General features: G+C 42.4%; 1 protein-coding gene across 1 annotated transcript; it reads right to left on the reverse strand.

Moving 5' to 3' along the window:
• Nucleotides 1–54157: 54157 nt before the first annotated feature.
• LOC130416979 (zinc finger BED domain-containing protein 5-like) lies at nt 54158–56460 on the reverse strand. Its single transcript, XM_056742333.1, has one exon. It carries the CDS (start codon nt 55964–55966, stop codon nt 54158–54160), a length of 1809 nt encoding a protein of 602 aa, XP_056598311.1. The 5' UTR covers nt 55967–56460.
• Between the last annotated feature and the right edge of the window lie 9605 nt (nt 56461–66065).

The raw sequence follows: 66065 nt of genomic DNA on the forward strand, positions 1-66065 counted from the left end.
CTAGTGTATTGTAATGCCATTGAGTTCTCCTCTTTTGTGTAGTTTTACATAATACACCAACACTTTTATCTGTTCCCAGGAAAGTGGTGTCTGAAATATGTGCAGTGAGTGGACATTTCTAACTTTACATCAAAAGGAAAGAAAGTGCAACACTTTATAATACCCATTTTTCTTTTGCAGAGGACAGTGAAGAAACCCTCTCAGATGTTTGTCCTTTGGAGGAAGTACTTTTAAGTCCACAAATAACTTTATGTAATTTATAGGTGTGGACACATTATTTCTGACAGCAATATGAGTTGCAGGAGAAACCCCTACAGCACAAAGATATACTGAGGTGGGCAGTCTACTTTTCCTTTTCCTGATGCATGAGGCTTGAGTTTTTTTTCTTTAATGGCACAGGGGGATATCCGTACCCTATATAAACAGAATATTCAACATAAAATTGAGGATTTTGCTCTTTAAAAAACAAAAATTAAGGGGAGAGATTGAACTTGACACCTAAAACACTATTTTTCACAAAGAGCACTATTGCTGCCCTTGGATAACTATATATATATCTTATTGCAGGCAAAAGATGACCATCACTGGCTTTTCTTGAGAAACAATAATTGAGATAAAACTCCATGAACTAAGCATGTTGTCTTCTATTATTCATTTAATGAAAGTTTATGTGTAAAAAAAAGAATTCATAAAATGGTGTTCCACAATTCTGTCCCGTGCAGCTCTGCCACTAGGTTGGTCCAAGTGCACTGGCTGGAGGTCATCATCAGGCTGCACCTCCACCACAGAGGTCCTCTCCTTTCTGATGGTGGCAATATTGTGGAAGATGGCACATGCAACAATAAAGTCACAGGCCCTGTCAGGTGCAACCCTCAGACCCTTAAGACACTAAAATCTTCCTTTAGTTGGCCAAAGGTCATTTCAATGCGTGCCCTTATCCTGGCTAGAGCTGCATTGTAACGGGTTTGAGGTCCAGGGTTTGGGTCAGGGAATGGCGTCATGAAGTACTGCCTGCAGGAATAGCCCCTGTCGCCAAACAGGATCCCATCGTAAGCACCTGGAAAAATGCAGTTTTGTTAGGCTCAGAATAAAATTATGTAATACAGTGAGTTTTAAATAATTTTTCCTTACCACGTTCTAATAATGTGCATAAATGTGACTCTCTGAAAATCCTGGAGTCATGCACAGAACCAGGCCATGTGGCTTTTACATTCCACACCATCTAAAATATTTGTAATCAGTCAACTGCATACTTTTTGATTACATTACTTTTATTTATTTATTTATTGCTTATCTGGAATATGAATAATTGTTATAGTAATTTACTTGCACATTTACACTGTGAAATCCTTTTCGGTTCAAAAAATCCCCTTCATTTGGACCAGGTGGGGCCTTGATGGGGACCTGTGTGCAGTCTATGGCACCAATAACATTAGGGAAGCCTGAGGAACAAATTCTGTAAGTCCTAGGCTACTTTTTGGCATGATCATGATTCCATGATCTTCATTAACAATTATAATGTACCTGCAATGGCAAAAAAAATCTGCTTCACAGCCTGTGGTCTTAAGCGGCTTGGAGATACCACAAAGCCCCCTAAAAACTGTTTGAGTGACAGATAAACTTTGCGAATGGCACGACATACAGCACTTTTACCCAAGTTTTCTGCATCTCCAATAGTGTAAAGGAAAGTGCCACTCGCAAAGAGTCACAAAGCTATACAAACTGTTTGTGCAGTTGTTGAAGCCAGACTCCGAAGAGTCGAACATTTAACGTGTGGCTCCAACAAGTTGATAATGTAGATTATACCCTCCCGAGAAAAACGATATCTCTCCATCAGTAGATTATCGCGCAGCGCTAAAGGATCCTGTCGATCTGGCAAAACGCGATTAATTCGAAAAGCTCTTCGAATTATTCTGGCACCTTCAGCAACTGATTCCTGACGTAAAAACAAGACATGTCTGCGAAAGATTTACCATATCACCTACGCTTATAAAGCCGCAATCTAATCCTGTTTACATGAAGTAAACCTGCTCACGAGCAGGTTCAAGCTAACGGACCTCTTGCTATTGTAGCGCCTCTCTAGCTTGTTTCAATATAATGAGAGGTAGCTATACTGAGTTCTATTAATTTCTTACCCAAATAGGTGAGTTTCACTTATAAATGGATGCGTATTCAACCTGTGTGTGGGTGAATAACTCCTTGTATGAAATACTTTTCCCCTCTAAGTCACTATTTATGCAGTATTACTTACACCTTCAACGGAAATGAAGTCTTTCAAGTACTTAATAAAATAAACACTTTCAACGTTAACCCAAAAATTACTCTTTTTTTTTTTTTTTTCCCTTAATCAATTATAAAAATATCAAAAGAGACAGTAACCACAACGGCTTAATAAAACATATAACATATTTAGTTAGAAAAAAGGATTCACTGTAAACAGGTATTGATAAAGTCACTTTTCACATCAGAATGGCATTTAAATTCACATACAAACAATATAGGGCCCTTATATACTGAATGCAGATGCAACCTCACACGGACAGGATCAAAGACATCAGCCACAGGAAACCGGACGAAAAGAGTTGAAGGGAAGATTGTTGACGAGGAAAGTCACATGGTCGACGAGACAAAGTCCACACAAAGTAACACTAGACGGCTCCGTCAGGGTCTTTTCTCATCCTCACTCTCACAGTTCCACACAGGCTTAACCACTCGAGATCGCTGGCCGCTAGCTCGTTAGCAAAGTCCATGCAAAACGCTAAGCACTAATTTCAGTCTTCATGTGCGTTGTATGCCACTCGCACCGACAGAAATGTCACCCTTAAAACAAATATCAGAGTCCGGGTTGAACACTTTCGCTAAAAACGGGTCTCAAAAATCTCATTTTTTAACCACGTGTTTTCTCCGTCTCCGTCTCCCGATCCTCTTCCTCCCTCCCTTTGACCTCAACCGTGATTGGCCCATTACAAACTTTCAGAAATAAAATAAATACACAAAACCTTTTTTGTACCTCGTTCTTCATATTGTTAAAGGCATTATTGAAGCATCTCCACAAATATTATTGACCAAAAAATATTTAATCTTTTAAATGTAAAAGAAGAACATAGTACAATATGCATCAAATCAAACTGGTATAACAAACTAAGGATTAAAGTTCAACCGAGTTACACTATGACAGCAAGTCCAGGATGAGCTTCGAAGAACCAAACAATCCAAGATCGTGCAAAATCGTCAACAATCAAATCCAGCTAACCGAGTTAGCGACGTACTAAGAACGGGCCCCCGGTCACATATGTAATCTACGACTACAGACATCAGCTCTATGCTTTGCATTAGCAGCATGTTTACAAACAGCACAACTACTTTATCTGCAGCATATCTTATTTGACTTGAAGTTTAAATTGTGACACAAATCTGTTGCATGTATTTGAAGACACTACAAAGACTCATCTATAAATCATCTATAAATTCCTGAGGATGATTTTTAGCCATTTGTTATCATTGTTTATGAAAGTCTACATCCAAATAATCTACATCAGGGGCCTGTACCATGAATGTTGCAGAACAAACTCAGGGTTACAGGATTAGTTTTGGGTTGCCAAAACCAAACCAACATGATCAAGCTTTGTTGGTACCATGAAGCAGCTCCAGGAGTTTCTTTGTCATCTCAAGCTTTGATCCTGAAGCTAAGATTAGTTTGTGCGTGCGTGCAAATGAATGAGTGATGTCGGAATCGCTAAACAAACCGCTTTCAACATGGATAGAGGAAGTTCCGTAGGTTTCTAAGGAAATAATTATGCGCAAATATTAGTAACACAAAAATGTATTTCAGCCACGAAGTAATACTGATTCTGCTGTCTACACAAGAGAGAACGGTTTCAGAAACACTGCTGATTGAGTTAATGCACAAGTTGAACGACTATATAGTACACACATTTACTGTAGTATACTGAAGTAAGATAAATATTACAGTAATGTAATATGATGAGTTTGTTTGCCCCCACAGTGGATGAACATATCCTGCTAACATTAGTTATCATTTAGTTTACCTTTATTAATGAGGATGAAGCACATGATGAAGTGAAACGATCTGTGTGCTGACAAAGTTAAAGAGATAAATGTACTGTACTATTCATTATGGCACAAGTGTGAATGTGAGGATTTATATTTTATGTTACTGGTGTCTCTGTTATTGTAGGACATTTCACAACCTTCCCCAAGACACTGAAGTGTTTACCTTCAGGTTAAAGAAGAAATGTAAACAAAATACACTAGAGAAGCTTAATCTTAATAAAGAAGGTTAAATAAAAAAATACCAGTATGTGAACTTAGTAGTCAGTTGAAGTGTTCATTTAAAAATCCGATTGTCATCTCAATCCTGACTCCGGTTTGATTGAGGGCCATGTTGAAGTGGTTCTGCGGTCAGGATAGCAGAAACCTCTGGCATACATAGGGACCCCCGTCTCCCACCAACATGCTATTAAACAGCCCTGTTATACCATTCCTTCCTTAAAGCACTGACAAAAACACAGATGCATAGGGAATGTTATAGATATTATAAGTATAAAAAACGTCTTAAACATTTAAAAATGTAGGCCTACTTTATGATACATTATTTAGGTTCATTGTAAGTGTAACTTGATAAAAAAAAGATTAAAATAGCAGTGTTAAGAAATATGTGATGTCACCTGTCAATTTATGGTTTTGTCTATATCTTACTCTAGCTGTTTAATAGAAAGTTTCTTCAGTGGACAAAGACACAGTGAACACAGTGAAACTGGAAGTGTTCCTAGATGTTCTGCACCACAGACAAGATTGTAAAAAATGCAATGCAAAGAAATACATATTGTATGTAGTACAATAAAAGAATGGAATATCAATACATTTATTTTCATGTGTAAGGGAAAGCCAGCAAATGTCATCTCTAAAATCAGATTTTACCAGCATAGTTACCATTACTCGATTTTATATTTGTAATATATATTTACATCTTTTTATGTTAGTATTTTTATTTTATTAAACATTATTAAAAATAACTAGCAATTGTAACAAGCACTGTGAGTTAGTTGCCTCACTTATATGTAAATTTGAAAAAACCTGCTCCGGAGCAGGTTAGCCGTGCACCGTAAATTACCGTGGCGATGAACACCGATTAAAGCCGAGTTAAAGCCGAGAAAGTAATCCTAAACTTACCTGGCTAGCCACCTAAACTGGCTTCATGGTACAGGCCCCAGGTCTCTAAGGTGCATCTAAAACATTTGATGGAAACACACAGTAGATCTTTACTATATACAGATTTATTGGTGTGCATGTTTTTCTATTTAATATCATTCAGGGTTTACAGAAACACACTAACATGACTAATAATGAAAATGAAAACTATTTCCAACATTACTTTGTTTTCTAACATACCACAATGCTAAAAAAAAAGACAAATTACAGAGAAAAAACATGCTTCCCTATTTTTGTTCCACACCCCATATTGAACCCTTAACTCTCTATAAATTTAGTTATTTATTTCCCAGTCAACAGTGACTCCAGACTACTCTGGTGTTGTAAAGGTTTTAATATTTGTAAGATATCTGGGGTTGTGTGTATTAAGCTAATGGAGAAAATGTGATGTGAAAAAGAATTATGTGATTTTATTCTTATACTTAAGAATGCTCATCATATATCACATGTTAGCAGAGTGATGTGTAAATTGTCATAATGTCGAACAGTGTTTATCAACTACAGTCCTTGGGGCCTCCTCCCAGAAGGTTTTAGATGTCTCTCTCTTAATAAAACACTTGACTTGGCTCATTAGTTGGTTAGTGTGTTATTGGTAAGACTAGTTAACTTGCTAACTAACATTGGAGAGGGGCTGATGAGTTTAATCAGGTGTTTTATATAGGGATACATGTTATGTATCCAGTGTTTTTTTCTTGTTCTCTCTCTCTAAGTCTGTCTCCCTCCAGGTGGCGGTGTGACCTAAATTGACTGTAGTTCCTGATTGGACTGTTTCCATTCCGGAATTAGTATTTAAGGGCTGCTTTAATGCTCCTAATGGTCCATTTTGGGCCATTTGGGTTCTTGTTGGGTTTACCCCGAGTTTGTTTATGTTGGACCTTTGAATTCGGATTCTGTTATGTCCTTAGTTATTATTTAAGATGTTAGTTTGAGAATCTGTAAGAGTTCGTTATTTTCTGTTTTCATTAGTTTTGATGATTTGTCATTGTTCTTACTTTAAGGGAAGTAGGGAGTGTGTCGCCATCTTTATTTGCCTGTGTTCATTTTTCCCTCTGTTTGAGTTTAGGAAGTTAGGTTAATTGACTGTCTTTTGTTTCTTTTATTTGTTAAGACGTTTAGGTTATTTAGTTGGGTATTTACAAAAGTAATGGTTTTGTTTATTGTTTTGGCATTGACCACTCCTGGGGCCCGTTCTTCGTACGTCGCTAACTCGGTTAGCTGGATTTGATTGTTGACGATTTGGCATGATCTTGGATTGTTTGGTTCTTCGAAGCTCATCCTGGACTTGCTGTCATAGCAACAGGTCCGTAAGCTTGAACCTGCTCGCGAGCAGGCTTACTTCATGTAAACAGGATTAGATTGCTGCTTTATAAGCGGAGGTGATATGGGAAGTCTTTCGCAGACATGTCTTGTCCGTTTTTACGTCAGGAATCCGTTGCTGAAGGTGCCAGAATAATTCGAAGAGCTTTTCGAATTAATCGCGTTTTGCAATATCGACAGGATCCTTTTGCGCAGCGCGATAATCTACTGATTGAGAGATATCGTTTTTCTCGGGAGGGTGTATCTACATTATCAACTTGTTGGAGCCACACGTTAAATGTTGGACTCGTCGCAGTCGGGCTTTAACAACTGCACAAACAGTTTGTATAGCTTTGCGATTCTTTGCGAGTGGCACTTTCCTTTACACTATTGGAGATGCAGAAAACGTGGGTAAAAGTGCTGTATGTCGTGCCACTCGCAAAGTTTATCTGTCACTCAAACAGTAGGGGCTTTAGGGGGCTTTGTGGTATTTCCATGCCACTTAAGACCACAGGCTGTAAAGCAGATTTTTTTTGCAACTGCAGGTACATTATAATTGTTAATGAAGATCATGGAATCATGATCATGCCAAAAAGTAGCCTAGGACTTACAGTATTTGTTCCTCAGGCTCCCCTAACGTTATTGGTGCCATAGACTGCACACAGGTCCCCATCAAGGCCCCACCTGGCCCAAATGAAGGGGATTTTTTGAACCGAAAGGGATTTCACAGTGTAAATGTGCAAGTAAATTACTACAACAATTATTCATATTCCAGATAAGTAATAAATAAATAAAAGTTATGTAATCAAAAAGTATGCAGTTGAGTGATTACAAATATTTTAGATGGTGTGCGACTCCATGTTCCACATCACAAATGTGGAAGCCACATGGCCTGGTTCTGTGCATGACTCCAGGATTTTCAGAGAGTCACATTTATGCACATTATTAGAACGTGGTAAGGAAAAATTATTTAAAACTCACTGTATTACATAATTTTATTCTGAGCCTAACAAAACTGCATTTTTCCAGGTGCTTACGATGGGATCCTGTTTGGCGACAGGGGCTATGCCTTCAGGCAGGCAGTACTTCATGACGCCATTCCCCGACCCAAACCCTGGACCACAAACCTGTTACAATGCAGCTCTAGCCAGGACAAGGCCACGCATTGAAATGACCTTTGGCCAACTAAAGGAAGATTTCAGTGTCTTTTTAAGGGTCTGAGGTATGCACCTGACAGGGCCTGTGACATTATTGTTGCATGTGCCATCTTCCACAATATTGCCACCATCAGAAAGGAGAGGACCTCTGTGGTGGAGGTGCAGCCTGATGATGACCTCCAGCCAGTGCACTTGGACCAACCTAGTGGCAGAGCTGCACGGGACAGAATTGTGGAACACCATTTTATGAATTCTTTCTTTTACACATAAACTTTCATTAAATGAATAATAGAAGACAACATGCTTAGTTCATGGAGTTTTATTTCAATTATTGTTTCTCAAGAAAAGCCAGTGATGGTCATCTTTTGCCTGCAATAAGATATATATATATATACATAGTTATCCAAGGGCAGCAATAGTACTCTTTGTGAAAAATAGTGTTTAAGCACTTACTGAGAAGATTATTTTGAGGCAACTCAATCTCTAGTGCCAGTTTTTTCTTCTTTAAGGTGTCAAGTTCAATTTCTTCCCTTAATTTTGTTTTTTTTAAGAGCAAAATACTCAATTTTATATTGAAGATTCCGTTTATATAGGGTACGGATATCCCCCTGTGCCATTAAAAAAAAAAAAAACTCAACAAGCCTCATGCAACAGAAAAAGGAAAAGTAGACTGCCCACCTCTGTGCTGTAGGCGTTTCCTCCTGCAACTCATATTGCAGTCAGAAATAATGTGTCCACACCTATAAATTACATAAAGTTATTTGTGCACTTACAAGTAATTCCTCCAAAGGACAGTCATCTGAGAGGGTTTCTTCACTGGCCTGTGCAAAAGAAAAATGGGTATTACAAAGTGTTGCACTTTCTTTCCTTTTGATGTAAAGTTAGAAATGTCCACTCACTGTACATATTTCAGACACCACTTTCCTGGGAACAGATAAAAGTGTTGGTGTATTATGTAAAACTACACAAAAGAGGAGAACTCAATGGCATTACAATACACTAGGAGAAAATATGATCAATATCAAATTGCAAAAAAAATGACATTAGTTATACAGCTTTCAGCTTCACAAGTCAAAGCAATTGACTCAATATTTATTTGTTGAAATGACTGTACAAGCCATTTGGATTATAGACATAATTTAACGCAGCAACAAATTATTTACGAAAATTGAAATATATATGAAATATGAAATTATTAAAATAAGACTATATACTGTAATAATAAGTGATATAACCATAACATGGAACACTTACGCATTTAATTTGTCTGCTACTTTTTGCCAGACCTCTCTTCTGGCGTTTTAATTATTTTTTCAAATTATTACTGGAAGCATAGCAAACCCTTCCAGTAATAATTCTTGCTCTGCTGCGTTGAAAAACTGAGCGCGCTCTTTTGCCATGATGAGCAGCCAATAGCAGCGTTGCTGATCATTGTTTCTACTATCGATACATATCCCCTTTTAAACAAGCGCAAGAACGCGCATTTATCTCAGATAACTCAATCCAGCGATACTAATCATAAGCGGCAGGTGTGTTTCGAAGAACCCAATTAGCCGGATCATGATTAGCACGATGATATTATCTTGGATGTGTCATTTGATCTCGGATGTAATAAGCGACGTACGAAGAACGGGCCCCAGAATAGAAACCCTTATTTATTTTGTGTTTCCTTTATGTAATAAACAAATTTCTTTACAAAGGTTACATTATGTGTGGATTTTCGTTTATGTTGCGATCGACCCTAGACAGGTCGTAACACACATCCAAAAAGTTCTGGGAGAGGGCAAGGACCAGGGGCGTTTCTAGGATTTTCATTTTAGGGGGGCTCAGCCCCCAATAAGGGTATGATTAAAAAAATATTATTTGACTATTAGGGTAGGGATGTATACTACTAACCTTATTGCCATCCACTATTTCATTGTATTCCCTGTATTTCATATATGGGAGTAGGAGTACTGACTGAGCCATATACAACACTGTAAAATTGAAACATAGAAAATTTGAGTTGGGAAAGTAGATTTTTTTTACAATGAAGACTTCCTGATTCATTATTCACTGTACAAACACAAGTACACACGTTTCTTTTAAAGTAACAATCAATCAATTTGCCACATCTATAAATCAATTACTTAAAATAAAACACAAATCCCTTTACTCTACTCTTACTCTAATGTATCATGATACATTAATGATTCATTATTACTTAATACAAAAATGTATTTAATAAAACAAACCAAAATAACTCCACATGATGTTTCTCTCTCTGTGCAATTTGTTGCTTTCAGACAATGATGTGTGTATTTAACTATTTTTTTTGGCATGGCTTTTTGTAATAACGAGATACACAATAATATATTTTAAATTTTAAAAAGTAAATTAAAATAAATCATGATCGTTTTCTAAAGTATGTTTTCATGGGTGTAAATCGCTTCATTTTTGTCGGAAGAAAAAACAACCATCACACTGTGATTAGGGCTGAAGGTGAACGCAGCGCAGACGTACAGGTATTGGATGAGAAACCGAACCTTGTATTGGTCCAGTAACATTATGTAAACTGCAATTACAAGAACTGCACCGATGCAGATGTAATATCATAGCAATCTATCAATAAATGCACACACACACACACACCTTGTACTCTCTGATGTTCGCTCCGCTCGGCGCTCCTGCGGATTGAATAACGCGCTGAATCCATGCAGACTTAGATCAGGGGAGGTCACGCATCACGCCGACGTTTCAAATTCGTTTTTAAAGGGGACTGAAGCGATCACAAATTAATTAATGTAATAATTTTTTAGGGGGGGCTGGGCTGAAGTTTAGGGCGGCTGAAGCCCCCCTAAAAAGGGCCTAGTGACGCCCCTGGCGAGGACTGAAGCTGAGAAACACTGATGTAGAATATATGTACTTAAGTCAGTTATGCTCATGATATATCACATGTCATTAGAGTGATGTGTAAAGTGCCATTTGGTGAATAATGGTCCTTTGGTCTGGTCCTGGAATACTGGCTCAGTATACTGACTCACAGCCCTCTTGGCTGAAGGATTGATAGGTAGAAGGCATTGAAAGACACAGGCCGACACATATATGTGAAGGATAGATCAGCTCCTTCCCCTTACTGCAGTCAATAAGAGCAGACGAGGGCTTATGTTCAGTCATTGGGATATATGTTCCTGATGTACCTTACGAGCCATATTATATTTCGGCATATTAAATCTTAATATTATTTTATTTTATCATGTGATCTTCAGGTGTTTCGGCGTCTGAATTCTGTCACCTGAAGTTAAAGTTATTCAGGTTTATCAAATTTAGTATGACATTTAGAAATATAATGTCTAATGGCCCATAATCCAAGTTGAACTGTACAGCATTGTTTTGAACCTTCAACTCCCTGTTTACTGCCCAATGTCTAAGGGTGTGTTCACATCTAGCATGTTTGGTTACATCAATACAAAGTCTGGTGTGATTGGTCTGTTAGTGTGGTTTATTTTTGTATGTCTAAACGCTGCCACCCAAACCCCATAAAAAAATGTTTACCAGTCTGCAAACGTGTTTTTTTTGCTCCTGTAAATTGGCTATTTTAATATGGAGCTCAATGACATTCTGCCGTCTTTTGGAGCCAGCCTTTAGCGGCAAGTCAATAAATTACAATTAAAGTCACTTCCATATTGGTTTCACGAGAGAGACCGGAAGATTGCCCCTCTGAATGCTAAGCAAAACAGGGGCCAACATCACCAAAAAAAGCAACATGACAACAGAAAGCGCTTTGAGCGCGAGGGACACTCTCTGCTCTCCATACAGTGGATTTACTAATGTGCTTTAATGTGTAAATAAGTCAATGTACCAATAAACAAACAAATGAATCTGTAAATAAAGGGATAAATTAATGAAACAACATAACTTAATAATTATGAAAAAATCGTATATTCTCACTCGTCATGAGTACTGTAGTGATGAGTGGGAGACGTCATGGTGTATAAGACACTTGTTAGTCGATTCAAACTCCGCTCGGAGCAGATTTGGACAGGAAAAGCCACGCGTCTAAACTGAACCTTTATTACCTCCATGTCTACATTTGTCTGTATTTATTAATCTCTTTATTCATGCACGTTATTTACACATTTTATTAAGTAATTTCTAATCCTCCATAGTAAACTACCATTAGTGAGAACATGTAAGGAAAAGAATCTGCTCTGATGTAATACACTGCCACTATGGTTGATGTTACTGATGTAAGGAAGGATGAGATATGTTAAGATATACAATTGAAAGAAAAAGTATGTGAACCCTTTGGGCTTACTTGGATTTCTTCATAAATTGGTCATAAAATGTGTTATGATCTACATCTAAGTCACAACAATAGAGAAACACAGTCTGCTTAAACTAATACCGCACAAACATTATACGTTTACATGTTTTTATTGAACACAACATGTAAACATTTATAGTGCAGGGTGGAAAAAGATGTGAAACCCTAGGCTAATGACTTCTCCAGGAGCTAATTGGAGCCAGGAGTCAGCCAACCTGGGGTCCAATCAATGTGATGAGATTGGAAGTGTTAATTAAAGCTGGCCTGTCCAATAAAAAAACACACAAGTTTTGAGTTTGACTGTTCTGAAGAAGCATTGTCTGATGTGAACCATGCCTCGCACAAAAGAGCTCTCAGAAGACCTACGATCAAGAATTGTTGACTGACATAAAGCTGGAAAGGGCTACAAAAGTTTATCTAAAAGCCTTGATGTTCATGTGTCCACGGTAAGACAGATTGTCTACAAATGGAGAAAGTTCAGCACTGTTGCTACACTCCCTAGGCGTGGTCGTCCTGTAAATATGACTGCAAGAGCATAGCGCAGAAAACTAGAAGGGGAAGAAGAATCCTAGAGTGTCAGCTAAACACTTACAGAAATCTCTGGCACAGGCTAACATTTTTGTTGACAAATCTACAATAAGGAAAACCTTAAACAAGAATGGACTTCATGGGAGGACACCACGGATGAAGCCACTGCTGTCCAAAAAAAACATTGCAACACGTTTGAAGTTTGCAAAAGAGCACCTGGATGTTCCACAGCACTACTGGCAAAACATTCTGTGGACAGATATAACCAAAATTGAGTTGTTTGGAAAGAACTCACAACGCTATGTGTGGAGAACAAAAGGCACAGCACACCAACATCAAAACCTCATCCCAACTGTGAAATATGGTGGAGGGGGCATCATGGTTTGGGGCTGCTTTGCTGCCTCAGGCCCTGGACGGATTACTGTCATCGATGGAAAAATTAATTCCAAAGTTAATCAAGACATTTTGCAGGAAAACTTAAGAACATCTGTCCGCCCACTAAAGCTTAACAGAGGATGGACGATGCAACAGGACAACGACCCAAAGCATAGAAGTAAATCAACAACAGAATGGTTTCAACAGAAGAAAATATGCCTTCTGGAGTGGCCCAGTCAGAGTCCTGACCTCAACCCGATTGAGATGCTGTGGCATGACCTCAAGAGAGCGATTCACACCAGACATCCCAAGAATATTGCTGAACTGAAACACTTTTGTAAAGAGGAATGGTCCAAAATTTCTTCTGACCGTTGTGCAGGTCTGATCTGCAACTATAGGAAACGTTTGGTTGAGGTTATTGCTGCCAAAGGAGGGTCAACCAGTTATTAAACCCAAAGGTTCACATACTTTTTCCACCCTACAATATGAATGTTTACATGTTGTGTTCAATAAAAACATGAAAACGTATAATGTTTGTGCGGTATTAGTTTAAGCAGACTGTGTTTCTCTATTGTTGTGACTTAGATGAAGATCAGAACACATTTTATGACCAATTTATGAATAAATCCAAGTAAGCCCAAAGGGTTCACATACTTTTTCTTTCAACTGTATTTGTCAGGTATGGTGACCCATACCCGAAATGTGACCTCTGCTTTTAACCCATCCAGTGAGTAGTGAGCAAGTGGTGAACACTTACTCAGGGAGTAAGGGTAATCAAGTAAGGGTAAGGTGCCTTGCTCATGGGCAACTCAATCGCTCCCTTTTTATTCATGAGTCCGACTCTCTAACCATTAGGCCACGATTGCCCCTTCTATATTAAGTTACATTAACGTCAATTCAGACTGTTGATGAATAAATCGGCTGTTTTGTCTCATTCAGTCGGTCTCGATCCCTCTTGAGGAACAACTTTGAAGCTAATTCTGCTTGTACTGTCCCAGCTTCATAAAGCACTCAATCATGTTTGTACTTCTGGTTTCTGATGGATTTCCACTAAAATATAAAATAAATCCACTCCACTCTCTTCCTAGGTTTGGACTCTGTTTGGAGTCTGCTGTGCAGCGACTACATTGCATATTGTCCACGAAATTGAGCCATGGCATCACATGGAACTGTGTAGATGAAGGGGCGGTAACGTTATGATAAAATCCGCTTCGGAGATCAAAATCAGAAACTGAACGGCTCGATTTCCCACATGCTTGCAGGGAAAGGCATACCAAAAGAAATTTACTAGGTTCTTGTTTTTCATGTTTTCTGGAATGACCCGATTATAGCACTTATAACACAAAAAAAGTGGGCTTTTCATCTGATGTCTCCTTTAAGGTACAAGGTTAGTATTGGTACAAATAGTTTAGATAAACAGATTAATATTGAACATAAACTTTAACCAAAAATATTGTCCAAACATTGTCTTAATAACAGATTTCTTTTCAAGTTACACATTTTTTTTTTCTTGAAACAAGTCCTTAATTACACATATTTTTTCACAATTAAATCATTTTATTTCTTGACGCAAGTCCTTAATTTCACATTTATTTTCATAATTAAACGGTTTTTTTTTTCTTAAAGCATGTCGAGCTTTCAATGACCGCCTTTCCAGCTTAATTTTTTTAGGGGATCTGGGAGCTCTATATTTGGGCCCCTTGTCTTCGTCCATTGAGTTGACATTCTAATGACAAAAACACACAAATAAAAAAAACTGGTTAACTTTGGTTAAATTCAATGTGGGAAGCATAAATCATTATCACGATTAAAATAAGATTAGTCTTGCAGACCTATGCAAAATCCGTGAACAAGCACAAGCCCATACTAAACTGAAACAAATCTAAATGCTCTATATTTACATTAAGTCATTTTACATTTAGTTATTCAGCAGACGCTTTTATCCAAAGCGACTTACAAAGAGTTTAGGGAGCAATAGGTGATATGTCAATACAGTAGGTGCCAATACAAAGTTACTGGTTTCAACAAAAGCTAGACCACTACATGTTGAGAGAAAGGATTAGTGTTTTTCTTTTATTATTATTATTTTTTGTCTGTCAAGTATTCACAGAAGAAATAGGTTTTAAGAAGTTTTTTGTTGTGAAGATGTGGTTGACCGGACTGCATAGAAATGAAGACTGAAATATTGCAATCCACAATTGTCCAGTTTAATTTCTTTAATGAATTCTATCACTTTATGAGCATGAGTCAAACAAGACAAAGACAGTTTTAAAACTTGAAATTTGGCAACACTGTGTGTGAGTGCTCTGTGAACCCACAAACATTAAAAGCATCCAGTATGACATCACTGCAGACGGTATTGTGTTAAGATGTATTACTGTAATACTATTGTCAAAACAGCAGTTGCTAAAAACACATGACAGCAGAGCTTTATTATGGTTATTATGTGTCAATCATCACAATAACAGTGAGTGATGTTGAATACACAAAGACAGAACAATAATATCGGGCATTCACTTATGTGTTTAAACGCAGTTGTTACTCCTAAAACTTCACATTGTGTATGTGGCAGAGGTGGGGACAAGTCACATATGGTCAAGTCCAAGCAAGTCTCAAGTCTTAACCATCAAGTCTCGAGTCAAATCTCAAGTCACAGTTTAGACAAATCAAGCAAGTCAAGTCAAGTCAAGTCAAGTGTTCACCCTAAGAGAGTCAAGTCGCAGTACTAAAATAAACAGAGGTTCATTTTTCGATAGACATTTTCATTTGTTTACAAAGACAGCGAAATGAAAATACTGACAGAATGTAAGACTTAAGCATTTAAACAGGCTATGAACCTTATAAACTAAGTATAGTGAATGAAAATCTGCCTATCATATGTTTTATATTTATGATGCTGTAATACTTGTGCTGTCAATTACAGGGCACAGTATTGGGAATTTACATCTAGTGATGGGGATCTCGGATCATTTACTTGACTTCGATCTAGAATCTCGTTAGTCAAAATGAACGGATGTTTATGTTAATAAAGCCCAGTTTTAAAGTTATGACGCCTAATTGTCATCTATGTGCAATATGCACATTTCATACATAATAATCTGAGAATATTTGTTTTCTATTAGAACTGGTTTCATTATTTTACAGCACAAAACGTTTTGTTGTTATTGTGAGTTTACACGAAAAAATGTAGACACTTCACAGATTAGATCGATTAAGTTATTTTTGTAAGTATGATCAAAATGTTTGAAAGAGTTTTTTAAGTGTAAGTGATAGCATCGGCGCATCCATGTCAGCCTGTCATACCGTATAAGCGAGCTGCTATTCAGCTACCACACACAGTCCACACAAACACTTGAAAATGCGCACATTTAATATGGAAATTAGCCCTTCATTTTAAGATGCCCCCCAACATTAAAATTCGGGCTATGCCACAGATACAGTCAAATTCCCCAATACATCTACCTATGAGATGAGACTTAACCCTACGAGTGATGATCGATGATCACATTTCTAATAATAAAAAACAACCAAGGCCAAATTATGACAAACAGAAACGATTAATTCATTACAATCGTTTTATTACATTGACTATTAACAAATTACTTTCTTACCTTACCTTTTTGTTCTTGTTCAAAGTACTTATAGCCAAACGTGACTATTTGTGGAGCTCGACTGTTGTCTGCCATGTTTGGCGGGGTTTGAGTTTTGCAGCGTTAAAGCCACAGGCGGAGACTATAGTGCTGCTGAGTCACAATAATTATTTTTTAAACAAATCGTATTACTTTATATTACTTTATTATAGTTCAAGTTATTGTCGAGTCTTCCACTTTAAGTCAAGTCTCAAGTCACTTGCTCTCAAATCAGAGTCAAGTTAAGTCATTTTCTTACTTCAATAAAGCAAGTCGGAAGTCCTGAAAATTGTGACTCGTGTCAGACCCTAATCAAGTCATGTGACTCAAGTACCCCACCTCTGGTATGTGGCCAACCATCTGTTTGATTTTGTTGAATTAAGAAAGATTTTTAAATCTGGGAGTGTGTGATCCTTAGTCATGTAGTGCGTGATCCCCGTTTTCCTCTGCAAACGTTTAAAACATCACCAAGTGTGTGACTCCTACAACTCTTCAGATTTTTTAAGTCGTGTAGCGTGTTCCAGCTGTTTCATGCTATCAAACTAACTGCGTTATATTTACGGTTAAGGTGGACCAAGTGATTTTCCAGGTGGGCAGAGGGGGGTTACTAGTTTTGGATTTTGTTTTCCCTTAATAATAAAAACCTTAATTTAAATACTGCATGTTGTGTTTACTTGTGTTATCTTTGACTAATATTTACATTTGTTTGATGATCTGAAACAGTGTGAACAAACATGCAAAAAAAATACGAATTCAGAAACGGGGGTCAACACTTTTTCACACCACTGTGTATATTTTCCCCAAAATGATGTACTACAAACAAACTGTTTACAAAATAACAATTTAGCTTTTTTAATTATTCTTAGGTCTAGTATTAATATTGTATAACATTTTTATTTTTACATTCTTATGTAGGTCGGGAAATAGCAGGCGGAATGCGGATCCAGTAGCCAAGACTATTTCGACTCATCTCACCTGATGCGAAGATGGCATCTGATGCTTATTAAGCCTTGATGGCACCATGGCCTTTGGTATAATTTTACAGAAAAATATAGAATAGCTACTATTAACTAACAATATTTTAGTGGATTAAATCTTGACTGTCTCTCCCGAAACTTTGGCATGTTCAGTTAGGCTACTACATGTTTGAACAGGATTACCCAGGAATTCCTAATTTTTGTTACTTGTTGCGTGAGAAAATAAATTGTTTAATCTACATCATGTAGATGTTTTGCGGTTCAGGTCACGGCATTTTTGTCAAGCGGGTAAAGTCGGGTAAGGAATTGAATTAGTACAGCGTGGTTCACGGATCCTCTCTCTCAACGGCTCTGGGTTGAGGCAGGGTGGGCAAAGCTTCTGATAAGGTGTGCATAGCCCACCAAGGCCCCCATGGAGCCGGGCCTCCTAATTATTATTGTTAGTCATACATTTTTAGGTGTAAAACCGATTTTGAAAAGTTAACTCTGTCGGTATGTTTTACGTTATGTTCAAAAAAGGCGACTGATACATTTAAAACCACTTTGTCTGTGTTCTTCAAGTAATGATGTTTAAGAGAGAGAAGGGGCATTTTGAAATGAATGTGATATTAGCCCAGAAGACTATAGAAACAATATGTACATTTTAGTTCTAGAGATCGCATTATCCAAACAATGATTTAGGCGACGCTTGATGACACTGTGAAAGAGTTGGGAACGATGGGAGATGTCGTCTTCGCCATTCAGGGACACAAGATATCAATCACAGGGAATTCACATAACTAACACACATTCAAACTAACTGTGTTATGTTAACGGTTAATCCACCAGCATATGTAAACTCTTAAATGACATTAGTATTTCCGAAGTTAAGATACTGTCTAATTTTTGTTGTTATGCATGAGTTTTTTGTTGTACCTGTCTTTTTCTTGACGTCAGTCTTGTTTTCGGTGATCTTCTTGGAACTTCCTTTTTCTTCGATCTGGAAGCTGGTGTTTTTTCCTTTGTGTCTTCATTGGCTTCCTAATGACAAAAATAAACAACAAATAAACGTTGATGTGTGTATTAACAATATCTCCCAGCCTTGCTCACTCTTCTCCCAAACGTGGAGGGGAACTTTTCCCTAATTCAGTAAACACATAGCAAAAGAAACAGTCTGATACCACTAAATCAAACGTTAGTGCATAACTCAACATTGTTTAGTTACGCATAACACGTAAAGCTCACTTTTTCAGTTCATTGCTCACTCTTCTCCCAAACGTGGAGGAACTGTGAGTAAGCACAGTACCGGTGTTTACTGACTACGGTAGCCGTAATACTGCAAGCGGTGCGGCTTTGTAGTTTACCAGTCGTACTGAAACATTTTATTATTATTAAATTGGTTTTATTGGTTTTTCATACTGAAACATTTTGACAGAGCGCCTTGATACATATATAAGGATGATAAGACGCAATGTCATTTTTTGAGAAAATTAAAGGCTTTTAAGTGCGCTTAATAGTGCGGAAAATATGGTATATATTTTGCCCAAAATTATCTACTATAAATAAACTATTTACAAAACAACTATTTCACTGTTTGAATTATTCTAAAGTCTAGTATTAATATTGAATAACATTTTTATTTTTACATTCTTATGTATATATTTACTTTTTTTACATTTACATTAATTTTACATTTTACAAATAATTAAATTAATATTTGATGAAAACATCAAAGAGCTATTCATATCACAATAATATACACAGCATTAAGTTTCTGGCCATTTTAGAGAATTCTGTAACAATCTCCCATGTCCAATCCTTGTGTTATTGCTTTTTTATGAGCTAAAAGTACAAGTTTTTTCCACTACGAAGCATTGTTCGGCAGAATGGTGTCAAAACCATCACCCGTCGGGGAAACCGCTCATATATAATGGGTGGAATAACTATTCATATGTCATTTGGGGTGGAACGCGGATCCAGTAGCCAAGATTATTTCGACTCATCTACGCTGATGCGTATGTCACAGGTCGGAGTGGGTCAAACCAGACTGCACCCACCCCTAGACCAGGATCACCCTGAGGAGCGTGTCAAAGGAGGAGGCAGGAGACAGGAATAAAAGAATCACAAGCTTTATTTAATATTAAAAGTAATTTGAAAACCCTAATCTAAAATCCTCTTCCTTCCTTTTCCCAGGAATCCAGAGCAAACCGTGTCGGGCAACGGTGTCGGACTCACGATAGTGAGTAATGGACGGTGGGTATCCTAGGTGGGTATGTGGATCGGGACTCACTTCCTTCTGGCGCTGACGCCGGGCTCACAGTGGTGAGTAAGAAACAGGTGGGTGTGGATCGGGACTCACTTCCTTCTGGCGCTGACGCCGGACTCAGTGGCGAATAGTGGACGGGTACTTCACACTACACCGATGGGTTTCAGAGCTGCAACAAACTCATGTCACAAGCGGAGCGGGACTTTCGCTGGAACAGACAGAATCAAAGCTTCAGACAGCATTGAACAGGCCTCACGGGGGTGGCAGGAAACAGATTCTTCACGCTATGCAGATGGGCTTCAGCGCCACAACAGTAACAAGGTAGCAGTATTTAACTGTTCAACAGTCTATGCAACATCCAGCTGAGATACCTTCTTCCTTTCTGACCAGGACAGAGGCTTTCGGCGGGGGCATGTGGAGACCACCAGGCGGAGAGGACACTTTAAGCGGAACACTTCACTTCAGCTATTCACTGGAACGATACAGCCGGGTTTAACTGTTCAACAGCATGTAAAACCTTCAGAATTGACAGAGCCGGGTTGCCTCGAAGTAATAAATCGGGCGCTTTGTGGTATCAAAAAGCCCTTCCCTGGAGACAGCGGATGAAAGACTGGGAGGAGAGTGCACAGCAGACTACTATTACTTCTCCACACAATAAACCTCACTCCATAACACAAACCGTGTGAATCGTCACTTCAGGCACAGCATCTCACTCGCACACCGTGCATTCGGGCCAGCACTCACCCCTCCGGTCCTTCTCCCACCAGCTCAAATCTCGTCCTTGCAAGGGTTCAATTTCTCTCCAGAGAAAAGCAGAAGACGGGTACAGATATCGTCACATTCAGCAAAGGGGAGGACAGAAGTTAGAGTCAGATCAACAATCCACTCGGTGTACTAATTCACTCGTGCCACACACTATCCGAACTCTCAATACCACTTCAGTGTTTAGTGCATATAAACGATGGATCAAATACTCATCACTGGCGACTTTCCCACTGCTGACGATATTCCTTGAATTTTCCCTGATAATCCTTCACTCTCTCCCAGTCCAGGCGACAAATTCCACTCTCTTTTACTGCCCTTGGGTCCCGCAAGCCACACTCTTCTTCCTTCACGATAACTCTTCAGCTGTAATACTCCACACACATTTCCCGATGGGAGAGACCACTCCAGATCAACGGAGAAGGAGGAACGGAACGGAACGGAACGGAACGGAACGGCACGGCACGGCACGGCACGGCACGGCACGGCACGGCACCACCCGACCCAACACTCCAGCCTTCTCTTCCCCTTGTGTTTTATCCTCTCAAGAATGCTAGCATGGCCTCAATCAAACACTCAGAGTAAAGTCCCCACACCTGTTGCCAATCTGCCGGTTAGTTGCCATGGCGACAGACACACACACACAGGCTCGGGGACAGTGTTACACTGGGAGTATCCCCACGGGAACACTTCTCTGGCGAATAGTTCCGGGGGTTATTTGTCACCCCGTGACACGTAGAGGCTTTCACACGGTCTGTGCTTATTTGTGTTCAAGCTCTGGCTGAAGAGCTGATTTCTAATTGTTGCATTGAGCATTGTAGCCAATCGCGTGCAACTGATCAAGGCTACGCTTGATGACACTGTGAAAGAGTGGGGAACGATGGGAGATGTTGTCTTCACAATCCATGGACACAAGAAATCAATCACAGGGAATTCACAAAACTAACACGCTGTCAAACTAACTGTGTTATGTTAACACTTAATCCACCAGCATGTGTAAACCCTTTAATGACATTAGTATTTCTGAAGTTAAAAATTCTGTCAAATTTTTGTTGTTATGCATGAGTTTTTTGTTGTACCTGTCTTTTTCTTGACGTCAGTCTCGTTTTCGGTGATCTTCTTGGAACTTCCTTTTTCTTCGATCTAGAAGCTGGTGTTTTGTCCTTTGTGTCTTCATTGGCTTCCTAATGAAAAAAATAAACAACAAATAAACAACAACATTGTTTAAATGGTGAACTATAAAACTGATGTTGAAAAGTTATGTCTGAAGTTATGTTTTATGCTATGTTCAATAACAGCGACTGACAAATTAATGTATAATGTATAAACAACAAATAATATAATGTATAATAGAGAAGGGACAGGGGGATTTTATAAATTATGTTTATGAGTTTGTCATGCCATTTTGCTGCGTACGAAACCTTATCACTGCTCCATCAATGTTTCATGCCAAATCACTATATTTCCTTGTTTAAAATGTACTGCAAGATGCAATTTCTTTCCAAAGCGCTATAAGTCCCGAACTTTTCTTTAGCCTAAATGAATATGTCCTCTCAAACAATCAGAATTCACTCGTTAGTGGTTTTTGTATTGTGTTATTTCTAAATTATTTGTTGTATGTGGTGGAATATATTGAAACATGAAATTGAAAATATTTTTTTTTACTATTTAGTTTGTTACTAGTTATTTTATTTGGCTGTTATTTATTTCATGCATTTGCATTTATTTGATTTACATTCATTTATAGTATGAGTCCCTGATGTCATACGTTTCATGTTCTCTTGTTTGTTTGTTTTTAAAAAGAAATAAACCAACATTTTTTTTAAAAAAAAGGTGGATTTGTAGCATTAAAAAAAAAAAAAAAATTTGAATCTATAATCGACAATATTGTTGTTTCATTTAATGTATGGGTCAATGTAAATATTGTTGTTTTCATGAAAACTATTAAAATGGATTTATAGCATTTTGGAAAAGTGCTCTTCACATATATATATATATATATATACACCTGGAGAATAATGTTGGTACCCTTTGTAAAAATGAACAAGGAAGGCTGTGAAAATATATCCTCATTGTTTCTTGTTTGATCTTTTATTTAAAAACTATCTACAAAATTCTCAAATATCATTGAAGTAAAGCAACTTGAAGTGAGGAGAATATAATGATTTTTTTTCTGTAATATACCCTGGTCACAATTATTGGCACCACTAGAAATTCAACAAGTAAAAATATCTCAAGTATATCGCACTTGATATTTGCATTTTCTTAGCACACCAAGTTGACTAGTGTGTTTTAGCAAGGTGTGCAAAGATGGGAGGAGGCGCGAGAAAGATGTTGAGTAAGTAGGTCAAGTGCATATTAAGGTCACCTGCGTCTCGTTACAGTGATTGGTGAGGGGACGCTTTAAAAGACAGCGTGAGCGGACAACAGTCGTTAGAGAGCGGCCAAGTGTCACTGGCCGGCGTCGCTGACCCAGGCCATCCAGTTGCCTGAGGACCTAATGGTGGCGTGCACCGGGGTCGGCCTATCCCAACCATCTATCTCTGTCTCTTCCCCTTTGTCTTCTCCCCCCAAACCTTTTCCCTTTCCCAGGTCCAAGATGCGTCTCGTCCCCAGGCCAGCCCCACGGGCCAGGGAGACAGCCGGAGCTGCAAGATCCTTCTTCAGAGGACCGGGACTATACAACGGGGCTGCAGACCCTCCCGTCCCTCCAGCCTCTCCTCACCAATCCTCTGGCCTACTTCCTGCCACTAGGGTGGTGGAGAAGTCTGGGTTGATCTGTTGGCGTTGCGGGGAACCGAGACGAACTCTCTGTTCGGATCGCTGTTCGGTGATGGAGGTCGGTACGGTAATCCCGACGCCCCACAGATTGCCCCCGATCCGCCCGGCCTGTATCAGATACCCGTGAGTATGAAGGGGATACTTATCAGGCTAACCAAACCTCAACCTCCACAAAAAGTGGTGTGAGGTGATCACGGTGCTACTGGCGATGGAAGTGAGTAGAGAAGAAGATATCGGGACTGAAGTGAACAGCAAAATCCAATCTCTCACTCTATTGCTCCCAGTGTGACGCAGCATAAATGGCTAACCCCTGCTCCATGTGTGTGTTCAGTACTCACTGCTGTGTGTGTGTGCCCTTGGATGAGACAAGTTCTGAGGAAACTTGTATGAAAACCGTACCTGGCCACATGTTAACTCACTTTAACTTAATGTATTTCTTTATGTAATACATTTTAGTATATTTTTTCCGCTATGTTTCTAGGAAATGGGCCTCTGAATTGCTTTGCCCATTATGGGAGAAACAGAAGATCTAACAGAACACAGACAGCAGATTGACCCTGATAGTTCAAGTAATCGTTAATCTAAAATCCTTTGCTGTGCAGTAGAGAAAGAGCTCTATATTAGTGGTCCACACTATGCAACGAGTAATACAATGCAATTTCATGTTTCTCATATGTAACAAAAACAAAATTTTATGATTTCACCTGACATAAAAAATCATTAATATCATAAATACCTCTTCTGGTTGCTCCGCCTCCCCTTCCTCCTTCGCCTCCCCTTCCTCCTCCGCCTCCCCTTCCTCCTCCGAAAATTGTTCTAATTGCATCTCCCTGATGCTTGTTGCTCTGAATTCATCAATAAATAAATAATAAAAAGTGTATAATTTCCTTTAAAACTGCAGTCTTTGTCATTTAAAAACGCAGATATAATATTAATAACTAAACAATGAAAACAATTAAATCTAAACAATGACTAAGCACAACTGGAACAGACTAGTCACCATCAGCAGTTACAAATAAATAAGTAAATTCCATCCATTATCGTTAAATCGTCCCGGCTTAAGGATTATTTATTAAAACCTTAAGTAAGGGAGAACAGGTGTACAGCATTTGTTAAATTCATGCAATAGAAAACAGCATAGATTAAATAACAACACTAATTTCAGCATTGATTAAAAACTAGAACTCTCCATGATAGTGTTCACGTCCACACAATCAATTTCACCTGCTGCAGGCTGCAGTTCAGGCCTGGTTTAAGAATACGCACAAACATAAAAAGAAAAAGTAAGTGAACCGCATGACACAGCAATGTGTCATGCATTACGACTTCATTACAATGTTAAACATGCTGTCTTCTCATACTTAAAATGGTCAAGTTGTCAAAAAACGAGTTGGGCGTATTATGTAGTAAATCTGTGCTCGATACACTCCCCCAGCAATCGTACAGGTTTCAGAAAGTTTTTTCGAACATGTAAAACTGTTTTGTAACAACTTTTCTCAATCCTTTTTGGACAATTCTCCTGGAAATGCACACGGCACGGCCACACGACAGCAAAGAGAGCAGTAGAAGTAGCATGTGCAGACATCAATTTTACTTTTAAGCAGAAGAGAGAGAGAGCATACCATCGCGAAGTTCAGTTGTTTGTTTGTTCACTGCATTTGGGTGATAAACTGGATATCTCGCTAGATCTGGAGATAGTTTGAAACTGATATATGGAGCCGTCCCAGCCCTAAAAGATGCCGGACATGCGGTGAGTGAAATTGATGTTTATGTTTTGTTGACAAGCACATGCTTGGGTTCAGCCTACCCCTTCCCCGTCCACACGGCGTTTATCTTTTTATAAATGTGATTAAATGAAAAACTCTTAGAAGCAACGAAGAATGCAATCTAAACTTGGCTTCTCTAAACCCCTCCCTATCGCAGTCCCACTGTGCTCTGATTGGTCCGCAGGCACAATGAGTTGTGATTGGTGAGTTGTGATTGGTCTTTCTGCAAAGATTGTGTGAGAGCCGCTCGTCTGAAACGACTACCGGAAGTGTTTGTGGGTGGGTCAAAGTGTTGTTATTTTGCTGGCAGGCGGTGATTATACAAATGTGTTCATTCGTGATGTGGAGAAGTTACACTGAAAAGATTTGAAACTGAAACGACTTGTTCGGGCATCGGAATCGACCCTCTATTTTGAGAGACAATATCTTAATTTATCACAAACTTTTTTGATTAACAACTTTACAGATTGTGAACATTGAAGGAAAGCTACGTTACACACTGCACTACTGGCAATTTTTGGAAATTGAGGTAACAGGCACTTTATTATGTCCTGCAGTTGGTTAATTTTCTGGCTATAACACTAATATTAAAAGTTAATAACTTTTGTTTTCATTTATTTCGGTATGTTGCCTCCTGTCATGTAATAAGTAATTTATCACTTTCCATTTCAATGTTTCACACTACATGTGGTTAAATTCTGAGGGTGCAAACCATCCATTTGCGCCTCCTGGCGGAAGTTTTGCGGACTAGTTTCATATCCAAATGTTTTTTTAAATGCTGCCCTTCCCCATCGGCGGCACTTCACACAGCGGTAGTAGGCATTCTGGTTTACCACTTACTGTACATCAGGAAACACAATTTTGCGCAACATTTCACTGTCCAATAACACCGGACTCCTTTGTGAGTCGTAAGGATCAAAGTCAAATCTGAATGTAAATTTGCTATTTGAAAATATTGAGCAGTGTTCTGCATCTCAAGGGATTTGTCCCAGCATGTTAATATGGGAAAGTGATGTCAATGCATACCCTCTGTACATCCAAACAGTTGATTACAGTGAAAGGTTGTTGGAAACGCTGTTTGTTTGTTTATTCACAAGTCAACGGTGTACATTCTACAGTGAATTTAATGTACTGCTTACACGACGCATTTCCCTTTCTATCTGTTGTGTCAAGACAGACACCTTGCGAGGCGTCTAACATTATTTTTCTCTTGAGCAGAAATTTTACTCCGTTGGATTTACGACACGTCAATACCGCCAACAAACTGGTGCTAATCTAGAGGTTAATACCTAAAAATACTTTCAATCTCCTTCTCACTTTGATTTCTTACCTTTTGTGTACTTTTCTGGACAGCTTGAAGGGTGAACTTACGCACTTCAAAAGCCTCCATCAGATCATGTTCTGCCTCGTAAAATGCTTCTGCAGTATGCTGGCTGTGGCACATATGTCGGCGTACAGTTAGCATCTGCCTCTCTGTCAATTGCCTGCCGACCTAGGAAATTAATAACGACAATAAAGTAGGAATAGCGATGATGTTTGAGGGCGGAGCAATGCAAGTTTTGTTGTCCATTTCAAATAACAACAACCATCCGTTACCCCGCATTAAAATAGATTCAAGTGGAAAATGAAAAGTACATTTCTGACAGTATATGGTTTCTGTTTTACAATGTATACTGTATGTTCCTCGAAGCCTCATGAAACCCAGCAGCTCCATCGAATAAAGGAATGCATAGTTGATTAAAAAAACTGGATGAGTAACAATTTTTTACTACTGAACTCAGACAAAACAGAAGTGTTACTTACTGGACTGCAAACCGCCATACGTAACAAACAAGAATACTGCTTAACTATTGACGGATGCTCATAAAATCCTCGTCGTCAGCTAAGAATCTTGGCGTTGTATTCGATACTAATCTGTCATTTGAAAGCCATGTCGCCAACACCTGTAAAATAGCATTTTTCCATTTTAAGAATATATCTAAACTACGTCATATGCTGTCACTGTCAGATGAAGAGAAATTAATTCATGCATTCATGACATCAAGACTAGATTACTGTAATGCACTTCTAGGTGGTTGCCCTGCAGGCCTATAACAAAATCGGCAACTGTTTCAAAACGCGGCAGCTCGAGATCTTACACGTACAAAAAAGTATGAGCATATAACCCCGGTTCTGTCAACCTTGCACTGGTTACCTATAAAGCATCACATTAACTTTAAGATCTTGCTTATTACACCTATGAAGCCCTACATGGTCTAGCGCCGCAGTATTTGAATGAACTTCTATTGTATTACCGTCCTCCGCGTACATTACGCTCCCAGGCGTCCTGTCAGTTGGAAATACCTAGAATTTCAAAATCAAGTGCAGGTGGCAGATCCTTTTCTTATCTAGCGCCTAAACTTTGGAATATTCTTCCCTGCACTGTCCGGGAGGCAGACACACTCTGTCAGTTTAAATCTAGACCAAAGACGCATCTTTTCAATCTTGCACTACACTACACTTCCATAATATTAATCCTCAGAGGATCTAGGCTGCATTATTTAAATCAACTGGAACCACGAACACATCCAACAACAAATGATGTACTTGTTGCATCAAAGAGTGCAGAACAGTACTCTACTCTCAAGCAGTCTTGTCTCTTTGTTCCAAGGTTACCGAAGGATGCAGTTCATGCCCAGACTTGATGGCAGAGGTGAGAATAGAAGCAGGGACCTGACAAGAGCTAAGATGATAGAGCTGGATAAAGGACGCGGCAACTTGACACGATTTTCCTACAACATTTCAAATGCTATTAGATTGTTAATGATAATCTTAAATCTGTAATTTACCTTATTAAGTTTATTAATTTTTTTTATTTAGCCTTGTTGTGCAAGCACTGTTGAGCTTGTGCAGAGGCAACAGCTTTTGCCAGAGGGGAACTGGAATCCCCTGGTTGGGCCTGGGTTCTCCTAATTTTTTTTTCTCGATTGGAGTTTTGGGTTCCTGGCTATTGTTTTGCACTATTTGCCTGGCCGGGGGGGCTGCTTTAGAATTCAGAAGTTAGACATAATTAATATTGTATATACGAATTTATAGACCATGTAATATTTGACCTGTGGTTCTCCCTCCTTTATCTTAAATGTGTGCTTTCACTGTGCGTGTGTGCGAGTGTGTGTGCATCTATGTCAATGTGTGTAAGTATGTATGCATATTGTGTGTGTGGAGCATTTGTATGTCTGTCTTTTGTTGTTTTCACCTTTTTCTTGTTTTTACAGGTATATGCCTTTAGTTGTTTTACTTGTATTCAATGTGTCTCATGTACTGCTGCTTTGTAACAATGAAAATTGTTACAAGTGCTATATAAATAAAGTTGAGTTGAGTATCAACAGTAATATATTAATTTGTGATAAAAATGCAAATAAAAACATATCAAATAAAAACAGAAGTTTATACTTTTTTACTTATAAAAGTAGAAAAGTAGTTTTTTCTGATCATTCCCTCGTTTCCCTCGACATTTTGTCCGTCAACATATCTCACTGGACCATTTAACACCAAAGATTTGTGTAAACGTTAATTTTCAATCGGATCACAAGAGGATGAATGAGACATGCCCGTTTACACCTGGTGCTTTAATCCATCTATTTGTCCACTCTCAACCACTTCCGACCAGATTTTTTCAAGGGGAGGGTTCATGGGCAAATTAATACTAGTGGTGGGCATAGATTTTTTTTTGAATCTAGATTAATCTCCTCGTCCCTCGTCCGGACCCCCGCAAGGGGGCGAGGGCGGCGGGCGCCCCGGCGCCTAGCGGCCGGCTTAGAACTGGTGCGGACCAGGGGAATCCGACTGTTTAATTAAAACAAAGCATCGCTACGGCCCGCGGCGGGTGATGACGCGATGTGATTTCTGCCCAGTGCTCTGAATGTCAAAGTGAAGAAATTCAAGGAAGCGCGGGTAAACGGCGGGAGTAACTATGACTCTCTTAGACCCTTTTGTCATAGTTACCCGGTCCGGACGCCTCCTCGTGGCGACCGTTGGAGAAGGAGGGGTTTGCGCCCCTCCCGAGCTAAGATCCGGACCAACCTCCCGTAGGGATGACCGCCCTGCGGGAGGTATATTGCTGGTTACGTCAAAAATGAGAAAAGAAGACCCCGGCCCCTCTGGGCCTGGGGCAAACAGCAACAATGTAGTCTATGTATATGGAGCTACAACTGGAAGTGAACCCGAATGGAAATGTCTGGAGTGTGGGAGAACCCTAGCCACTGAAAGAGGCCTAGGCATGCACCGGCATCATCAACATCCACATGAAGTCAACGAGGAGAGGATTGCCATGAAAGCTAGTAGGAGGAAGCTGTGGTCACCAAGGGAGGATACTAACCTGGTAGAAACAGCGAATCGGTCCTGGCAAGTGGGGATGAAGAAGAGCGCTCTATATCAACTGCTGCACGCCGCCCTGCCAGGAAGAACGCAGGAGGCTATCAAACGACGGCTGCTTATGCTGAAGTGGGATTCAGCACTCTCCACTTCCCAGGCACGACCCACTGCTGATTGCTCTCTCCAATCTGGAGAGACAACCATCTTTAAAGAACGGAGTCTCCTGGATGATGGGATGGCAGGTCCAATCCTATTCGAACCAACACCGGAATCTTCTCTACTACTGGAACCCGTAGTACAACGCTCAGCGACGAGGATATGGTCGCACGAGGAGGAGTCAGTGCTTCGAGCCACGGCGGATTCCCTCTGGAAGGAGGGTTCAACCAGGAAAGATCTGGCATCGTGGATAAAGCCGACCCTACAACATCGATCGATGGAAGCCATCAAGAAGAGGCTGACGTCGATTAAGTGGAAACCTCCTGTGATCCTACCCACACCCCCCCTGCAAAGTACTAAACCTCCTACCCGGCCCTCTGTCACCCAGACACCTAGCACATCACCGGCTACGGAGGTGGACCCATATACGACGTGGAAACTGAGGTTGACAGACATCATCCTCAGTGACCTGAAGGAACCATCTATTCAAGCGGCCAGTCTAAGGGAGCTAACTCGTAACCTGCGGGATGGAAAGATCACGGCCAAGGAAGGAGCTAAGCTGCTGGAGGAGATTGTTACTCAAATCTTCCCGATAGTTTGGCAACGGAAAGACCCCAGGCCGGTAAAAGAACATCCCCGAGAAACATCAAGGGAGCTTCGGAGAAGGCAGTATGCCTCAATACAGCGTCTCTGGCATCTTGGCCGTAAGGATGCGGCCAAGGTTGTATTGGAATGGAGTTGGAGAGAGCCTGCCTTTGGATCGAAGCAAGTACCACCTGGCTTGGAGGACTACTGGTCGAAGGTGATTGGGGAGAAGGGCCCACCGGCTAAGATAAGCTCTAGGACGTGGGTGGGACAGCACTGGGCGATATTGGACCCAATCGGGGTTGAAGAACTCCGAGAGAGCCTGAAATCGCTAACCACTTCTGCGGTTGGGCTGGACAAGGTGTCGGCGAGTACTCTACTGGCTTGGCACCTTCCATCGCTTGCCAGCCTATTAAACATCATCCTCCTAACAGAGAACCTGCCATCTTCACTGGCAACAGCTCGGATTACCCTCATACCTAAGGTGCAAGTTCCGGCTGCTGCAAGTGACTTTAGGCCGATTGCAGTCACGCCTTCCCTGACGAGAGCTTTGCACAAAATATTGGCATGACGGATGAGGGACCAACTGAGTTTTTCCACCTCCCAGTTTGCCTTCTTGCAGAAGGACGGGTGCCTAGAGGCAACTTCGATCCTCCATGCCGTCTTGAGGAACTGCCATGATAACATACGACCAATGGCTCTGGCGTTCCTTGATCTCTCGAAAGCGTTCGATACGGTGACGCACAAGGCTCTGGGGGAGGCTGCAGAACAGGCTGGGCTGCCGCCCCCGATGTTGGAATATCTGGGAAACATCCTTCACGAGTCGGAATCGATGGTCGGATCGAACAACATCCGATCGGGGGTCAGACAGGGAGATCCACTCTCGCCAATTCTTTTCATTCTAGCGATGGAGAAGCCGATCTCCGAGGCCATCAGGGACATAGGGGTGGGACTGGAGTCTTACCTGCTGCATCCGATCATCTATGCGGATGATATGATCCTGATGGCCGAGTCGGCCCCCGACCTCCAGGCAAAGCTGGACGGACTGACAGGAGCCCTGGAAAGCATGGGCATGACTATTAACGCCCGGAAGTCTGCTGCCATCTCGATGGAGAAGGATGGGAGGAGCAAGTCCCTGCTGCTGATGCCCACATACTATAATGTTGGAGTGGGCCGAATCGGGCCATTGGGGGTAATGGATACCCAAAATATCTGGGCCTTACCTTCAACAGGATGCCTGAGAGCGTAATGTACGTGGAAGTCTGTAATACAATAGAAGTTCATTCAAATACTGCGGCGCTAGACCATGTAGGGCTTTATAGGTAATAAGCAAGATCTTAAAGTTAATGCGATGCTTTATAGGTAACCAGTGCAAGGTTGACAGAACCGGGGTTATATGCTCATACTTTTTTGTACGTGTAACTCGAGCTGCCGCGTTTTGAACCAGTTGCAGTTTTTGTAATAGGCCCGCAGGGCAACCACCTGAAAGTGCATTACAGTAATCTAGTCTCGATGTCAGGAATGCATGAATTAATTTCTCTGCATCTGACAGTGACAGCATATGACGTAATTTAGATATATTCTTAAAATGGAAAAATGCAATTTTACAGGTGTTGGCGACATGGCTTTCAAATGACAGATTAGTATCGAATACAACGCCAAGATTCTTACCTGATGACAGGATTTTATGGAGCATCCGTCAATCGTTAAGCAGTAATCTTGATTGTTACGTATAGCGGTTTTCGGTCCAGTAAGTAACACTTCGGTTTTGTCCGAGTTTAGTAGAAAAAAATTGTTACTCATCCAAGTTTTTAAGTCAACTATGCATTCCTTTATTCGATGAAACTGCTGGGTTTCATGAGGCTTCGAGGAAATATAAAGTTGAGTTTCATCAGCATAACAGTGAAAGCTAATTATGTGTCGCTTTATTAAATCTCCTAGAGGTAGCATGTATAAAGCGAAGAGCAGAGGCCCCAAGACTGAGCCCTGTGGTACACCGTACTGGACTTGTGATTTGCGGGACACCTCATTGTTTATTGCTACAAATTGAAAAAGGTCGGATAAATAAGACTTAAACCATTTCAATGCTATTCCGTTAATGCCGACGTAATTGTCGAGTCTATTTGGGAGTATGCTGTGGTCAATGGTGTCAAATGCAGCACTAAGGTCTAGCAGCACAAATACCGTAATTTCCGGACTATAAGCCGCAACTTTTTTCCCACGCTTTGAACCTCGCGGCTTAAACAATGATGCGGCTAATATAAGGATTTTTCCCGCTTTCAATTTTTTTTTTTTTTTAAACATTCTGTGACGTGCTCAGTTTTTGGGCGGAATGAAGCTTTCATTAGACAAATGAAATTGCCGAACGGGTTAAGATCAAACAACTTTTTTGTTTACTATTTAGATTAAATCGAGCGCGCTCAAACTTCCCGTCATTCTGATTTCGGTAGTCATTTTGTCACCCTCATCATGGCAAAGACACGGAGAAATGCATATGATGCAGCTTTCAAGTTGAAAGCGATTGATCTGGCTGTTGGAAAAGGAAATAGAGCTGCTGCACGGGAGCTTGGTCTTAATGAGTCGATGATAAGACGTTGGAAACGGCAGCGTGAGGAATTGACTCAGTGCAAAAAGACAACTAAAGCTTTCAGAGGAAAGAAAAGCAGATGGCCCGAACTAGAAAATGAGCTCGAAGACTGGGTCAACACACAGAGAGCAGACGGCCGAGGTGTTTCAACTGTGCAGATCCGACTGAAAGCCAAAACAATCGCCACCGCAATGAAGTTTGAGGATTTTAGAGGTGGACCATCGTGGTGTCTCAGATTTATGAGACGTAAAGGCCTGTCCATCAGGGTACGGACGAGTCTATGTCAGCAGCTCCCTCCCGACTACGAGGAAAAAGTTTCAAACTTCCGCAAATTCACTGATGCAAAGATAGCGGAGCATTCCATCGGCCCGCACGACATCATAAATATGGACGAGGTTCCTCTGACGTTTGACCTGCCTCTCACTCGGACTGTCAACAGGAAAGGCGAATCATCCGTCACACTGAAAACAACTGGGCATGAAAAAACGCATTTCACCTGTGTTCTGAGCTGCACGGCATCGGGAGAAAAGCTTCCACCGATGGTGATTTTTAAACGCACGACGATGCCGAAAGAAAAATTCCCGAGAGGAATTGTTGTGAAAGTCAACAAGAAAGGATGGATGACGGAAAGCCTAATGCATGAATGGCATACGGAGTGTTACGGCAAGCGACCGGGAGGATTCTTTCACAGGAACAAGGCATTGCTCGTTTTGGACAGCATGAGGGCCCACATAACAGATTCGGTGAAAGAAGCCATCAAGAGGACAAACTCAATTCCAGCTGTGATTCCTGGAGGCACAACAAAGTATTTGCAGCCACTCGACATCAGTGTAAATCGTGCATTTAAGGTGGCGCTCCGTGTTCAGTGGGAGGCTTGGATGACAAGTGGGGAGAAATCCTTCACTAAAACGGGCCGCATGCGAAGAGCAACTTATGGTCAAGTCTGCCAGTGGATCCTGACAGCGTGGAGCATTGTCAAAAAATCCACTATAATCAGCGGGTTTCGAAAGGCTGGGCTGCTGCGTGTTGAAGAGGGCTCAGCGGGGGATTTGCCTCCGGATGAAAGTGACGAGAGCGACAATGAAAACGATCCAATATCGGATGAAGCAATTCTGAGGATATTCAACTCCGACACCGAAGGAGATGACTTCAGTGGTTTCAGTGCACAGGAGGAGGAAGATAGTGACCAATAACTTTCGTGGTAGGCTACTGTTTACTGCTAATTTTTATATTTTTTTGTGACAAGCCGGTTTTGGTTAAAGCCAATTTATTTTTGTTACAAGCCGTGTTTCGTTAAAGACCATTTATTTTTGTTACAAGCCGTGTTTCGTTAAAGCCTGTGTAAAGTTCATTTGTTTCAATGTACCGGTAGGCACCTGCGGCTTATAGACATGTGCGGCTTATTTATGTTCAATATAATATTTTTTTTAAAATTCAGTGGGTGCGGCTTATATTCAGGTGCGCTCAATAGTCCGGAAATTACGGTAATGAAATACAGCCACGGTCAGACGCTAAAAGCAGATCATTTGTAACTCTGATCAAAGCAGTCTCTGTACTGTGACATGCTCGAAATCCAGACTGGAATTCATCATTAATGTCATTCCTTTGGAAGAAGGAGCATAATTGAGTTGAAACTACTTTTTCCAGAATTTTTGATATAAAAGGTAAATTTGACATAGGCCTGTAACTCCCTAGTTCTTTAGGGCCGAGTTTGTTTTTTTGACAAGGGGCCTTATAACAGCCACCTTAAATGCTTTAGGCACATGTCCTAATGTCAGAGATGAGTTAATAATACTAAGAAGAGGATCTATAATTTCTGGGAGCATTTCTTTCAGTAGTTTTGTAGGTATAGGGTCTATTCTTCATGTTGTTGATTAAGATGATCTAATGATTTTTGACAGTTCATCGTGATCTACTGTAGAAAATAATTGCAATTTCTCCTTAGGGGTGCTGTAGTTAGTTTGTTCAGCGGGTTTCACTTCTGGTTGCATTGTTATAATTTTTTCTGTAATATCTTGGATTTTACTAGTGAAGTAATTCATAAATTCATCACTGTTATGCTTATAATCTAGACGTTTTCATGGCATTCCTGTATTGTCGAGTACTATCCTTCCATGCTATACGAAATACCTCTAAATTAGTTTTCTTAAAGTTCCGCTCCATTTTCCGGGACGCTTTCTTTATAGCCTGAGTGTGTTCATTATACCACGGTGTTGGGCTGCCTTTTTTTATATTTTTTAAACACAGAGGAGCAACTGTGTCTAATGTTTCCGAGAAGGTAGAGTTTAAATGTTCAATAGTAATGTCAAGATCGTCAACGTTTTTACTCATGCTAGATATTTGAGACAATTCAGGCAGATTGTCGAGAAACGCATCTTTGGTAAATTAAGTAATCGTTCTACCATATTTGTAACAAGGAGTTTGATTTGCAGCCGAAGGCCAGTGAAGCAAACATAATATCAGATAATGATCCGAAATGTCTTCACTCTGCTGAAGGATTTTAACATCGTCCACATTTATACCGTAAGAAAGTAATAAATCTAAAGTATGATTACGAAGGTGAGTGGGTCCTGACACATGTTGACTAACGCCCATGGAGTTAAGAGTGTCTTTGAAAGCCATTCCCAAGGAATCTGTATCATTATCTACATGGATGTTAAAGTCACCAACGACAAGGACTCTATCTGCGGCCAGTACTAGTTCTGATACGAACCCATCAAATTCTTTAATAAAATCTGTGTGATGCCCTGGAGGCCCATATACAATAGCAAATGATTAAAAAATGTTTTGTCCTTAGTATTAGGTGTTGATACGTGAAGTACCATGACTTCAAAAGAATTGTAAATCTCATCACTACGGTAAGCAGTGAGGGGGCCAGAGAATATTACCGTGTCTGACATCGTGCTTGCGAGCTCACACACCTCTTTAATATTATCTTTAGTGATCTCCGATTGACGGAGTCTAACATCATTTGTGCCTACGTGAATAACAATCTTACTGAATTTACGATTAGCCAGGCGCTCTGGCTCCCGGTAAAAATCTGACTATGGTGGCTGGTGTCTATGTTAACAATCCGAACAATAGAATCACCCATCACTAGGGCACTTTCAGCAGGTTTCTCAGCCAGTGCGTCACTGAGCGGGGCAAACCTGTTTGAGACTTTAATCGGAACGGTTGAGTGATGTTTTGTCCTGCGACAAAATGCCGTCTCACCGTCACAAAGTTTCCCAGCTGCAGGGGATTTTCAACCGGAACCGAGCTGTGTGCGCTAACATTGCTCGCATCCGAAGTGTTTTCTACAGTCGTAACACTCTTACTAACTTCAAATAAAGATTGGATGCGAGACTCTAATTCTAAGATTTTCTCCGTCAGCCTAACTACTAACTAACTTCATTTATCGCATGTAAAATCCTCGCCAATGACTGAGAAGGCTAAGCTTAACATATGACATGAGGTGGAAGTAGCAACAATATGAATAGAAGCCATGACTCACCGGGTATGAAGTGCAATCCTAACTTATCAAGGTTGCTTGATGAGTCTTAGTATATACGCCAGATAAGCAGTGGTCCTAATTTATTATACTCAAAATTTTCACAAAACCTCCTTTCTGAAAGGGGCCATTGGACTAAGTTATCTTTTTCATTTTTGATCCAGACAAAAATAACTCAACTACCAACATGAACACCCCCTTAAACCACTGAAACACCCCTGCCCCATCCTACCTCCCAACCCTGTAGATACAAAGCAGTTTTTAGAGTTTAGAGAGGTTTCGAATTGCTAAGGTTTATAAGCGTTAGGTTTAGTGCAGATTTAGTTTTAGTCATTAAAACATTTTTTAAAGCAACACTTTTGCTTGTGGTTCCCCCATGTGGTTGATTAGCGCAATTGTCTGTTACCAGTGTTGTAAATGTCGCTGTATAAGCTTCCCCGTTGGCAGCGGAATACATGTGAATTTGTTTACTAAGCTGGAGGAACCAGAGAATGCAGAAACGTTGTTTTGTAAACCATATTGCACCCTACTCCAGGCAGGGGATGGGCGGGGCAGTGTGTACCAACCCAAACACAGAAATAACAGAGTGTGCTTGCAGCCGCTATGATGGTGCTCAGTTAGTAGCGCTAGTCGAATTTGACCAGTTGTTATACCATTGAAATTGGTAGAGAATTTTATTTTAAGGTAAAAAGTGTTGCTTGAAGTTGTTTAACAAAGCTTGATATCCTATCCGACATAAAAGTTCTATAATCTATAATCCAAGCACAAACTGTACCAAACTGTTACTCTTTATTAAACCTATTCTTGTCTTCTCCTGGGAACCATCCGTTAAAGAACTAAAGAGCTAAAGCTTACAGCACCTGGTATTTCCAGGCGGTTTGCCATCCAAGTACTGACCAGACCAAACTCTGCTTGGCTCTGAGATCAGACAAGAGCCGGCGTTCTTTTTTTGTAATATAACATCTTTACATAATATTTACATGAACATTAAAGAAGCAAAATAAAACCGCATTAAAATCTATTAAATCACAATATACTTGTTCTGAAAAAACATTCTAGTGTCATTCAACAGTTTTTTCCATTTAAAATACTCATGCAGTCTTTTCATCACAACGCAGACATCCAAAACTTCTCATCAACATTATCCACCGATTTATAAACGTTTTATTTACACACTTCTTTCTCATCCAAACATCACCACTCTGTCCCATTCCATTATATTTTCATCCCACTCCTCAGTCAGATCCTTAACCAAACATTTACATTTCTCTAAAAATCCCTTCAATTCTTTACTATATAAAAACACATGTAATAACCATTCTTCTTTTCTTGGCACACTTTACACAAATCACTTTGTTCAATCACAATCTTATTTAAAATAACATCAGTAAAAACCACTCTGTGTCTTATAAAATATTCCAAACATTCTAACTTTATCTTCCTCTCATATTTCTCCATATACATTCTTCTTTTGGATCTTTGAATTTTTTCACCCAATATTTATTCGTAGTCGGCTCTTTAAAAACATCATCTCTTAAAACACAATAAAACATTTTTACAGTACATTCTTTAAAATCATGCCTTTGTTCTCCCGATTTTACAGTGATATTTTTTTCTTTTGTCTCTTCTTCCATACACTCTTTTCTTTCAATCCATTCTTTAGGTATTGCTTTCTTATGTGATTTCAGTGATTTCATATTGATTTGTTATTTCCTGGACATTATATTCTTCCTTGGCCTCCTCCATCGCGTCTATAATATTTTGTGTTTTTAAAAAACCTTCTTTAAACTCAAATAGAACGTCTCTTACTTTTATTATTCCATCTTCCATCCATTTCTTAAAAACAGTTATTTTATTTGATGTAAAATGTTATTTAAAAACAGAGGTTGGTTTAAAATATTCTCTCTCTCTAGTGGCTTGTACTCAATTTTTTATAAAATCTTTCCCCAGGCATTTCTCTATAGAATTCAGGTAGTCTTTCTGTCATCCAAATGTTTGTTTTCATTCACAATGTGACCTCTCCCATGTTCAAATCTCCACATTTGTTTAAAAAGTGTTGCATTGTTTTCTTCCACTCAGTTTTCTTCTCTTTATTTAATTATTTCTTTACAATGTCTACTCTCATAGCATTTTTACTAGAGTTGAGCCGGATACTCGGCTGAAACGAGTATCCGGTACGGATAAAGCACTTTTGCCGAGTACGAGTATCATACGAGTAATACGAGTCAATATCTGTGCTCGGATTGAATAAAAATCCTCATTGTGTTGCTGACTGTGTCCCGCTCTGCTCACTCACACACAGAACACTGAGAAGAGAACAGCGCTCTGTCTATCTGTCTCTCCCTCAGTCACTCAGGTTTGCGGGTCTTTTCCGTTAACATTTAGGGTTTCTTCACGTCAGGTTTGTTTTTTATTTCGGTTTGTAGTACTTACTTATTAACCAGTAGAGTTTGGTAAACGTGGGGTTTGTTCAGATGTGGTGCTTGGTAGAATGCGCCTCGCGTTGCGTCTCTGCCTGTCGGAGTTTATTTTTCTTTTTTAAACCGTCAGCTGTAGAGTTGAGCCGGATACTCGGCTGAAACGAGTATCCGGTACGGATAAAGCACTTTTGCCGAGTACGAGTATTATACGAGTCAATATCTGTGCTCGGATTGAATAAAAATCCTCATTGGGTAGCTGACTGTGTCTGCGTTCTGTGATAGTCACAGCGCCCCTCCACTACACACATACAGATGTATTGTGTTGCTGACTGTGTCTGTGTTCTGTGATAGTCACAGCGCCCCTCCCCTACACACAAACAGATGTATTGTGTTACTGACTGTGTCTGTGTTCTGTGATAGTCACAGCGCCCCTCCTCTACACACATACAGATGTATTGTGTTACTGACTGTGTCTGTGTTCTGTGATAGTCACAGCGCCCCTCCCCTACACACATACAGATGTATTGTGTTACTGACTGTGTCTGCGTTCTGTGATAGTCACAGCGCCCCTCCCCTACACACATACAGATGTATTGTGTTACTGACTGTGTCTGTGTTCTGTGATAGTCACAGCGCCCCTCCTCTACACACATACAGATGTATTGTGTTCCTGACTGTGTCTGTGTTCTGTGATAGTCACAGCGCCCCTCCCCTACACACATACAGATGTATTGTGTTACTGACTGTGTCTGTGTTCTGTGATAGTCACAGCGCCCCTCCCCTACACACAAACAGATGTATTGTGTTACTGACTGTGTCTGTGTTCTGTGATAGTCACAGCGCCCCTCCCCTACACACATACAGATGTATTGTGTTACTGACTGTGTCTGCGTTCTGTGATAGTCACAGCGCCCCTCCTCTACACACATACAGATGTATTGTGTTACTGACTGTGTCTGTGTTCTGTGATAGTCACAGCGCCCCTCCCCTACACACAAACAGATGTATTGTGTTACTGACTGTGTCTGTGTTCTGTGATAGTCACAGCGCCCCTCCCCTACACACATACAGATGTATTGTGTAACTGACTGTGTCTGTGTTCTGTGATAGTCACAGCGCACCTCCTCTACACATATACAGATGTATTGTGTTGCTGACTGTGTCCGCAGCTCTCTCTCTCCGTCTCTCCCTCAGTCACTCAGGTTCGCTGGTCTTTTCCGTTAACGTTTAGGGTTTCTTCAGCGTCAGGTTTGTTTTTTATTTCGGTTTGTAGTACTTACTTATTAACGAGAAGAGTTCTGGTAAACGTGAGGTTTGTTCAGACGTGGTGCTTGGTAGAATGCGCCTCGCGTTGCGTCTCTGCCTGTCGGAGTTTATTTTTCTTTTTTAAACCGTCAGCTGGCTCTAACCAGTTTTTAATTAAAAGTTAAAAAAATAAAGTTATGTTGAGATGAAAACTCTTGTTCATTACATTTTACTTCATAATTGCAACCGCATGTGTTGTATTCATTGTTGCCAAACTTGTTCTGAATATAGTTCGTTTGTTATCGTGATCAAAACCATTGATCTGAAGCTCAATGCTGATGCTGTCATGTAAATAGTTTTATAATCAGCATTAAATATAACAATTTCTGATCAACCCATATCAATTGCATGCTTAAAATAACATACCGGTTAAAGCCCCGCCCATATCAAGACAACCCGACCCACTTCCGGGTTAAATCCCGCCCATTTCCGGGTTAGGCCCCGCCCAGTCCGAGTACAGATACGAATACAGATAATTCATATGTTTGACAGATACAGATACGGATACAGATAATGCTGTACTCGCTCATCCCTAATTTTTACTTTGTTCCAAATCCATTAAACCCATACCTACCTTTTATAAATTCACTAAAATCGTGTTATAGCCCGCCCACATGTCCATGTGGCCTCCACATGGGTCTTATCTGGGTTTTGTGGGCATGGGGTCAAAGTGGGCTCTTTGATGGTCTTAATAAGGGTCCCATCTTGGTAAAGGTTGTGAGCTCAAGTTAGATTGCACATTTTTAATTTTTTGAGGGCCCTGTTTGGGCTACACTTGGGCAATATTACATATTTAAAATCACCTTTTTTGCAGGTGGTTTATTTTTAAATGGTAACTGCCATAAATATAGAAAATAAAAACATTTAATCGATTAAATGTTTCACATTTTAAATATTCTTAAAATAGTATTAAATAATTTAACATGATATTAATTTATGATTATAAAAATGTATGTACCACAAAAAAATATTCAACAAGGAGACCATACAGATTAGTACGGAGCCCTTTTAGGGACATGGTGGTGGAAAAAAATGAGAGGGAAGAGAAGAATATTTTTTAAAGCTTTTGCGTTATTTGGCAAAATTTTCTTGTTCCCCCAAAAAACATTGCGTTATCTCGCAAAACTTTTGTGTTCTCTCGCAAACATATTTGCCTTATCTCGCAAAACATTCAACCATCCTGTTATTCCGCTTCGTACATTAACAATGGAGCGGTTCATACTATATTCCCGGACCAATAACTTGTGAGCTAAACGTTGTTATAACACAAACAACACATTATTCCTTAGACAAGGATCAACAACCTAGTCTTCCTCAAAACGAGAATATTAATGTATCTCTTCATGAGCAGGCGACATGGGGTAGTCCAAAGAGACCGTCTACAAAATGACTGTAAATCCGAAAAGCGCTATTAATAACTTAAATGTTACACACTGTAGTCTCACCAAATTTAGATTACACATTAATGGCCTCCTGCTGAATCTAAACTTGTTTTAGTTATACTACATTATGTAGCACTGAAGTTAATTACTATTTTTATTAGCCTAATGATCTCCGAGTTTTGCCCTTCCCGCATGAGGCTCGATTTGTTGAAAATTTGAATGAGGTGTCATTTGTGTTATAATAACGGTTTATTCACTAGTTATTAGTCCGGGAATCTGCGTATATAAACCAATGTTTGCGGAGCTAGTATCAAACTCAGCCAGCAGGACATTAAACATGAAGTGTTTGTTCGAATTCAAATGGTTTGACGGGAGGGAACGCAAAAGTTTTGCGAGATAACGCAATGTTTCTCGGAACGCAAAGATTTTGGGAGATAACGCAAAAGCTTTAAAAAATATTTCTCTTCCCTTTCATTTTTTTCCACCACCATGTCCCTAAAAGGCCTCCATAAATTAACACAGTTGGATAGAAGGGATACAAGCAAAGGCTGCGAAATCTTGCCTTATGGGTGCTGCTTTCCCCCTTAAACCTAAAACCTTGTGAGATAAGTCCTTCAAGCCATAACCGATTAACACACAACTTCCCGCCTTTCCACACACGTTCGTCACTAGTACAACAGGAAGGAGCAAATCTGCATCAAGGTATAATCATCTCATGGTAAGACAATATTTCTTGTTATATTCATGTTTTCTGTTGCTTTTATATAGTGACATTTAAAAGATTCTGTTTAGTTTTAGATTAGCTAAGTAATTGTGTCATCGTTTACTTCCATGGTCGTTAAGTCGACTAGTCAAAATGAATAAAACATTGCCTAGAAAACTTTAGATTTCATGCAAAAATCATATAATTTGGGCCGAAATGCCTCGATCAAGTGTCAGTATTCAATAATACGAAACCCTGAACATGGCCTGAGTGCTACTTATACTACTCTGTGTATACAGGCCAACAGGACAATTGGTGCAGGTTCGGACGAACTATCTGCACATTTGACATTACAGCTGGAAAATGGCACTGCAGGTGCAGAGGAACAAAACACATAATAGGTTGTGTCCATTGATACCTTTGTATGTAGTGGCTTTTACATGAGCATCCCCAGCTGCTACAAAATGCAGTGGAGACCACAAAAGAAGAAATTGAAGACATTGAGGAGAAAATTGTTTGTCCGAATGACATCCAACAGCATTTTGAACAGTCACATAGTGATATTATTACACAGACCAGTGACAGGAATCTGCACGGACCACGGGGATGCCCTCTTCAGTTTTAAATATGCTCCCACAGTTTACATCTCTGACATCGCTGGACGTGTTGCCAGACAAGTCAACAATCGCACTTAGCAGAGATTCTTCCAGCCACATGAAGGAAGGGTATATGCACAAACAGACAAAAACATTCACTGGCAGCTGCAGGAAAATGAACTGCAAATCTTGAGTGGATGAAGAACATCTGGAGGAAACTAAGAAATACAGAAGAATCAAAACAAACGGACCAATTCTCTTGTCCACACCCTGAGACTATATGGGGAGTCTGCAGACCAGGAGCATGCAGTTTTGTGCCCCAGGCAGTTTTACATCCCCTGCTGTTCCTTCTGTACCACTCCGCTGGCAGCAGAGTGGTACAGGTCAACCAGGCCAACTGCGAGCTAAGAGAGGTTAGGATCTCCGACGGGACAGGCAAGGTCAAGGTGAAGCTATGCGACAGATTCGTCAACCAGGTGGAGAAAGACTTGTCGTACGCTTTCAGGGCCTGTGCACCGGTCCATCGAGCACCATTGAGGACTTGGACGTCTCGGAGGAAGGAGAGCAGAATGACACCTCGAAGGAACTTTTCAGCGCCACCGTAAAGATTGTGTGGAAGTACCGGTTCAAACAGAGGCAGTTCGTGGAGAAGTCCGAGACGCACAGGTGCAGGCTCAAGCAGGGGGCTTGTCGTTTTCCACGTCTTTTGCGGGAAAGGCCATCTTGTCGACTGACGATGACGAACACAGTGTGACGCTGACAAGCTCTGCACTGTCCACGTACCTGCGTCGCGCCGGACTCGGCGATATCTTTACTGGTGCCGAAGCTATCGAGGATCACTTTCTCCAGTCTGCGCCGTTTGACTTGAAAGTGAGCGTCAACGGCTTTCTCGTATCCATCCGTCCTTCAGACAAGAGTGGCGGTTCAGGCACGGGAGAGCTGTGGGACACTAACGAGACACAGGAAGCGCAGCCGGCAGAGGAAGGCCAGGCAGAGCAAGGCGGCACGTCGGCTGCTGGTCCGGTGGCCTGAAGAAGGGTCATTCAACGGTCCGTCACATCGGTTCGTGTGAACAGCCGATGTGTTTTCGTTTACCTTATTAATTTGTTTTTATTGCAAAAGTGTTCAATAAACGTTTCCTGTTTTCTTCAATCCTATTTGATCTGTCTGCTTATTTCACTAAAAGAAGGGAGTTGAGAAATGTTTTTAAAACTAATGTGTGAAAAGGAGAAATCAAAAATTATATTAAAAAGTTAATTAACATCTTGCGGAAAAAAAATAGATGACGCCGAATTTCTGCAGTGTCTGAACTTGGTGCCTCGTAAATATATAGCCTTTCGCATAAGCGCCTGGGTTTGCTATTCCGACAATTCGTTGACGTTCTATAAATGTCCTACTTAATAGGGATGAGCGAGTACAGCATTATCTGTATCTGTATCTGTTAACCATATGAATTATCTGTATCCGTATCTGTACTCGGACTGGGCGGGGCCTAACCAGGAAGTGGGCGGGATTTAACCCGGAAATTGGGTCGGGTTGTCTTGAGATGGGCGGGGCTTTAACCGATATGGGTTGATCGTAAATTGTTATATTTAATGCTGATTAGAAAAATATCTACATGACAGCATCAGCATTGAGCTTCAGATCAATGGTTTTGATCACGATGACAAACAAACTTAATACAGAATAAGTTTTGCAACAATGAATACAACAAATGCGGTTGCAATTATGAAGTAAAATGTAATGAACAAGAGTTTTCATCTCAATAATAAAAATAAAATAACTTTATTTTTTTAACTTTTAATTAAAAACTGGTTAGAGCCAGCTGACGGTTTAAAAAAGACAGGCAGGGACGCAACGCGAGTCGCGTTGTACCAAGCACCACGTCTGAACAAACCCCACGTTTACCAAACTCTACTGGTTAATAAGTAAGTACTACAAACCGAAATAAAAAGCAAACCTGAAGCTGAAGAAACCCTAAATGTTAACGGAAAAGACCCGCGAACCTGAGTGACTGAGGGAGAGACGGAGAGAGAGAGCTGCGAACACAGTCAGCAACACAATACATCTGTATGTGTGTAGAGGAGGGGCGCTGTGACTATCACAGAACGCAGACACAGTCAGCAACACAATACATCTGTATGTGTGTAGAGGAGGGGCGCTGTGACTATCACAGAACGCAGACACAGTCAGCTACCCAATGAGGATTTTTATTCAATCCGAGCACAGATATTGACTTGTATTACTCGTATGATACTCGTACTCGGCAAAAGTGCTTTATCCGTACCGGATACTCGTTTCAGCCGAGTATCCGGCTCAACTCTACTACTTAATATTTTAACACACTCCATACTGATGCAACACATGGACGAAATGTCAAAGTTTCTGAATAAGCTGCCGCTTCAGACACAGGCCCCGTCCAACCAGTCTCGTTTTAAAATGCTGAAGCTATAACTCAGGTGACAATAAATTTTACGCTTTAAAACCTTCTTCTTTAAACTAACATACATAGTTACAATTGTATTTCGACGAGTCATAATTATAATTTGACTAGTCACATTGATAATTAGAGATATCTGCAATTATAATTGCACTAGTAAGAAATCTGATTCGAGATATCTGTAAATATGTTTTGACTAGTGAAGGGTTTTATATATTTTATCTGCGTTCTATATGTTTTATCTAAGGGTTTATATCAATTACATTTTCTGTGTGTGTTTTTATATGATTATTACTTATTACTGCTTACCTTATATAACATTACATTATTTTACTGTGTTGAGTAGGGCCTCAGAGTTAAGAGAGAATATTAGAGGGCAAAGAGGTATTTTCAACAGGATGTGGGGGTTGAGTATGTGTGGGCAGCATTCCATGCAGGGGAGAAGATAAGAGATGTGTGCTGCACATCCAAACACACATACCCTAATAGTGCGGGGTCCTAAGTTTATGTGGAGGCAGGTGGGGGAAGTATTTTGTGTTGCAGATAGTAAAAGAAGAAGGACGTAGTCTACGAAAATATGAGATGAAGCATCACTCCATTGGACACAAAGAAAGTAGCAGAGGTCAAGGCGCTCAGGGGTTGGCCACTGTCCGAAGCAAGCTTGAAGACACACCCACACATACACATATAAAATTGTTGTAAACCACTGAGGCGGGGCTGACTCTCTCTGTAGTCTGAGGAAGCCCGGCGCGCTGTTTCTGATCAATAAACTTCAACATTTGTTAGAGTTATTTGAGCTGCCTTTCTCTTCAATTTTTGACCACGCAGGACATAAAAGTCCATCACTAGTCAAAACTCTATTTGAGATATCTGTACTGACGTTGTAGATATCTAAAATGAACGCGTCACACATACGCAAAGTATTTAAAGATATCTCGAATTCAGTTTCGACTAGTCACAATTATATTTACAGATATCTGAATTGTGTCTGCTCCTAGTCAAATCTGCTGTTGTGTGAGGTGATACTTAATTTGCTCAGCTACTCCCCTACACCAGAGCGCTCAGTCCCTACCTAATGCTAGTGCAGTGCACTGCTAATGGCTAACAACAGTTTTCTATGACGTTACTGGCATGAGAGTGAAGACTAATACTGACTTTAGGAAGCATGGCGGCTACAATTCTTGAGAAAATAGCAAGAAAATGTCAAAATATTGAAATAGCTCAATGCCAGGGAACTTGTAAGGAGCGGGAACTTCATGCGATTGATCACTGCTTAATAAACGCACGGCGTATTGCACATTTACTATCTCCAGAGACTTTTGAAGAACTTGACAAAAGTCTTGACGATCTTCGAACAATGGTGTCCTCGCATTCAAGGGTTGAGGGAACTGGTGTTTTCTCTGTCTCTCGAAATAGCTCAGGTGAGTTTTAGGCTTTTTAAATGGTTTTGATTTAATTGCAGTAACTTACTGATCTATTTACATATAACATCCAAATTAAATGTGCCTTTCAATGTTATATGTAGCTGTGGGTCTATATAATGTTGTTTTATCACAATAGAATAAAAGCCTGAAGAGATCTACAATTTATTTGAAATGAGAAAAAGCCAAAAGTGTTACACACATCAAGTTCATCAGTAACTTTAAATAGAAATTAATTCGAAGCCTTACGGTCTATATTTTTTATCACACTTCACCTTTAAAAAAAATACAAAGGGGGACTCCAAGAGCCCAATATTCTCTGTTGTTGATATTGTTTTCAGTAGTACATTGTCTAATTATACATATGATAAATTCTGTTTTTCTTATGATTTGTTGGTTATTATTAGGAGCTACAATTCAGCAAGACAAATAAGTTCGTTGATTTTCAATTTCAGGTAGACGAGGTGGACCAGCCATTAACATAACGTGTGACAGAATGTTGGGTTGCTCTGCGTCATTTCTGTACAAGAGATCAAACCTGCTTGGTGTACCCATCAGGAGAAGAATGGCAGCAGTGGGTGAGGAGGAGCTTGAAAATGTAGTAAGACGACTCCATGTATAGTTTCCAAATTCTGGGAATGAGGTAAACCTTGGTGGGCTCACTATGAAATCTGTTATTTTCGTTTTTTCAGACTCCGTATCATGTGCCCTACCCCAACAGTCTTTGACACATTGATGGAAATATGCGCCTCATAAGGTTAGTTTAAGAATAGTTGTGGTAGCCCTTTAGTTCTGCTAATGCACCATTATATGGTATGATAAGGCGTTTAGCTGGAACCTGCATTATCACCTGCATATGATCATTTGGAAGGTTAGGTGAGTTTACGGTTTACATGTTACACTATTGTGACTGTCCAAATGTTTATTTATTTTGTAAATTAATACATTAACCAATATAAATAAGTACACAGACTGGTTAGTTGTTATAAACTAAGTGCAAACCCAAGTTAACTACTAATACATTGATATGTATATTTTAAAAACCAAGTGATATTAAAATTTAAGTTGGCTGTTCTTACTATAATACTCTGTACAGGATATTGTGGTTGTTAAACAAGCACTGCATAATTTCTTGATTAGAGCATGCCTATATTCATCAATTGCTCATTTTGAAATATGAATTAGTGCTCAAGAATACTTTATTTTTAACAATTAACTTACGCTTATTTTTGTTCACCTATTAGATGGGGATTTGTTATTCACGGCGCCATTGATGGAAATTCACGGGTCATCACATATCTAAACTGCAACACTGGCGACTGTTCCAGCACTGTCCTGTCTCAGTTTATACAAGCAACGTGTCTCTATGGCAGGGGTTCTCAACCTTTTGCAAGCTGGGCCCCCCAAAGCTGCTTCATTGCAGTTGGGGCCCCAGCGCCCCCCCACACCACACCACACAACCTTGGATGGATGGAAGGATGGATGGCCGGCCGGCTATTATCTTTAGGCCCACATTATTATTATTATTATCATCAGTAGCTGTAGGTAGGCCTATTATCATTACTAGGCTATTGTTATAATTGGCAGTAGAACCAGACTTCTAATGTGAGCTTGCAGACATTATTATTATTATTATGAGTAGTAGTACGCCTATCTGTCATGACTCTGGGTCTGTTGTGTCCGTTTTCTACCTGTGTGGCATTGTTTTGTTTCTTGTCGAACACGTGGGGAGTTGCTTGACACTTTGCCACGTGTTCGGTGTCCGCGTCGCGCTTATGAGTTGCACTGCGCAGCTGTTGCTTATCTGTACTGTGATAGGTTTCCCTATTTATTCCCTCGTGTTTTCGCTGTTCCTTGTCAGTCCGTTGTATGTGTTTGCTTACTGCCTAGCGCTGACTTCTTGTCTTGTCCTGTCCAGTTATCTATTTCTAGCATATTGCTCTTACCATATTCTAGTCTTTTTCTTTCTAGCCTTGTCAGTTCAGTTATCTAGTTTGTTTTGGTTTCCTGTTATTTTTTGGGTTATATTCCGCTATCTCCAGCTCTCCACCGGCGCTCCAGTTCTACCCACGGCGACTTCTCCTAGAAGCTCCGCCTCCTGTTTACGGGACCCAGTCGAGCCACACCTGCCAAGAACTCCTGTGTGCTACCCTACCTATCGTGAGACCTGCTTCGAGTGCTCCGTCTCAGCCGCCGTCTAGATCCCGGGACCTCCGGGTGTGACATCCTCCCAGGCTGCAGACACTGTCGCTTGGCGGTCTCTTCTATATTACTCTGGTGTCCTCTGTCATAATAAAACCTCTGTTCTCACCGCAATTGGGTCTCACCTCATCCTTCCAGCATGACAGAACGGACTGACCAAACCCGAGACCCAGCGGAAGAGGATCCCGTCCGGATGGCCATCCGGCAACAGGGGGCCTTATTAGGTCAACAAGCTACACGCCTAACTGCCGCTACCCAGGGGATGGAATTCTTGTCTGGTCAGTTGACAGAACTGCGCACCGCCCTGCACGAGATCCAGGGGACCATTGCCGGTCAAGTGCCAACCACCCCTTCTCTTCTCAGAACCTCGGAATCAGAGCCACATACCCATCTTCCTCCCCTCTATGACGGGACGCCGAACGCCTGCCGTCCTTTCCTGGCCCAGTGCGGACTCGTATTCACCATGCAGAACCGCCGCTATGCCCAGGAGGACACCAAGATAGCGTTCGTTTTGAATCTCCTCACCGGACAGGCCCGCGACTGGGGAGTTGCCGTCTGGGAGGCTGGTGCTCCTTGCTGCTCATCCTTTGAGGCCTTTAAGACCGAGATGACTCGTCTCTTCGACCGATCTGCCCAAGGGGATGAGGCGGCGTCCCAACTCTCTCGTCTTACCCAGGGGAGATCGTCGATCACTAACTATTCAATCCGGTTCCAGACCTTGGCGGCAGCCTGTGGCTGGAATGCTCCTGCTCTGCGGGCTCGATTTATGGAGGGACTCCATTCCTCGATCGCAGACGAGATCGCCACTCTTGACCTTCCTGAGAATTTAGAGGATCTTACCAACCTGTGCCTACGAGTGGAGAACCGACTCAAGCGCCGTCGTCTCAGACAACACTCGCCACCCTCTTGGCGTCTCCGTGACACCCCATTGCCACTGCCACAGACTGCATCGACTCCTTCTATGGAACCCGAACCCATGCAGCTTGGGCGAACCCGCCTCACTCCTGAGCAGAGGGAGCACCGAATCATGCGTGGGTTATGTTTGTACTGTGGAGGTCCGGGACATCAAGCCATCCAGTGTCCGGTAAAAGCACGCGCCCACCCGTAGTTCGGGGAATCCGTGTGGGCGCCATCCCTATTTCCTCCCCGACCTCACGCACCGTCTTGGACTTCCATCTCTCTTTCGGGGGCCAGGACCACAACGGACAGGCCCTCCTGGATTCAGGAGCAGAGGGCAACTTCCTCGATGCCTCTACAGCTCGCCGATGGGGGATCCCTCTTCTGTCGTTGCCTCAACCCATTCCGGTCTGGACGCTGGCGGGACCGTCCTTTGCCACTATCACTCACATCACTCCCCACGTAAGACTTTTCCTTTCTGGTAACCATTGTGAGACGATTGAGCTGTACATCCTGGAATCTCCCAAGATACCAATCACTTTGGGGCACCCATGGCTGTCACAGCACAATCCTCACGTGGATTGGGCTAGCAATTCTATCCTGGCCTGGAGCCCGTCTTGTCATGCATCATGTCTTGGTCCTGCCCTGTCTCCTGTCTCTGTCTCTCCTGTTTCGCAGGTTAAGGCGTCCGACATTTCCGGAGTCCCGGAGGAGTACCACGATCTTCGCTCGGTCTTCAGCAAGGCGCGCGCCTCCTCTCTGCCTCCTCATCGCCCCTACGACTGCGCCATTGACCTTCTACCAGGCACTTCTCCGCCTAGAGGTCGACTCTATTCCCTTTCCGGTCCTGAAAGAGAGGCCATGGATAAGTATGTTCACGAATCACTTCAGTCTGGGCTCATCCGTCATTCCTCCTCACCGGCCGGGGCAGGCTTCTTCTCTGTCAAGAAGAAGGATGGCTCCCTACGTCCTTGTATCGACTATCGAGGGTTGAATGAGATTACGGTTAAAAATAAGTACCCCTTACCACTCATGTCAACTGCTTTTGAATTGTTGCAGGGAGCCAAGGTCTTTACTAAACTAGACCTCCGCAATGCCTACCACCTTGTCCGTATCCGTGAGGGGGACGAGTGGAAGACGGCCTTCAATACACCATCGGGACATTACGAGTATTTGGTTCTTCCTTTTGGCCTGACCAATGCTCCGGCTGTTTTCCAGGGCCTTGTCAACGGCGTGTTGGGTGACATGATCAATCGTTTTGCTTTTGTGTACTTGGATGATATTTTGATATTCTCCCCCTCTCTCCAGGTACACACCCAGCACGTTCGTCAGGTCCTCCAGCGTCTTCTCGAGAATCAACTTTTTGTCAAGGCGGAGAAGTGCGAATTCCACGCCGATTCCGTTTCGTTCCTTGGTTACATAATCTCTCCTAGAGGCATTGAACCTGATCTAGTTAAGATCAGGGCCGTCGCTGAGTGGCCTGTTCCTGACTCCCGTAAGGCCCTGCAGCGGTTCCTGGGGTTCGCCAACTTCTACCGGCGATTCATCCGGGGTTTCAGCCAGGTGGCCGTACCGCTCACCGCGCTTACCTCCCCTAAAGTCCCGTTCAAGTGGAACCCACAAGCACAGGTAGCCTTTGACAATCTTAAGTCCCGGTTTGTCTCTGCACCTGTCCTCTGTCTTCCAGATCCGGAACGCCAATTCATTGTGGAGGTAGACGCGTCCGATGTCGGGGTAGGTGGGGTCCTGTCCCAGCGTACGGCTAATGACGGGAAGGTACATCCATGCTCGTACTTCTCCCGCCGCCTGAGCCCTGCAGAACGGAACTACGATATCGGTAACAGGGAGCTGTTGGCGGTTCGACTGGCCCTGGGGGAGTGGCGCCACTGGTTGGAGGGGTCAGCGCAGCCCTTCTTGTTCTGGACGGACCACAAGAATCTTGAGTATATCCGTTCAGCCAAGAGGTTAAACTCACGACAGGCTCGGTGGGCCCTGTTCTTCGATCGGTTCGCCTTCACCCTCTCGTACCGGCCCGGCTCTAAGAACGTCAAACCTGATGCCCTCTCTCGCCTGTTCGAGACACCCGGGAGGGAGCCTGCAACGGAAACCATCCTCTCCAAGGGGAGGGTAGTCGGGGCCCTCACCTGGGGAATTGAGCGACGAGTAGAGGAGGCCGGACGGGGGGTACAGGTCCCACGGGGGTGCCCGCCTGATCGCTTGTTCGTGCCGGTTGCGCTGCGCCCTGAAGTCCTTCAGTGGAGCCATTCCTCCAGGTTCGTCAACCATCCAGGCAATCGGGGTACCCTGGCTACGGTGCGTCAGAGGTATTGGTGGCCATCACTGGCCAAAGACGTCGGGCAGTTCGTGTTGGCGTGCTCAGTCTGTGCTCAGAACAAACCTTCTCATCGCCCTCCGGCTGGTCTGCCCATTCCCTCCCGCCCCTGGTCCCACATCGCCTTGGACTTTGTGACTGGTCTCCCCCTCTCTGGTGGTAACACCGTCGTGTTGACAGTGGTGGACCGCTTCTCCAAAGCAGTCCATTTCATTCCCCTACCCAAGCTTCCCTCCGCCCGGGAGACCGCTCAACTGATGGTGGATCACGTCTTCCGTCTCCATGGGTTACCTGTTGACGTGATATCCGACAGGGGTCCTCAGTTTACTTCCCGGTTCTGGAAAGAATTCTGCAAGCAAATTGGTGCCACTGCTAGCCTCTCTTCCGGTTTTCATCCACAGACCAACGGACAATGTGAGCGCGCCAACCAGGATCTCGGTTGGAGACTCCGCTGCCTGATCTCGCACTGCCCTGGTTCCTGGAGCCAACAGCTTACCTGGATTGAGTATGCCCACAACTCCCAGCCCGTGTCCTCTTCAGGTATGTCGCCCTTTGAGTGCTCTCTGGGTTACCAACCCCCTCTGTTTTCTTCCCAGGAACTCGACTCCTCGGTCCCTTCGGCCCTGGCTTTCGTCCAACGCTGCCAACGCACATGGAGGAAAGCTAGGAGGATTCTGGCCCAATCCGCTCTTCGAAACAAGACCGCAGCTGATCGGCACCGGACTTCCCATCCTACCTACGTGTGTGGTCAGCGAGTGTGGCTCTCCACCATGGACTTGCCTCTCCGGGTGCCTTCTCGCAAGTTGGCTCCCAAGTTCATCGGCCCATTTCGGATCACCAAGGTGGTCAATCCGGTGGCCGTCCGGCTCAAACTCCCACCTAATTTTAGTCGAGTTCACCCCGTTTTTCATGTATCCAGGGTGAAACCTGTTTTCACGTCCCACCTGAATCCTTCTGGTTCTCGCTCTCCACCTCCTCCTCCTCGCCTGGTGGACGGATCCCCGACCTACACGGTCAGGAAACTGCTCGACGTGCGCCGTCGCGGCAGGGGCTACCAATACTTAGTGGACTGGAAAGGCTATGGCGCAGAGGAGAGGAGTTGGGTGCCGTCTCGCGACATCCTTGACCGCACGCTGATCGTGGACTTCCACCGGCGACGAGGTGAGCCTCCCCCCTAGGCGCCCGGTGGCGCCGCTGGTGGGGGGGGTACTGTCATGACTCTGGGTCTGTTGTGTCCGTTTTCTACCTGTGTGGCATTGTTTTGTTTCTTGTCGAACACGTGGGGAGTTGCTTGACACTTTGCCACGTGTTCGGTGTCCGCATCACCAGCCCCGCCCTCATGTCTCCCTCACTGGTATTCCCCCACTCATCTCTAATCACCCTTACACCTGTAGCGAGTTTCGCCAGCGCGTCGCGCTTATGAGTTGCACTGCGCAGCTGTTGCTTATCTGTACTGTGATAGGTTTCCCTATTTATTCCCTCGTGTTTTCGCTGTTCCTTGTCAGTCCGTTGTATGTGTTTGCTTACTGCCTAGCGCTGACTTCTTGTCTTGTCCTGTCCAGTTATCTATTTCTAGCATATTGCTCTTACCATATTCTAGTCTTTTTCTTTCTAGCCTTGTCAGTTCAGTTATCTAGTTTGTTTTGGTTTCCTGTTATTTTTTGGGTTATATTCCGCTATCTCCAGCTCTCCACCGGCGCTCCAGTTCTACCCACGGCGACTTCTCCTAGAAGCTCCGCCTCCTGTTTACGGGACCCAGTCGAGCCACACCTGCCAAGAACTCCTGTGTGCTACCCTACCTATCGTGAGACCTGCTTCGAGTGCTCCGTCTCAGCCGCCGTCTAGATCCCGGGACCTCCGGGTGTGACATCCTCCCAGGCTGCAGACACTGTCGCTTGGCGGTCTCTTCTATATTACTCTGGTGTCCTCTGTCATAATAAAACCTCTGTTCTCACCGCAATTGGGTCTCACCTCATCCTTCCAGCATGACACCTATCATCATTACTAGGCTATTGCTATATAATTATATGAGGTTAAATGCTTTATTGTTGTTGTTGTTGTTATTATTATTATTATCATCAGTATAGGCCTATTATCATTACTAGGCTATTGCTATAATTGGGAATTTGCACCAGACCTCTGATATTAATGTATGCTTTATTATGGTTATTATTACTAGGCCTAATAGTAGGTATCATCTGCATTTTGTAACAGAAGCTTGCAGGTACGTGATGTTAATGCGAGACCTGAGCCTGCTTTGCCTTGCAAAGATCCCCAATTCTTGGCTCAATGTTTGATAAACATAGTCTCAGATCATCCTCGATTTGTGCACGATTGCGGTATTTCGTTTTGAGTGCAGTCATTTTTGAGAATCCTGCCTCACACAGATATGTCGACGCGAAAGGAAGGAGAATCTTCATAGCGACGTCACAGAGTTCAGGATATTCCTGCATCAATGCTGCCCAGAATGACGAAAGAGGGCAGGAGTTAAAGAGTTCCTTCAGTCTACTGTCACTCTTCAGCTCAATAAGCTGTTCCTGCATATCAATTGATAGCTCGTTTGCTGTGCACACAAACGGATCTCGAACCCACGCAAAAGAGCGATAATCCTCTTTAAAGTACGTCGCAAATTGTTTTCTCATTGCTGACAGGTGCTCAGACGCTGATTGAAATAGGGATGAGAAATCGTGTGACGTGCCTGCATCATTGATAAAGTCTGCAAGGCTGGGAAACATGTCGCAGTTCCCTTGACTGATGCGGCCATGCCAGAGGTCTAGTTTTTGTGTGAAGGCGTGCACTTTGTCTGCAAGGATCAAAATATGAGTTCCGCGGCCTTGCAAAGACAGGTTGAGGCCATTCAAGCGGTCAAATATATCGACCAAATAGGACAGAGACGCAAGCCACATAGTGTCATCCAGATGCTTCGCCAGATCTGATTTGATTTCTGTCAAAAACCACTTCACCTCCTCTCGAAGCTCATACAACCGCTGTAGCACCCGCCCCCTGGAGAGCCAGCGAACTTCAGTGTGCAGAAGCAGCTGTTCGTGCCCTGACCCCATCTCCTGGCAGAGGACCCCAAACAAGCGAGAGTTTAACGGCCGTGATTTGATAAGATTTATCATTTTCACGGATTGGTTCAGCACGGAGTCAAAAAGAACCGGCATTTTTTTAGCAGCTAGTGCTTCGCGATGGACCATGCAATGTGTCCATTTCACAAGTGGAGCTACTTGCTGAACTCGAGCAGCTAGGCCACGCTCACGCCCCGTCATTGCCTGCGCACCATCCGTGCATAGGCCAACGCATCGGTCCCAAGCCAAACCATTTTCAAGGATAAAAATATTAAGGACATTGAAAATGGCTTCTCCTGTAGTGTGCAACTGAAGAGGCCGGCAAAACAGTACATCCTCCTCAATCGCCTTGTCCCGTAGATACCTGACATAGGTGAGGAGCTGTGCCTGCCCAGCAATATCAGTGGATTCGTCCAGCTGCAGCGCGTAGTAAGGACTCTTTTTTACAAACTCGATCAGTTGCTCTCTGATATCATTGGACATGTCTACAATTCTCCTAGCGACTGTGTCATTGGACAGTGGTACTGCACCGAGTTTGGCTGCTGCACTATCGCCTATCATTATTCTGCACATGTCTTGCGCTGCCGGCAAAATGAGAGTCTCTGCGATTGTATGCGGTTTACCCAGTTTACCGATTCTTTTGGCCACTACATACGATGCCTCCAAACACTGTTTAGACACAGTGCTGTGCACTGAAATGGTTGCCTGTTGCTGATGGAGGCCATCAAGCTTTCTTTTAAAATATTCAGCTGGCTTATTTTTAATGCCAGGATGCTTTGTTTCGAGGTGCCTTTTTAATTTGCAGGGCTTCATACTGTCGTTTGCCAGCACCTCGGCACACACGACACACTGAGGTCTCAGATCAGCCGTAACTGTAAACCCAAACTGCAGGTATGCTTCATCGTACCTTCTAAGCTTTTTTGCAGCTGGTGGTGCGTCGGTTGGCTTGTTGGTCCGCACAAGAAATTTCTCCATTTTTGTTATGTGTTTTAAATAAAGTTTAGGCAATATGTAACTGTGTGTGTGGCTGTGTTGAGAGACGTATCAGGGGCTAATCAATCGGGACTTAGGGACGATCTTTAATTAAACGAACAAAATAATTATTTTGCAGACAATTCAGATTTTATTTGAATACTTAAAGATTGTAGTGTGTGTGTGTGTGTCTTAGTCGTGTGGGTTGTTTTAGCTAAGTGTAGCTACTGCCTAGCAGTTAAAAAAAAATACTGGCAAGGGCTGAGATTTGATCTAATCTTTAACAAAAATGTTTGTGGGTTTAGTCTTTAAAAAGACTGTTGGGGTTTTGTAGTAAAGGCCTATGTAAATCGAGATTGATAACAGACTAGCGAGAGCTGGCACAAGTGAACTTGGCAAGAGACTAGACTAGAGTGAATGGAGAGCTATGTCTTGAGTCAATTTAAATCGCAGTTATTTATTTTTGTATTTTGAGTGAGTGAACATTTACATTTACAACCCGCTCTGCAAGCTAGGGCGGGAACAGCGGCGGCCATGCGCATGCGCGATTCATTTGCAGCCTGGACGCGGAGGGGTGTGTGTCTCCTCTCTGCTCTGAGTGCTGCGTGAGGCTACTGAGAGTCTGACCGCCTTGAAGTGCTTTTGGACGGGAGAGGGGCTAACGGCAGCACCCACTGCTCGTTGTGAACAGTAGGCCTAACTGCAGAGTGACTCGTGCTTTCGAGTCTCCAAACACCACAAAAGTCTCCAAAAACAACAGTAAAATTCGCTGGATTTGTCACATTGACAAAAACAAGTCGCCAGGAGGATGATTTGTTTGTGTTATAAGCAGTGCTTGAAGTGGGGGAAAAGGTGGCGGTACTCTCTTTGCATTGGCAAATCATTACATTTTTACAGTGAAAAACAAAACTTGGAGATATTGCTGTTACAACAATTTAGTGTTTTTTATTTATTAACAACATAAATGTATTTAAAAATGTTTTTTTGTGTGCGTGGCTGCGTGTATTTCACAAAAACTAAAGGAAAGCTTTAGCTGTAGTCTATATTCTGACTAGTTTATTCGTTTTATATATATATATAGGCTATATATATATAACTAAATAGGACCTCAGGTTTTATATGTTTGCAATCTCTGAAACTTCCGCCCGTCATAAAAATTAATTCTGATGGTTCAATTTTCTGCATTTTTCGCATCCGTAGCAATTATTTTGAGGGTTGTTTTTGACAATTGAGAGCCACCAAATGACGAATATGAAAAAACGAATAAGACAGTTTCGGACTTTTGAGGCTTGCGCAGCTTCTCGAGGAGAAATCAAACAAATGAGCGCCGTTTTCTAAAGTCTATGAGCGCAGCACACACAAATAAACTAAATTGACATAGTGCAGTTAAATGTGGTGATTTTATATTTATAACTTTTGAATGCAGTTCAGCAACATGCATCACACGACCTGACGACCAAGAGAGCTGACAATTGACCGTCACTTAATTTACCATCACCTCACGATTGAAAATGTGACATTGATTTCATATGACAGTTCAACAAACAAGTTATTAATAGTAAGTCACTTACATTTTTGACGAAATAATGACTGTTTTGGTCTATTTTAGCAGCGAAAATAGATCCGATGAATCCAAACAAAGATCACAGCATAGCGCATCTCACAGCAACAATCAATCTTGTTTTGAATGATTCAGTGTTTTGAACGAATCGATTGAGTCATGGATTCAATGACCCATGCACAAACATCTGTCTCATTCTTGATGAATCGGCCGTTTGAACGAATCGTTTGAATGAACGACTCAATGACTCGCTTAATAAAACCGCTTTTCACCTGCATTTGCGCTCACTATCCACAAACCAATCAAATTTGTTCAAAACTCTTTTTTTTTAAATCAGTCCAAACACATTTTAATTTTTATTCAGGAGTTATGTATATACACAACTATAACTTTTTATGAAAGTAGTTTAGTGATAAAAAAAATGTTAAAAAAAATATTTTTTCAGTTTTTTTTTTCTCTCCCATCCTGTAGTCTACTCGCGCCCCCCCGGGAGAGTGTCCGGGGGGGCGCGCCCCACCGGTTGAGAACCAGTGGATTAATAGAACTTCTTGCATTTCATTAGGATTAAACTTTTGTTTATAAATTTTAATCCAATGGGCTAGGTATATTTTTGACGTTCTAACAAACCTTTCAAATGGTCCACGAACTCGATTCACAACCTGAAACATCATTATGTCTTCAACCAGCCTGTCCCTGTCGGAAATGCTTTTTAATGGCCTAAGACTACCTGCGTTGGCGAGATAGTCCATGATGGGCTCTGTTGAGTGTTGTAGCTCTTCTAGAGTTGTGGCTTCGGAAACCTACACGGTAATAAATGACACATCCATTTCAAGTAAAAGTTAGGAAATGTTTCAGAAATGTTTTCCATTAATATAGTAATATTGCTATAGTAAGCTTTGTATTTATTAACAAACACAATTTTAACTAAATCTGATAAAGCATGATTGTATAAGGAAATATGACTTTTATACTGTAGTTTGTAAGCAAACCTTTATGATTTTATTATAAAGCTCACAATCCGCTACATCGTCCAAAACAAGTTTGCACGTGTCGGGGCCCTGAAATAAGCTGTCAAAGAGGGTCTTCGATAAACAACCCGGTGCTGGTCCTCCATGTACAAGACTGACTGTAACTGCTCTCCCTGCAGTGAAATATCTGTCCTCCCTGAAGGCTGATATAAAATTAGAGATCATGTAAATACTGCAGATTTCACAGAAAAAAATAATCATTATAAAATTTGGAATACAAGTTTTAAAAAAGCAGAAATATAAATGTATACCTTGGGAATCAAGTACCAAGTTGAGACTGCCCTCTTTTCCTTCAAACATTGATGACTGCATCAGTGCCACTGGGAGTAGCCGGAAAAATTCTCGCCTAGGACCACCCAGATCAATGGCTTCTTCAAACTTCCCTCTATCATCAGAAAACCTGATGACCATTCTGTTGTTTGGATTGTATGAGAGTGTTGTAAATCCAGGGATTGCACCATCCAACACAGATGAGCGGTTCATTTTAACTTGCAGTTTTGATTTGAGTTGATTTTTGCTGACCGTTCTTCCAATATTTGCTTAATAGACACTTCCACTGCAAGAGGAATTCTGAAAACAAGAGTAGGTTTCTTTAATATTATATTATAATATAAATTGTTAATGAAATTGAAAAATACAATGACTGAATTCTCTGTTTGACAACAAAGTAACTACCTGAACGAATTAGTAAACAAGGTGAACTAAGCAGTATCAAATAATTCAATTGAATGAGGACCGTATTAAAACTGAAATATAAATTATAAAAGAAAATACACCAAAAGGTAACTGTGTACAGCATATTGTAATGTGTGATATAGCTGAAAAATGTTTAGCTATACAATGTCTGTGATCTTTAAAGGGCCCCTGCAATGATGTTTCATAAATTAGACCGTTCAGCATGATGAATGCCAAAATCACACAGTCTAGATTACTCAAAACCTTGATGTCCTCGATCACAATGCCTACATCATCTGGTTTTGTAGAACCGTCTCCTCGAATTGTGTAAATCCCCATGACAGTGCTTGCAATTCCCTTTTCTGCATCCTCAATGGCTGAGGCCTAGACAAAACACAGAACATTACATCACAAGGTTAATTTTGATACAACAGGTAACTCTAGTTTACATTCAAATAATTGTCCTCGGTTCAGTTTTGCTCATTTCTATATTTGAAACCTATAACCTCTTTCAATATTATCACATACCTATGGCATAAACTGACGCCGAGCAGAATAGTGCTTTCCTTGTCATCTGTGTAAATTGCAAATGGGCACAAAAGTGGTTTCATTGCCACACTTTCCTTGTCATCTGTAGACCGTCTCGGTAAATTGCATATGGGCACACAATAGTGGTTTCATGGCCACACTTCCTTTTCATCTGTAGACCGTATGTGTAAATTGGAAACGGGCAGAATAGTGGTTTCATGGCCACTGTACAAAAGGCCCGGCTGTCTTCAATGCCCCGGATGATACGGACCTATATGGTGGTTTTTCTATTATAGTGTTGAGTTTTCTTATATAAAATATTAAATTTAGTTAGTTATAGGTTTCATGTATTCTTATTAAACAATATTGGGCCTCGTGTATAAGTATGAGCTCATGAACACCTGCATGAACAACAAGCATTTTATCTTAGCTGCACGTACACCACAAATAAGTTTTAATAAGGAAGTTTGGTTTGTCTCATAGAGTCAAGGACGCTGGTATCTCTAAACAGTGAGCTCATTTTAACAAAGCTAATGTTATGAGTCTGAACACTTGAACATCTGCACACACACCAAATGTCTTTTAACACTAAGACAAACTCCCCACACACTTTTGTAGAGAAGTTTAATTAAATCGCATACAACCGAGGACACTGGTAGCACATTATCGGTAAACCATGAGCTCATCTTTAATAAAAACATGGTTAAATCATGTATCGTCCGAAACCCCCAGGAAAGTGTCAAGATAAAGAGGCACTTGTTTTTGAGGGGCGCACACAACCATTAAATCCTAATATGTTAGGCCGGAACTATGAGCGCTGAGGGACGGGCTAATGAAAAAGTGATGTCATATGAAACCTGATTGGAAGAAGACGATGTCATGCACACATGATTGGTTTAAACTGTGATAACAACTGGAAAACAATGTATAAAAGATGGAGTCAGATATGTATTCGTTGGATCCCTTCAGATGAACTCTGAATATCCCAATTTGTTTGTCCGGGCAAATAAAGTTTTAACTCTTGGCACCTGGAACCCTTGTCTCTGAGATTTCTTTCTGTGATGGAAGGCCGATTCGCCACGACATATTTGGTGACCCCGAGACGTGATCCAGGTTAGAGGGGAGGAGGCTGACGGCTGTGACGGGTGAACCAGACAAGCTGATCGCACAAAAAAGGGCCCTAAAACAGGTGAGCATATTTGCTTTATAGTATAAGTTTTGTGCGGTCAGCTAAAGGTAAACTCAATGTCGTTTGTCCTCTTAAAGCCTATCCTAAATTGAACAAAATTTAATGTTAGAAATTGCACTAGTTTGCCAAGTCTTTAGGGTATCCAGATCTCAAGAAAAGTGTGTGTGTGATTGTGTGTATGAAAGAGTGTAGGTACGCGGAGAAATTGTATATAAGTTCCTGCCAGTGGGGCAGATGATATCAAGAGGATATAAATCTTGCTTTGGGGGCAAGTCACACTGAAAGTGCGGTTTGCGCGCTTGGTAGCGTGAAAAATCCTGTTAGGAAAAAGGTCACGTTGGGGTTATGAACGCGTTGTGATATATTTTTAATGTTTTTGTATATTGTATTGTGACGATCGAAAAATCCAGGAGTGAGGGAGAAAGATTAAAAAAAAAAAAAACTCAGCCTGTGAGACTGTTTGTGTGTGTGTGTGAGAAACAGAGGGTGTGAGTGTATGTGCAAAAGTGGGAGGCAAGGAGGCTCCAAATGTGTGTGTTTGACAAAGTGAATGAGAGAGAGTGCATGAAGCAAAAAAGTGAAAACTGCTGTATAATGTTTGTCCAGTAAAATGTATGAGAAGGAGTGTTAGGTGTCTTGATGTTTAAAGAGGTGTGCGTTTCGAGACTAGGTGTAAGTTTTTGCATTTTGTCTGTGTTAAAGTTTCATGTGGTAATAAAAGTATTTGAGAAAAAAAGATAAATGCAAAATAAAGTGTGCATTTGGGATTAATAGAAAAACTATTTGAGCACATAAGAGAAACAAGAGTGTGTAGAAGATAGGAGAGGAGTCAGATAAAGATTTGAAGGGCATAGAGTATGTGTGAGTTTGGCTCACTGTGAGCGCATGAGACTTAATGGCAGCCGAAGAATAAAGTCGTTTTGATTAAAGCAAGAGCATTGTCAAATGAAAAAATATAATATATATTTTGTTGATTACAAATATGTTTTAAAAATTGTGAGATACTTTTATGGTATAAAGTCGGTAGAATGTACCCAGAAAAAAATCTAAATCTCAGACCATAAGGCCTGAGTGTGTGTGTGCTGGAATCTGTGAGAAGTGATTTATTAGACAGCAGAAGGGCCTCTGGAGTGTGTGAGTATTCTGCGTGCTGTGAACGGCCATTCTCGGCGGACCTCCCATCCCAGGCCTTCAGCCTCGGTCGTCAGGAGACGACACATCTTGTGGTGCCCTATATATCTCTATAGATTGCATTCGGGGACACTGTCCGAGAATGTGAGAAACCCATTCCAACCGCGCCGAACAGAGTCTGCATGAGGCTGTTGTTGTCTTGGGCCTTCCTCGGACTATGGATTCCGCTGTGGGGTACACGTTCGCTCTCACCTGCAGCGCCGCAATGAAGCAGCGCTCGGTGAAACCCTTGTGCATTCTCAGCCAATTGTTGCTTGCCCGGCAACCTTTAAATTTGGCAATTCCCCTGCCCTGAACAGGCAGCTCTGTCCACCTACTGAATTCATCGGCCCTCCAATCACACGGCCACGGGCAGGCAGGCGTCAGCGGGCAGGGCTCGTCTCCATTTGCGTTCACATTCCACAGTCCCAACTGTGGAATCTCATCATCGCCCCCCCCTGCCCTCCGCCACAATTGCCTGAAATGATCCTTCGCCCAGTCGCTTGTACCTAACGCTTTCACCACTTCGTTTGAGGATATAGACAACCATAACCATCTTCTCGCTTGGTTTGCCGGGGCTTGTCGGGCGAGTTTGCAGATCCCCAGGCCACCATCCCGGTTCCTTGCATATAATAACCCATCACAAGTTGACCGTGGAAGGTGCAACCATTCCTTCACGGCACCCTTAATGATCCCGTCCAAGCGGTTTAGAGCGGCCAATCCGAGCTCGGCATGATCGGCCAGGTAGTGGAGTCGGGGTATCGCGTGCCGGTTCAGCAGTGTCACTTTCTGAGATGGTTTAAGTGGAGACGCTGCCAGACGTCTCATCCACTTGTCAAGAATACTGGCCTGATCCGGCTTAACAATCCCAACCCAAGGATTGCATTGGGCCCCGAGGTACCGGAAAGATTCCTCGAGGCCTGACAGTTGCAGGGCCGTACCCCCCAGAACCCATGGGGGACAGTCATTGATCGTGTACGCGCCCTTGCAAGCCCGGACGTGGAAGCCGAAGCATTTCCTCAGATTGACTTTAAGGCCGGTCACTTGACAAAAGGAGTCCAATACCTTCAGATGATTTGCCATTCCCGTCCAGGACCCGCTTACCAGCACGAGGTCATCGGCGAACGCCAGACTCGACACCGAATGACCTTCGAAAAGATACCCGTTACCACCTCTTTCGACTTCATTGATGAGAGGATCCATGGCCAGGTTAAAAAATAGCGGGGATAAGGAATCACCTTGCTTTACACCTACCCTCAATGCTATACTCGGAGTGACACCACCTCCGACCGTGACACGCTGTCCGTGTAGAGTTGCTGGATCATCTCTACCATGTGTAGGTCCACCTTAACCATTCCGAGCGCTGCGAGCAGATGCTCATGGGAAACCGAGTCAAAAGCCTGAGCGAAGTCAATCGACACCACTGCGAGTGGGCTGCTACACTCGGTCTTGCAGTGACGGATCAGGCCCCGGAGGACCTCGATGTTTTCAGAACATCCGGGGGTAGGACGGAACCCCCTCTGACTAGGGTGGAGCGGACAGGCCGGAGCCAGTCGCTTCGACAGGATCCTAGTGAATACCCGTAAAATCATTGATCCAATGGTGATCGGCCTCCAGTTTCCGATCTCCCTCGCCAGCCTAGGATCTACTGATTTGGGTAGCAGTATCGTTCGACAACACTTCAGGCGTGTAGGAATGATTCCAGTGACCCACCACATGTTGAACATACGTGTGAGGGCCTCACCCTCAGGGTCCCATTCAAGCAAATCCTGCTTACCGATACCATCCGGACCCGGGGCGGAATTCTTCGACACTTGTCGAAGGCAGAGCAACACCTCCTCTTCCGAAATGAGCCCAGCCAGGAGATCGTTGTCCGCGTGTTCCCCCGCCCTGAAATGAACCAGCCCGCGGAAAAATGTTTTTTCTTCCCACTTGCTCTTGTACGCCCTGAATACCGAATGCAGGGGGATCTGGCACCTCATCGGAACCGCTCCGTCCAGGATCTCCCCCGCCAGGCGGGCTGGGTCAATTTGATACAAGTGCTGACACCTGCTGTAGACTTCCTTCCGAAGCTGGCCCTTAGGCAGTCTACGCAGAACACTATGGGGAACACGACCTCTTTTGCGGCGAGAGGGTGCTGAGCCATTTCTTGCTTCAGGAGTCAACCCCTGAAGCAGTGAGGAAGTTGCTGCCTCGACCATTGCAGGTAACTGGTCACTGCCTTCCAACCAAGCTTTTAGGACTGGGATGTTGTCCGCGTCGTCGCCCTCCAACGCATCGATCATTTCGCGAACGAGCTCTCGGAGACGTACCTTGAGCCCGCTCTCTGACCGGGAGGTTGTTGTGTGAGGGACCGGCGAACTCGCAACAGGCTCGAGTGGCATAACTCCACCATCCATAGAGACATTTACTCGCATGCGCTTCGAACTAGTCGAAGCGTCCGGGTCACCTACCAACGAGGCCCGCGTAGTTCCTGCCTCCACCGCCTCCCCAATGGGGCCAAGTGTCGCCATCAGCGACGCAATCCGTTTCCGGTTGCGCACAGCGGGGTGGACATGCATCTCGTGGATACTGAGGCCCCACTTGGTACCGAACTTGGCATCGCAAGCTTCACATTGGACGGGGCCCGGGGGCCTCGCCACCTGATGGCCCCTGCATTTAGGGACGTGGAAAGCGATCGCATGATGGTTGGGGGCCGTTTTCCCGCACGAGATAGACATATATCTTACCAAGACACTGCTATGCACTACTTTGGTATGCCTCCTCAGTTGTACCAGTGTCACCATCGATACTCCACATAGTGCGCACCTGTGTGCCACGTAAGGCATTCGGATCACCAGCCCAGTTGCTGTGACCTGGGCTGCCGGAGCAATGACCATGGCAGAGTCATCCTCCCACTCATCGACAGTTTGCACTGTCGCAGCGGCTTCTCGAGCATCACCACTTGTTCCGGGTTGGTCGTTATGAGTAGTCTGGGTTCCCATCATCGCGATGTCACTCTCCCTAACGCGCGTGAGAACCACCGAGCACTCTCTTAGTCGTCCGTCAATTCCATTGTTGTTAACGCCTTGGCCACCGTCAGCACCGTGTACCCTGGCCAGGGGGGGCACGGAGGGGGTCTGGCTCTAATGAAGTCGCGCAACCCCTACGCTTCTCCATGGTAGCTTGTTTAACCGGGCGACCTACCATCCGGGATGGGTTTCCACCAACAATCATTGGACAGAAGCGTCTGCCAAAGCACAACCGCCTGTATCCAGACAGTTATTTATTGAACAACCTGTCCCGGTCATAGAGTGTCACCTCTCGCGGTTCAGGAGGAAGAGGGCAGATGGAAACCTAGGCCCCTCCAGACCTCTTGCTCTGTATCTGCACGGCACTATCACGGTAGGCCTGTTGCTTAGAGCGTTTCTTCTTGACTACATAGCCCTCTCAAAGATCGCCCCAGCAGATCAAACTGCGGCAGAGTTGCATGCCTACAGACTTCGGGGGCTGACTTCCATTCCGCGCCATCGCTCTCAGCCTCGACCGACCATTTAACGATACGGGTTCTTTGAAGTTATCTCCGACTCCGCTCTCTGGCAAGTGGGTTTTCAAGAGAGAGATCGATGAACTCGCTGCGGGCTCAGCGGCGTCACCACATCCCCAAAATCGTCTAAGCAAGACTCCTCGAAGTCCGGCTGATTTGCGCGCCTGCTGCCTTCCTTGGATGTGGTAGCCGTTTCTCAGGCTCCCTATCCGGAATCGAACCCCGATTCCCCGTCACCTGTGGTCACCATGGTAGGCGCCTAGAGTACCATCGAAAGTTGATAGGTCAGACATTCGAATGAGTCGTCGCCGCCGCGAGGGCGCGCGATCGGCCCGAGGTTATCTTGAGTCACCAAAGAGACCGGGCCACCGCCCGAGGACGTCAGACCCGGTTGGGTTTTGGGGCTGATAAATGCACGTATCCCC

This window comes from Triplophysa dalaica, unplaced genomic scaffold (assembly GCF_015846415.1).
Source record: "Triplophysa dalaica isolate WHDGS20190420 unplaced genomic scaffold, ASM1584641v1 Contig5, whole genome shotgun sequence".
Lineage (NCBI taxonomy): Eukaryota > Metazoa > Chordata > Actinopteri > Cypriniformes > Nemacheilidae > Triplophysa > Triplophysa dalaica.

Excerpts from the sequence above, each read along its gene's own strand:
- LOC130416979 (XM_056742333.1), bottom strand. The coding sequence starts at position 55,966 with ATGGAGAAATTTCTTGTGCGGACCAACAAGCCAACCGACGCACCACCA.